General features: G+C 37.8%; 1 protein-coding gene across 5 annotated transcripts; it reads right to left on the bottom strand.

Moving 5' to 3' along the window:
* Nucleotides 1–14,638: 14,638 nt before the first annotated feature.
* AKAP11 (A-kinase anchoring protein 11) lies at nucleotides 14,639–66,671 on the bottom strand. 5 transcript variants are annotated; one of them, XM_054446225.2, is made up of 12 exons: nucleotides 66,197–66,671; nucleotides 51,552–51,651; nucleotides 45,428–45,544; nucleotides 42,193–42,240; nucleotides 40,742–40,876; nucleotides 39,122–39,386; nucleotides 34,054–38,554; nucleotides 29,322–29,477; nucleotides 24,779–24,862; nucleotides 23,963–24,009; nucleotides 20,213–20,373; nucleotides 14,639–18,793 (listed from the first exon to the last, which is right to left on the bottom strand). In XM_054446225.2, exons 2-12 carry the CDS (start codon nucleotides 51,600–51,602, stop codon nucleotides 18,653–18,655), a joined length of 5,706 nt encoding a protein of 1,901 aa, XP_054302200.2. In that variant the 5' UTR covers nucleotides 51,603–51,651; nucleotides 66,197–66,671; the 3' UTR covers nucleotides 14,639–18,652. The 5 variants fall into 5 exon arrangements, with proteins under 5 accessions (XP_054302200.2, XP_054302199.2, XP_054302201.2 ...); XM_054446224.2 differs by lacking the exon at nucleotides 66,197–66,671 and adding an exon at nucleotides 65,752–65,943; XM_054446226.2 differs by lacking the exon at nucleotides 66,197–66,671 and adding an exon at nucleotides 61,475–61,562.
* Between the last annotated feature and the right edge of the window lie 5,418 nt (nucleotides 66,672–72,089).

Below are 72,089 nucleotides of genomic sequence, written 5' to 3'. Positions count from 1 at the left end.
AGACTGAGGTCCTGCAAGGAAGATGAAATTCTGCCTCCAGACTGTCTTCAGACTCAAGCTGCAACATCAGCTCTTCTCTGGGTCTCCAACTTTCCTGCCTGCCCTGAGAATTTTGAACTTGCCAGCCTTTGCAATTGCATGAGCTAATTCCTTAAATAAGTCAATCTCTCCCTCTCTCTCTCTCTATATATATATCTATAGGTCTATAGACAAAGATACACACACACACACACACACATACACACAGACACACAAATATCCTTTTGTTTCTGTTTCTCTGGAGAAACTGACCAATACATGCAGCTTCTCTCTCCCATGCCGCATCAGCCAATCAAACCTGAAGCTCAAGTTCACTGGGCTTAGCAAATGCCTTCAAAGCCAAAGTTGGTTTTACTGCCTGCTTACACATTTCTACCTTCACTGGGTTTTTGGCCTGCGTAAATCTTGCCTTCATGCCAGCCCAACAATACATTTAGGAATATTTTTTATATTTTATCCAAAATGTTTAATTGTTTCCCATGGGTGGGTTGGTCAGAGTGGCTCATTCTGCCATATGAGTACAGATGAAGTCAGTAAATGAGCTGCTTTATTGTGCTTTTCCTTAACTTACCTTGCAAACCATTTAATCATGAAATGTGGCTCATCCCTTGGTGACCTCTATCATCTGGGCATTGCTGAGCCATCTTCTTTTTGCAATATTCAACTTACTGCATCAAATAAATAATAATAGTAATGATTATAACAATATAAATCTGATTCAAAATCACCAAGAAGCAAGGTAAATCCTTCCTTGCTAAAGTTCTCTGATGGCTATGGAGTGTGGGGTTACATCGCATCACATTACGAACATCTTTTAACATTTCACTTTCTCTCCCATCCCCCCTGGATGGAGGACTGTTTGCTCCCCAACACCTGCCATCTCTCCTTCCTCTCATGTTATCACCCCGCTTTCTCTCATCTCTTGGAGAGAGGAGGCGGGATGGAGAGGAGGAGGTAGATAATACTCAGAGATCACTGGAAGGTGTTACACCTGAATGGCCAGCATAATGTAGGCAGAATACCTGGAAGAGGTGCTGGGGCAAGATGAGCTTGATTTTAGACATACTGGACTCTAAAGACAAAGGGCAAAGGGAAAAGACCACCCAATAACTGAAAAAAAGGGACCAAGAGCTTGAAAAGGACATTCGTTCTGTCGGTAATTTTTTCTTCAGACCATGTTTTGAGAGACATGGAAACCATGCATGAAATGGCCTCTACTGCTGTCAGCTCTGACGGGCAGCAAAAGAATGAAGGCAAAGAAAGAAGAAACCCACATAGTTAAGCTGAGATAATAATAATTTGTGCCTGGTTTCTGGAAGGCACCCAGAGATCCTTTTTACGTGTTGTCCTTCTCAAAATTTATCTACTTAAAATCCTTACTTTGTAAAGATTGTCAGCTGTATCAATCTGAAGCTCAAAGCAACACCACATAAGAAGACAAAGAGAATCCGACTATGTAACAGTCAGAACAAAGAGCCCCAACCAAGATACTTCCAGCCATGACAATGGCCAGATTCATCATTGCCAAACTTGAAAAGGCTAAAGATCAGTGTGGGGGTTTTAAAATGTTTTTGACAAATATTTATGAAATAAGGGAAATTTCACTTGTTTAAAATATGTATGTGGGAGTAAAAAACAGGAAAGAAATATACTATTAAATAAATAATTGTTATCTCTATGTGATATGGTTTGGCTGTGTCCCCACCTAAATCTCATCTTGAATTCTAGTTCCCATAATCCCCACGTGTCATGGGAGGGACCTGGGGGGAGGTCATTGAATCATGGGGGTGGTTACCCTCATGCTTTTCTCGTGATAGTGAGTTCTCACGAGATCTGATGGTTTTATAAGGGGCTTTTCCTCCACTTCGCTCTGCACTTCTCCTTGATGCCACCGTGAGAAGAAGGACATGTTTGCTTCCCCTCCCACCATGATTTTAAGTTTCTTGAGGCCTCCCCAGCCATGCTGAACTGTAAGTCAATTAAACGTCTTTCCTTTATAAATTACCCAGTCTCGGGTATGTCTTCATTAGCAGTGTTAGAACAGACTAATACACTATGTGTTATTACAAGTGATTTTAATTGTCATCTTTTTATATTTCTGTTTCTAAATATGGTGATAGATTGTAGTACAATGGACAGAACTTGGGCATTGGAGCCTGCCAGACCTGGGCATTCATTACCACTATGTTAATTGGGTAAGAAACTTAACACCTCTGAGCCTGAGCTTCTCACATGAAAAACAGAAATAATAATGACAGGGTTGATACTGGATTCAATGATAGGAAATGATTGCCATAGAGAGTAAACAGGAATTATTATATGAGCCTGCATTATAATTTAGGTTCTCACTCTTTCATTTTCTATTTTAATTATTATTTTAAACAGTGCTTCTTTAGTATTTCCTTATAAGCTCAATTTCCTTCTTACAAAAGTAATATATCCTTCAGTAGTTTTTCTCAGCACAGTTCATTGTAAACTCTTTCAATCTGTTAGAAATTACTTTAAATTTACATTCACTCTTGAAAAATAGTTTTGAAGGATATGAAATTCTAGACTGACTTTTTTAAAATCAGCACTTTGAAGACATAATTTCCTTTTGGCTTCTATCATCATCTTTGAGCACACTACTGTGAATCAATTTTGTTTTGCAGGTAACCCATTTGTTTTCTCTGGTTGTCTTCAAGATGATCAGTTTTGCAGATTTTTTTTAGATGCGTGTGCATGTGCATACACACGCATGATGTGAAATATATACACAGAATTGCTTAGAATCTATCTGGGCAGTTTAACCACAATCCAAAGTCAAGAAAACAGAATATTGTTGGCACCATGGGAGGCTCCTGTACCTTCTTCTCCCCTAGAAGTAACCAGTATCCTTACTAAACGATTTGGTCATTTCCTGTTTTTTGAAACTTTCAGATTTGTATCCAACTACAAATTACAAAAGCCAATCTAAGTTTTGAAAAGTCCTGTATAGCACAGTGCTGATGGAACAGAAACTGGTAACAGTGGTTATCTCTGGGGGTGGTGGGGGTGCTCGGTGGCTAGAGAGTGGTGAGAGGGATACTTGTCACTGTACATTCTTGTACCTTTTGGAATGTAATACCATATGCATATATAACCCTTTCAAGAAGATAAATTAAAATGTAAAAGAAAATTAAAAGGATATTAACAGTTAATCACATGGAGCTAAGCAAAAAATAATAATAATAAAAGTCCTTCATGTGAATTAAAATATTAGAAGTAATTAAGTTGGATAAAATATGAAACATCTGGAGGCCCAGTGGCTCACACCTGTAATCCCAGCACTTTGGGAGGCCAAGGCGCGTGGATCACCTGAGGTCAGGAGTTTGAGACCAGCATGGCCAAGATGGTGAAACCCCGTCTCTACTAAAAATACAAAAAATTAGCCGGGCATGGTGGCGGGCACCTGTAATCCCAACTACTCCGGGGGCTGAGGCAGGAGAATTGCTCGAACCTGGGACGCAGAGGTTGCAGTGAATGTAGGTCGCACCACTGCACTCCAGCCTGGGCGACAAGAGTGAAACTCCGTCTCAAAAAAAAAAAAAACACCTTCTTGAAAGCATTTTTTTTTTTCTTTTATTATTATTATTATTATTATTATTATACTTTAGGTTTTATGGTACATGTGCGCAATGTGCAGGTAACTTACATATGTATACATGTGCCATGCTGGTGCGCTGCACCCACCAACTCGTCATCTAGCATTAGGTATATCTCCCAATGCTATCCCTCCCCCACCCCCCACCCCACAACAGTCCCCAGAGTGTGATGTTCCCCTTCCTGTGTCCATGTGTTCTCATTGTTCAATTCCCACCTATGAGTGAGAATATGCGGTGTTTGATTTTTTGTTCTTGCGATAGTTTACTGAGAATGATGATTTCCAATTTCATCCATGTCCCTACAAAGGACGTGAACTCATCATTTTTTATGGCTGCATAGTATTCCATGGTGTATATGTGCCACATTTTCTTAATCCAGTCTATCATTGTTGGACATTTGGGTTGGTTCCAAGTCTTTGCTATTGTGAATAATGCCGCAATAAACATACGTGTGCATGTGTCTTTATAGCAGCATGATTTATAGTCCTTTGGGTATATACCCAATAATGGGATGGCTGGGTCAAATGGAATTTCTAGTTCTAGATCCCTGAGGAATCGCCACACTGACTTCCACAAGGGTTGAACTAGTTTACAGTCCCACCAACAGTGTAAAAGTGTTCCTATTTCTCCACATCCTCTCCAGCACCTGTTGTTTCCTGACTTTTTAATGATTGCCATTCTAACTGGTGTGAGATGGTATCTCATTGTGGTTTTGATTTGCATTTCTCTGATGGCCAGTGATGGTGAGCATTTTTTCATGTGTTTTTTGGCTGCATAAATGTCTTCTTTTGAGAAGTGTCTGTTCATGTCCTTTGCCCACTTTTTGATGGGGTTGTTTGTTTTTTTCTTGTAAATTTGTTGGAGTTCATTGTAGATTCTGGATATTAGCCCTTTGTCAGATGAGTAGGTTGCGAAAATTTTCTCCCATTTTGTAGGTTGCCTGTTCACTCTGATGGTAGTTTCCTTTGCTGTGCAGAAGCTCTTTAGTTTAATTAGATCCCATTTGTCAATTTTGGCTTTTGTTGCCATTGCTTTTGGAGTTTTAGACATGAAGTCCTTGCCCATGCCTATGTCCTGAATGGTATTGCCTAGGTTTTCTTCTAGGGTTTTTATGGTTTTAGGTCTAACATTTAAGTCTTTAATCCATCTTGAATTAATTTTTGTATAAGGTGTAAGGAAGGGATCCAGTTTCAGCTTTCTACATATGGCTAGCCAGTTTTCCCAGCACCATTTATTAAATAGGGAATCCTTTCCCCATTTCTTGTTTTTGTCAGGTTTGTCAAAGATCAGATAGTTGTAGATATGTGGCGTTATTTCTGAGGGCTCTGTTCTGTTCCATTGATCTATATCTCTGTTTTGGTACCAGTACCATGCTGTTTTGGTTACTGTAGCCTTGTAGTATAGTTTGAAGTCAGGTAGCGTGATGCCTCCAGCTTTGTTCTTTTGGCTTAGGATTGACTTGGTGATGCGGGCTCTTTTTTGGTTCCATATGAACTTTAAAGTAGTTTTTTCCAATTCTGTGAAGAAAGTCATTGGTAGCTTGATGGGGATGGCATTGAATCTGTAAATTACCTTGGGAAGGATGGCCATTTTCATGATATTGATTCTTCCTACCCATGAGCATGGAATGTTCTTCCATTTGTTTGTATCCTCTTTTATTTCATTGAGCAGTGGTTTGTAGTTCTCCTTGAAGAGGTCTTTCACATCCCTTGTAAGTTGGATTCCTAGGTATTTTATTCTCTTTGAAGCAATTGTGAATGGGAGTTCACTCATGATTTGGCTCTCTGTTTGTCTGTTATTGATGTATAAGAATGCTTGTGATTTTTGCACATTGATTTTGTATCCTGAGACTTTGCTGAAGTTGCTTATCAGCTTAAGGAGATTTTGGGCTGAGACAATGGGGTTTTCTAGATATACTATCATGTCATCTGCAAACAGGGACAATTTGACTTCCTCTTTTCCTAATTGAATACCCTTGATTTCCTTCTCCTGCCTAATTGCCCTGGCCAGAACTTCCAACACTATGTTGAATAGAAGTGGTGAGAGAGGGCATCCCTGTCTTGTGCCAGTTTTCAAAGGGAATGCTTCCAGTTTTTGCCCATTCAGTATGATATTGGCTGTGGGTTTGTCATAAATAGCTCTTATTATTTTGAGATACGTCCCATCAATTCCTAATTTATTGAGAGTTTTTAGCATGAAGGGTTGTTGAATTTTGTCAAAGGCCTTTTCTGCATCTATTGAGATAATCATGTGGTTTTTGTCTTTCGTTCTGTTTATATGCTGGATTACATTTATTGATTTGCGTATATTGAACCAGCCTTGCATCCCAGGGATGAAGCCCACTTGATCATGGTGGATAAGCTTTTTGATGTGCTGCTGGATTCTGTTTGCCAGTATTTTATTGAGGATTTTTGCATCAATGTTCATCAAGGATATTGGTCTAAAATTCTCTTTTTTTGTTGTGTCTCTGCCAGGCTTTGGTATCAGGATGATGCTGGCCTCATAAAATGAGTTAGGGAGGATTCCCTCTTTTTCTATTGATTGGAATAGTTTCAGAAGGAAGGGTACCAGCTCCTCCTTGTACCTCTGGTAGAATTCGGCTGTGAATCCATCTAGACCTGGACTTTTTTTGGTTGGTAAGCTATTGATTATTGCCACAATTTCAGCTCCTGTTATTGGTCTATTCAGAGATTCAACTTCTTCCTGGTTTAGTCTTGGGAGGGTGTATGTGTTGAGGAATTTATCCATTTCTTCTAGATTTTCTAGTTTATTTGCATAGAGGTGTTTGTAATATTCTCTGATGGTAGTTTGTATTTCTGTGGGATCGGTGGTGATATCCCCTTTATCATTTTTTATTGCATCTATTTGATTCTTCTCTCTTTTTTTCTTTATTAATCTTGCTAGCGGTCTATCAATTTTGTTGATCCTTTCAAAAAACCAGCTCCTGGATTCATTTATTTTTTGAAGGGCTTTTTGTGTCTCTATTTCCTTCAGTTCTGCTCTGATTTTAGTTATTTCTTGCCTTCTGCTAGCTTTTGAATGTGTTTGCTCTTGCTTTTCTAGTTCTTTTAATTGTGATGTTAGGGTGTCAATTTTGGATCTTTCCTGCTTTCTCTTGTGGGCATTTAGTGCTATAAATTTCCCTCTACACACTGCTTTGAATGCATCCCAGAGATTCTGGTATGTTGTGTCTTGGTTCTCGTTGGTTTCAAAGAACATCTTTATTTCTGCCTTCATTTCGTTATGTACCCAGTAGTCATTCAGGAGCAGGTTGTTCAGTTTCCACGTAGTTGAGCGGTTTTGAGTGAGATTCTTAATCCTGAGTTCTAGCTTGATTGCACTGTGATCTGAGAGACAGTTTGTTACAATTTCTGTTCTTTTACATTTATTGAGGAGATCTTTACTTCCAAGTATATGGTCAATTTTGGAATAGGTGTGGTGTGGTGCTGAAAAAAATGTATATTCTGTTGATTTGGGGTGGAGAGTTCTGTAGATGTCTATTAGGTCTGCTTGGTGCAGAGCTGAGTTCAATTCCTGGGTATCCTTGTTGACTTTCTGTCTCGTTGATCTGTCTAATGTTGATAGTGGGGTGTTAAAGTCTCCCATTATTAATGTGTGGGAGTCTAAGTCTCTTTGTAGGTCACTCAGGACTTGCTTTATGAATCTGGGTGCTCCTGTATTGGGTGCATATATATTTAGGATAGTTAGCTCTTCTTGTTGAATTAATCCCTTTACCATTATGTAATGGCCTTCTTTGTCTCTTTTGATCTTTGTTGGTTTAAAGTCTGTTTTATCAGAGACTAGGATTGCAACCCCTGCCTTTTTTTGTTTTCCATTTGCTTGGTAGATCTTCCTCCATCCTTTTATTTTGAGCCTATGTGTGTCTCTGCACGTGAGATGGGTTTCCTGAATACAGCACACTGATGGGTCTTGAGTCTTTATCCAGTTTGCCAGTCTGTGTCTTTTAATTGGAGCATTTAGTCCATTTACATTTAAAGTTAATATTGTTATGTGTGAATTTGATCCTGTCATTATGATGTTAGCTGGATATTTTGCTCGTTAGTTGATGCAGTCTCTTCCTAGTCTTGATGGTCTTTACATTTCGGTATGATTTTGCAGTGGCTGGTACCGGTTGTGCCTTTCCATGTTTAGCGCTTCCTTCAGGAGCTCTTTTAGGGCAGGCCTGGTGGTGACAAAATCTCTCAGCATTTGCTTGTCTGTAAAGTATTTTATTTCTCCTTCACTTATGAAGCTTAGTTTGGCAGGATATGAAATTCTGGGTTGAAAATTCTTTTCTTTAAGAATGTTGAATATTGGCCCCCACTCTCTTCTGGCTTGTAGGGTTTCTGCCGAGAGATCCGCTGTTAGTCTGATGGGCTTCCCTTTGATGGTAACCCGACCTTTCTCTCTGGCTGCCCTTAACATTTTTTCCTTCATTTCAACTTTGGTGAATCTGACAATTATGTGTCTTGGAGTTGCTCTTCTCGAGGAGTATCTTTGTGGCATTCTCTGTATTTCCTGAATCTGAATGTTGGCCTGCCTTGCTAGATTGGGGAAGTTCTCCTGGATAATATCCTGCAGAGTGTTTTCCAACTTGTTTCCATTCTCCCCGTCACTTTCAGGTACACCAATCAGACGTAGATTTGGTCTTTTCACATAGTCCCACATTTCTTGGAGGCTTTGCTCGTTTCTTTTTATTCTTTTTTCTCTAAACTTCCCTTCTCGCTTCATTTCATTCATTTCATCTTCCAGGGCTGATACCCTTTCTTCCATTTGATCGCATCGGCTCCTGAGGCTTCTGCATTCTTCACGTAGTTCTTGAGCCTTGGTTTTCAGCTCCATCAGCTCCTTTAAGCACTTCTCTGTATTGGTTATTCTAGTTATACATTCTTCTAAATTTTTTTCAAAGTTTTCAACTTCTTTGCCTTTGGTTTGAATATCCTCCCGTAGCTCGGAGTAATTTGATCGTCTGAAGCCTTCTTCTCTCAGCTTGTCAAAGTCATTCTCCGTCCAGCTTTGTTCCGTTGCTGGTGAGGAACTGCGTTCCTTTGGAAGAGGAGAGGTACTCTGGTTTTTAGAGTTTCCAGTTTTTCTGCTCTGTTTTTTCCCCATCTTTGTGGTTTTATCTACTTTTGGTCTTTGATGATGGTGATGTACAGATGGGTTTTTGGTGTGGATGTCCTTTCTGTTAGTTTTCCTTCTAACAGACAGAACCCTCAGCTGCAGGTCTGTTGGAGTACCTGGCCGGCCGTGTGAGGTGTCAGTCTGCCCCTGCTGGGGGGTGCCTCCCAGTTAGGCTGCTCGGGGGTCAGGGGTCAGGGACCCACTTGAGGAGGCAGTCAGCCCGTTCTCAGATCTCCAGCTGTGTGCTGGGAGAACCACTGCTCTCCTCACAGCTGTCAGACAGGGACATTTAAGTCTGCAGAGGTTACTGCTGTCTTTTTGTTTGTCTGTGTCCTGCCCCCAGAGGTGGAGCCTACAGAGGCAGGCAGGCCTCCTTGAGCTGTGGTGGGCTCCACCCAGTTCAAGCTTCCAGGCTGCTTTGTTTACCTAAGCGAGCCTGGGCAATGGCGGGCGCCCCTCCCCCGGCCTCGCTGCCGACTTGCTGTTTGATCTCAGACTGCTGTGCTAGCAATCAGCGAGACGAGACTCCGTGGGCGTAGGACCCTCTGAGCCAGGTGCGGGCTATACTCTCCTGGGGCACCGTTTCCTAAGCCCGTCGGAAAAGCACAGTACTCGGGTGGGAGTGGCCCGATTTTCCAGGTGCCGTCTGTCACCCCTGGAAGGGGAACTCCCTGACCCCTTGCGCTTCCCGAGTGAGGCAATGCCTCGCCCCTGCTTCGGCTGGCGCACGGTGCGCTCACCCACTGACCTGAGCCCACTGTCTGGCACTCCCTAGTGAGATGAACACGGTACCTCAGATGGAAATGCAGAAATCACCCGTCTTCTGCGTCGCTCGCGCTGGGAGCTGTAGACCGGAGCTGTTCCTATTCGGCCATCTTCTTGAAAGCATTTAAACAGCTAGTAAGATATTCAGGATGCAATGGGTTAAATATCTAGCAAAAGCAAAGAACCCCAAGAAGTAAACCACTGAGCATTCAAAGCCACTCTTTCATCCTAAGACTATTTGTCAAACCTGAAGGAAAAAAAAAACTGTGATACAGGATAGTATTTTGGCAGACTCACAAGGCCAGAAAGGCAAAAGTCAGTTCTCCCCACCCCCTCCAACAAAGAGATTCTCATAAACCATCCCCTCTCTACTTGTAACCCCAAAGGGCTACACCTTCCAGACACAGGCCCTGACCTGGACATGCAGCACATCAAGCCACCAGAGGGATCCAAAACCCTCAAAGCTTGAATTTAAATTAAGGTGCTCCAAGACTAGCTGTGCCCCCATGCATCTGCCAGAAGAAAATGAAAATTCCCCAAGATACCATCATCCTGGGCCTTTGCTCTGGGATTTTAAATCAAGTTCTTTTGACCCCAGAGCCCAGGTTCTTAACAACTTTACTAAACGACTGTGGAAAAAATTAAGTAGTGTGTGGGAAAGCACGTGTTGGAACACAAAGGTCACCTAATCCAAAGTTATAAGCTGTTTGGATTTCTTATCAAAACTTTCAGAAGTGATCAGCCAGCACTGCGGAAACCTCTCCAAGGGCCAGAAATGCTCCTTTTCATTAAGGGGGTCTCGCTCATATTGCAAAGCTCCAATTTTTAGAGCACAAGCTGAAATCCACTGCTAATTTCTCCCCATGGGACCTCATCCCCTCCACTAGGGTCACAGGTTTTAATCTGTATCCACTAAAAGCACTTCATATATTTAAAGGCAGTTTTGAGGTTACCCCTACATCTCTCCTTCTTTAGGCCATACAGCCTTTTTGTCTTTCACTGAACTCATTTAATACATTTTTAGCTCCTTGGCCTCATCAGACAGTCATGGATGTATATGGTTCCACGTATCTGTCCTTTGTAAAATGGTATCGGGAACTAAACACAATACTCTAGGCATGGTCTGGAAAGCACAGTGTCAAGTGAAGACAATCATCCACCATGCGTTGGACTTAAAACCAATGATTTGTGTTGTAACAAACTACAAACACTTTCTTGGACCACCTGGCTGACAGCCAGCTAGATGTGTTTCTCTCAAGATGTGTCACTTCTCTTCATGCTCGAGCCAAACTGGTCTTTGGTTTTCCAAAGAAGTCCTGTACTCCCGGGCATTTGTGCATGGCTTTTCTCTAGTGGAAACCTCTTCTCCCCACCTGCCCTTCTCACCTCCACCTTCCAACTCCCCTTGTCTGGTTGGTTCCTACTCAGCTCAAACCTAGCTTAAGCCTCAGAATGGCTTTAGGGAAGCTTTGACTAGATTCCTCTGTCTTTAGCTTCCAACACCTTTAAACAACAGTAATTAAATATTTACCTCACTTCATCATAAGGTTGATGAGAAAATGATTTCATTATATGGCATTTTGCTTAAAGTTGCAGTTTCTAAGATCCTCTCAATGACGTAAGCGAGGACTTCACTGTATACAATCACTCATTTAATGACTCTCTGCTTCACTAAACAAGAAGCTGCATAAAGGCACGGACTATTTTCATCTCCTACCACTCTGTACTTATGCAAGACCTAGTATTTACCCCACCTTATTAGAGCACTTAGCCATTTGGGTCTATGAAGGCCTAATTGGATCTGTCTTCCCACATACTATGTCTCACCAGCTCTGTATCACTGCAGACTTTGTCAGTCAACCAAGAGCCCCCTCCTGGAAGCCATGGCTTCTCAGGGTTCAAGGACAGTGAAGTCCACTGGGTTTCAGATTAAGCAGCTTAATTAACCTCCCAGCGTTTGTCACAAGCCATCTAAAGTTGACTCAAAGAAGATTTATAGGTTGGAAAAGCTATTGTAACATCACGATCTCCTGGAATCCACATTCACCTGCCACAACCACCCACATCCCGTTATAAACAGAAAAGAGGTTAAGAGGTTAATTGTAGATATTAGTGGTTCTGGTGGCCCTTTTTTTTCTGATAGCATTGTGACTCCTCAAAAGTCCACAGCATTTTAAGCTCTTATAGGATTTAAGCTCTTATAGGATTCCTTAGCATCAGTTCCCATATATTTAGAAGTCCCGGGTTCATATAATTTACTAAGTAACAGGGAAATAACTAAATTTACATCAAGAAAGCCATAAAAATATAGTATTTCAAGGAAAATATTCAAGCCCTAGTTATAAAAAGGCAGTATGTAAATACAGAACCTCCCCACTTTTGGAGGAGAATGTCAAATCCATGGCTGGTCAAAGGACAAGGGGAAGAAATAGACTCAAAAGTCTCTTATCTGCTCTCCCAGTTTATTTCAACTGTTTGAATATTATCCCTCAGTATGGTTACTATGTAATACTCTAATGCTTTTTGACATCCTTGAGGAGCTTACTCCAACAAAATCTTCACTCCACGGCTGGATAAAAAGGCCATACATGAAATGGCCTATGACACTGATACGATCGGGATGTGTCCTCACCCAAATCTCATGTTGAATTGTAGTCCTCAGTGTTGAAGGTAGGGCCTTGTAGGAGTTGATTGGATCATAGGGACAGTTTCTCATGAATGGTTTGGTATCATCCTCTTGGAATTGTCCTCACAATAGTGAGTTCTCACAAGATCTGATCATTTAAAAGTGTGTAGCACCTCCCCCATCCTTCTCTCTTGCTCCTGCTCCCACCATGTGATGTGCCTGCTCCCGCTTTGCCTTCTACCATGACTGGAAGCTTCCTGAGGCCTCCCCAGAAGCAGATGCTACCATGCTTCCCGTAGAGCCTGCAGAACCGTGAGCCAATTAAACTTCTTTTCTTATACTCAGTCTCAGGTATTTATAGCAATGCAAGAACTAATATAGACACATAGCACTGACCTCCAGGTAGACAATGCTCTATTAACCACAAGCCTTTGGGAACACATTTCTCAAAACATTAGGAAGCCACAGTTATTCATTCCTTCTCTCCATATTAAAATGCCTCATTAAAATCTAGATACTGTATCTCTCATCCTCTAATATGTCAAAATAACCCTACTGAAAATGAAATGTAAATCTGATAGACTCTGCTCTTGGTAAACCTATGCTGGCTCTCCCTTCTCCACATACTTAAAAAAAAATAAAACTATGCTTTTAACAATTACTATTTGTTTTCTATTCAGGAGCAATAACCTCAGCAAGTTCATAATTTCTAGAATGTTCCTCCCCTCTTTGAGCAACCCTAGAGAATGAGTCACTAGAATGTTGTTCGGATTTTCTAAGCACATTATCTTATCTGCTTTGAGTCAGTGGGTGCATCTCAACTGTCTACAAGGCCCCAGCAGGCAACAGAAATGAGGGAATTGGAGTAAGTCATGCCAGAGGCAAAAAAAGAACCTACTCTGGGGTTAAAGGGGCAATCACTATTCAGCTCCTGCTAAATTGTTGCCATATAAGAGTCCAGTCACTACTTCAGAGCTTTCAATTGTTTCAAGAAGATGAAAATACAAAACTTATTTAAATGTGAAATCTTATTTTTAAGTTTGGTAACTATTTTTAAAAGATTCTACACCAGACCCAAACATACGGATGGGCAGAATTCAGTACACAGAAGTCGGGTTTTAATCCCGTGCTTTAACAAATTCATTTAGGTGTCTGTTTAAAAGGGGGTAGGGGTGCAGAGGGATGAGTTAAAGTCAAAATTGGGGCTTCAACCCCCTCTTGAAACTGTTTTTCACTCTCTCCAGTCTAAAGTATTACCCTCCTTGACCAAAAGTTAAAATGAGAGGTGACTACAAAATTACAAAGGGTAGAGAAAAAAGTGCAAAATATTACTCTTTATTGTTCTTGCTGTAAACTCAATGACGCAAAAACACTGATTTTTACTCTTTTTGTATTATAGGAACAACAGTACATTCATCCTTAGATAAATGACCTCTCCATCTCACACTAAAAAATCTGAGGTAATTCAAGCCCTGTCCCTCACCTTCCTCTCTGTCCCAGCTAAGATACAAATCACATATGATCCCTGTGTAAAACTGTCAAATGTTCTTTGCCACATTTCCCATTCTTTTTGAGACATACTTCCTTTCTGGCATTATAATCTATGGAATCTTGCTTACTTCTTGTCAGCACTTTTGGTTTGCTTAGTAACTGGGGTGCACTTACAACCAAACCTTCTCATTGTTTGCTATTATTTCCTAGCATTTTAAAACATTCATGAAAAAAATTTTAAAACCATTTCCTAATTTCTGGGCTTAAATTACATTAAGATAGGGCACAATAAAACTGTTTGTATGATATTAGTTATGTACATATAATTATGCATTTGTCCAAACCCACAAATGCACAAGAGTGAACTCTAATGTCAACTATGGACTCTGGATGATAATGGTGTGTGTGTCAACGTAGGACCATAGATTGTAACAAATGTCCCACTCTGTTGCAGGGTGTTGACAGTGAAGGAGGCTGGGGAAAGAGGGTATACGGGAGCTCTGTATTTTCGGCTCAATTTTGCTGTGCACCTAAAAGTGCTCTAAAAATAGTCTATTTAAAAGGAAAAAAAAATTCTTAAGACAAAGTCAAATCCATTAGTAATTAAAAAAAAAACAACAAAAACCCAGCAGCTTTTAAGTACCTTGTATACATGGTTTAACAGAGGTATGGTCTTACTATGGAGTGTTCAAACCAAGCCAGAAGAATTGCATAGCCATGTTCATATTCAAGGCAACCATAATATTCTACTTTGCAAAAACAGGTTGGGCAACCAGCCTTTTAAGTCACTATGTCCGCATTTGGGGTATCTATAAGTAGGTAGAATCTAGTGTCCAATTGAAAATATTTCTAACTTCTCTTGTTCTCAAAACCATGATCTAGCACTTTGGTCCTCTTATGTGGTCTTCTGTCATAGCAGTCCCACTCAGTACAGAGCAGTTAATGAGATATTATAGAATGAAAACCAAGACCAGGTATTTCTTAAATTTATTGAAGAACTCTTAGCTGGGAGAAGAAAGATCACAGGCTTAAACAATTGTAAGATAAAAGAACAATTAATTGCAAATAATTACAAAAGTAATTTCTGAAATTTTTTGAGCCACTGCTAAAACAAAATTTTAGTGCATCTCAAAGTTCGTATTTTGTTAAGTGAACATATTAAATTACTGAAAAGCAAAAAAGAGTTACTGTTACACAGTACAAGATCTTAATATAGTAACTGAGCACAGCCAAATAAACAGCTATAATTATTCCAAGCTGCTTTTGCTATGTATCTGGTATGTTAAACAAGAAAGTGGATTACTTTTAACACTGCACAAGTAACCAAAGGTAGCAAATCCAGCAATATTAAAACCGGATATTAAATAGTATTCAAACATTACAACAAAAACAAAATAAGAACCTCTAGAACTACAACTCTACCCTATGAAAGGAATGTACACAGATGGTTAAAAAAAACCCAATAAATAAATAAAGTGACAAGAGTGACTAATTCTGTATCCACATCTTCAGAGCAGGAATACAGTAAATGAGTAAATGCTTAGAGGAGTTCTGCTGAAAATGAGAAAAAATGCATCTCACTTTAGTATAATTTTTCTAAATTCTCACTGAAGCTCTAATTCTCTTGTGCTGGTGACAGGTGGACAGGGTTTTTAAATGCAAAGTATTCTCTCTACACCCTGAGTATGGATGCATCAGTTGTTTAAAATTCTGTGGAAGATTTCCTTAGAAAAACGTAATATTTAAAGTGATATACTGATGGGAAATTGAATATATTAATTGTGGAAGAATATCAGCTAACTAATTAACTAAGTAGACATTTAAATCTGGACTCTGTTGAAGAATCAAGGTTAAACTCTGCATTATGTGCACTAATGTCAGCCATCTAATATCAAAGTCAGATAAGTAAACTATCTTTCACTTTATACATAGTGCATTTAGTAAATAAATTCTCTTACCAGCAACATAAAGCCCTTGTTGGAGCAAAATTAAAGTATTAAGAATTGAATTAACTTACAACAAATATCTGAAGGGTAAGTGGAACATTTTTCAAAGTATAAAGATGTTATCACATATATTCACCATCAATCCTCTTAAAGGTTTTATAACGCCATTAAATTATATCAAATATCCAACAGATATTGTCATTTTCTTCTGTGATTTATAAAGGAAACATTCCTTTTGTATAAATCAGAAGTATCTTAAAAATCAACCTTAACACCAAAATATACATGTAATTTTAACTTGGTTTAGGAAAACATGAAAGAACTGTCACATTTCGGTGTGAACAAGGTTCTGAAAACCCCCATCAGAGGTCTCATTCACTTTTTTCCACATACCACTTGAAGGTTTTGAAAATGGTAAAAAGATAATTCAGCTCGATGTACATCAACACTTTAACAGTTCTGAAAAAGACGTATTTCGTAAGGGCCAAAATGTACAGCACAGCAATATTACAATCTTACAGTATAAATATGGCAAGCCAATTTGTAAGAAAATAAGACAGTTGTCTTCAAAAGAGCTGTTTGACTATACAGCAACCAAATAGATCTAGAACATCTTTGGGAAAACCACAAAGTGCCTTTAAAGAAAGTTAAGTTTAGACTATACTTAATTAAAAGATAATGCTCTAAACTCAAAATTCTTTTCTCTATATGAGAAATTTTGACACTTCTTTTCACACCTGCCAATATTTAATATTTTTAACTCACACTTCTTTTCACACATCTGCCAATATCTAATATTTTACTCTATGCCCCTGCACTGAATTGATGTAAGTGTGAAGTTCCACTATTATTATTACCACACATGCTAATACCTAATAACTGGTCTGTCATTATGTAGTGGTTAAATAAGCAAATGCTGAACTCAGCACAGCTCTAGCAAAATGCAAAGGAAATAAGAAAAGCCTCACCTCAGAATGATTACAGCATAAACAGAAATAAACATTTTCAAACACAAAGTTTCACAAAATAATATACCGTCACTTTAAAAGAAATTCAGAACTCTATTTTGCTGTTGATCAAACTTGTGCATACACTCAAGTTACTAAACACAATTTGATAGACACTTGTAAAAATGCATTCTAAACTTAATAATCAATTAATTCACAACTAACAAGAGCAAACATTCCTAGTCCTAACATTTAAAAAAACCCAGTCCAGTGCTGCCACATCTCAAGTTCTGAAAAGCTAAAGGCAGAAACAATTCTGGTTATACAATTCCTGCATTTCTCCACCTTAAAAAATACTTGAAGAAACTTTAGGAAACTTTATATTAAGGCTTGCTGTATTTCTGTATCTTAAATTGAGAAAAATCAAAACCTACGATGTAACCTCAAATTATTTAAATAGCTTTTGGCATTTTTCTTCAAAAGCAAATTTGAATCTTTCACTATAAAACATTTCTATACCACAATTACTAATTCACATTAATGTGTAAGTGCCCTTATTCCCTATTCCCTGGCAGGCACTATGTCTTCTACGTTTTGTGCAGCTTTCAGAACAGTCAGTGCTCAGAAAAAATGAAAATGTAATGGAGCAAAATAAAAGCCCCCACAAAAAGTGATTTATCCTAGATTACAAAATCCAGTAGTGGAAGAACCAACATTTACACACCCAAATACACACACACCCACACATACACAGGACAGAGAGAGATGAGAGAGAGTGGGGGGGCAGGGGAGGTGAGAGACAGTGGGAGGAGGGGGAGGGGGAAGAGAGTGGGGGGAGCAGGGAGAGAGTGGGAGGAGGGGAAAGAGAGTTGCAGGGAGGGGAGAGAGAGAGACAAAAGCAAGACACAACCTTGGTCCTCTATTCATGTCAACTTGCAGTTTCTGGACACAAACTAGTAGGAAGTGTAGAGCCCAGAAAGATCATGTCAGAGAACTTGACGACACAGTGTAGATATAGTTTATCTGGGCGGGGGGGAGGGGGAGGTGGAATCCCAATTTTTCTAAAAAAAAGAAAAAAAACCATATTCTTGGTAGAGTTTTTTTCAAAAATCCAACAATAAAAACTATTGGGTTTCTCTAAATGCATTTCCATATTAACATTAATTTTTAAAATTTCAACACGTTTTACAATTTCAGTTTTCACTTGTAAGATAAGTTGGGAACCCAAAATTGTCAAAAAGAGGAATAAAAATTCTTACTGCACAATCTTTATAGGCGTTTTATTTTAAAGCACCTTTTTAAATTTTAACAGTGGGTTTCTAAAAAGAAAACAGTTAAATAAAAGAGGGAACAAACTGGCAAGGTTAAAGTACTCCTTTACATACACACACACACACGCACACCACTTTCATGCCAGAATGACTGGCAGCATTGGCAAATAATGTCATCTGATGAAACGATGGGGGAAACTATCACTTATAGTGTTTATAGAAACCTAAAATACTAATGTTTCTGCTAAGAAATTAAATAGTTTGGGGAAATCAAAAAGCTACCAATAGCTGATCTATGAAATATGAAAATGAAACTGATTTTTAAAAACAGGAAAGAAAGACCAAAAATCTACTAGAAATTTTAAAAAATCAGCCTCAATTTTATTTTCTGATGTCAGACTAGTTATTAATTAGATACGATTTGTTTGCAAAGGAGCAAAATTATAATTCTATCACTGGAACCTATCCTCAGCCACTTCAGTACAGTTTCTAGCAGCACTATTTGGATACAAAAAGAATGTGGTCAGACAATGCCCCTGAAAACCCCCTGGTTAGACCTTCCTTCAAATACATGTTCTTAGGGTCTTGACACACTACACACGTGTATAGAAGAATAAATGAAGGTAGTATTTTGACAGATTACAAAAGTATGAACTATATACACCGAGTGATAACACAAAGCGCTCAGAAAGCTATATTTACTTGCCTCCCAACTGACTTACAATGTTAATATTCACTATTCAAATTTTATCCTAAATATCTTTATTGGCTTGTTCCCCTCCCCAAACAAATACTAAAATATACTGGTTTGGGGTTTGCTCTATGCATTTTCCAAGAGCCAATCAAACAGCGACTTGCATCTCTCCTCACTGGAAGCTTTTTCCATCACTTCATAGTATTGAAGCACAGCCTGCAGGAGGTCTCCCACTTTCCATCCTTTCTCTTGTAATTGTTTTGAAAGCTAAGAAAGAAAGATGTGTCAAACATTAACCAAAAACAATTTTATAACAAAGCTTTTATTTTTATTTTCAATATTAGCTGAAACTAAGAATCCTGCTGTTTACAATTAAATACCGTTTCCTAGTTATAACAAGGTCTTCCCCTCTAAGACCTCTAAGACCCTAAAGGGTCTACCCCTTTACCCAAATTAAACATTTTCCCTTCTTCCCCTTTATAAACACATCTCCTCCAGAGAATGACACTTTGGGATCGCTGGAGACAGAGCTCCACAAACCTCACCAAGCAAATAGTCTGCGTGGGCGTGCAGAGGCTGAGTTTCTACAGGAAATTCTTCACCTAACTAAATACAACTGCCACACCCTCAATTAGAACATAAAATAACAAAGACAACGTCAAGCTCAATAAAAGGATGTGGATTTTCCTTCCACAACATATAGTGTGGTATTTTTCTGGAATACACATTCTAGCCTCAATGGAAACATGGCTTTCTAAGTTAAAGAATGTTAATGTTTCAACAACAAAACAACAAATAAATAAATAAATAAATACAAGTTTAAATAAATCCTGTTTTCACCACTCATGACATGCCTTTATTCATTTCTTTTTCTACTAAGTTCTGTAAAAGCTCTTAAGTTTTGAAAGATCTGTCAGTTAAATTCTGAAAAACTACTTTAATTTTGTGTAACATATATATGCTTAACCTTTTTAAAAACAGCTTTATTGAGATAAAACTCACATAACGTACAATTCACCCAAAGTGTCCTAGTCAATAGTTTTTAGTATATTCTCCAAGTTGAATGCAACCATCACCACAATTAGAATATTTCTACCACACCAAAAGGAAAGTTCTGATGAAGAAAATTATGGAACAAAAACCTTAAGACTGTAAACTGAAAATCTTGACTAATAAGGTACTTGGCACATAGTAAGCATCTTGTTTAAACTTTTATCAGCTTTTAATTATGACAGCTTCTCATACAAATGAAACTGGATTATCAGAGAAAGAGATATATTATCAGGTACAATGACAAATCAATTAAATACAGAGAATAATTCAATTTTTTCATAGGAACACACACAATGCTTATTAATAGCATCTACCTTTGAGAGCTTAGTGTTATGCCAGGCATTAGACTAAGCATTTTTTTAACATTATATTTAATCCTCATAAACCTCTGTAAGGTAGATTCTATATTCATTTGCATAGTGCAGTTAGGGGCAATGAGACAGACTAGTGAACCTGCCTCTGGTTATACTGCTAGAAAGTGGCAGAGCTGATGTCTGAACCCAAACTGTTGGACACTACAGCCTAAGAATTTAACCACTCTGCCATCACCAGGCATCTTGTTAGACCAACCACATGACAAGAACATCATATACTGTTAAATGTATCCTCTCACACTGTAAGGTAGGTACTTACTAGCATCAACTCCTTATTTGCAGAGTCATGAAAATAAAGTTCTGCAACTTCAGCCTCAGAGGCAATGAGCCATTGAAGAATAATCCTTAGCTGGGGGTCTACCGCGCATGGCTCCATGTCAATATTCGTAATTAGCAGTGTCTTTCCATCTTGCCCCACACCTAATATTTAAATGTAAACAATATAAAGTAAAACTCATCAATTTAACTCTCAATACTCTGGTTGTCAAGTAGATACAAATATTTTCTGTTTCTTAGGATTCTAATGAATGGTGAAAAAAAATCCATCTTTTTCTAACCACACCATAACCTCAACTAAAACTTTTAAAGGGCAAAATAACGTAAAACAAAGGAATAACTTTGATCATTTATTGATTGCAAAAATATAAAACACCATTTTAACATACTGAATTCAAGTTCTATAAATGCCATAATTTGATACAAATTATGACAACCAGTGGGTTAGAGAGAAAATAAAACTATAAAGCTATCATTACAATAAAAATAAAAATGAGGCTGGGCATGGTGGCTCAGGCCTGTAATCCCAGCACACTGGGAGCCCGACGTGGGCAGATCACTTGAGGCCAAGAGTTCGAGACCAGCCTGCCCAACATGGTGAAACCCCAGCACTACTAAAAATACAAAATCCAGCCAAGCGTGGTGGCACATGCCTGTAGTCCCAGCTACTCAGGAGGCTGTGGCACAAGAATCGTTGGAACCCAGGTGGCAGGGGTTGCAGTGATCCGAGACTGCACCACCCAGCCTGGGCAACAGAGCAAGACTCTGTCTCAAAAAACAAACAAAACCCCACAAAAAAACAAAAATCTCAAATAAAGAAGAGCAGCAACATTTGTGCAGCACATATTCCATCCTAAGTATTGTTCTAAGCTCTTTATATGTACAAACTCCTTTAATCCTCACAACCACTCTATGAAGTGGAAACTATTATTGTCTCCATTCTATAGGTGAGAGATCTGTGGCAAAGAGAGCCCCAGAGTCTTTCAGCGGGGAAGTGGCTGAGCCAGGACATTTACACAGGCAGTCTGGCTCCATGCTCTTAATCACTCATTCTTCAGACAAAAGTAGGGGGAAATGCCATATTCTACCACTTACACCCAAAAGCCAGATCAGGGAATTTTCTGGTATACTTCTAATATCAAGATTATCTCAAATTTATTTTCTTTTTTTATGATAATTATGTTTTCATCACAAAGAGGGATCCATCACAAAGAGGGATCCATCTCTCTTTGACTTATGGGCCAATATCATGCGTTTAACATTCCTGCTGCTTAATGATACCTGAGCAATAAGGAGTGCTGAGACCAGGACCCCTCCACCCCTTAACACACACCACAAGAGGTGAGCACCAGGGCATGCTGGCAGACATCATGCCAATATGTACCAGTAATGGAAAGGTTGTTGACAGGTGTCTCTGATTCTCTGCTACAGCTTGCAGGCCATTCTGGACCACTATTAATTATTTTTAGGAGTTGTGTTGGTCCCTAATTTTTAATTAAAAAGATTTGGTCCACATTAGTCTCTAAAAATAATGTATTGTCTTTTCCCTCCCCTCTCTCAAACACTCTCAATCAAAAATAGGTTTGGCATACCATGGTACAAGGCATGGTCTCTGGGCCTTTTTGCAATCCTGAGGAGTTCAGGGGGCTAGAAGCTAATCACCCCACTGCTTCTTTGCACTGTTGGTGTTTTCTCAGTTCAGGACTACTGGTTGCCTGGCCTACAAGAACCTCCAAACGGCTCTCTCTTTAGAGAAGTTACTAACCATTAGTGAAAAGGGGAGGGACTGACATCCTGCAACTACAAAATTATTTTTTTAAAAAAAGAAGTTTGTTGCCTTAGGATTTCCATAATTTTGAATCTTTCTATAAATCCAGACCAATCTATCTCCTAATTTACCAATCTCTAACAAATTTAAAGTTGGCTGTAACTTTCTATATAATGAGAAATACCTATAATCTCAAAAACTCAGTAATGACATATCAACATATAATTAATCTCCTGATTTCTACCAACTACAAAAGAAATCCTTAACAGCCTGGTTAGTGCCAAAAGTAATCTTTTTCAAAATAAATTTCATATTTACATTAACTTGTATCTTCTTTTTTCTTAGTCATTCCTCAGTAAAGCTAGTTAAGCAATTGCTAGTTCATTAGAGAATACTTACCACATGCATTTATACCATGTATAGCCTTTAGAATAACCGTTCACAGATGTTACTTGAGAAAAGGCATAACTTTTATAAACAAAGTCAACACTTTTTTAGTGAACAAGAATGAAACAAATATTGCAGTGGGGAATATCAATATCAAATATCAATAACACTAAAAATATTGCCCCATCTCGACTTTATATCCGATGAGAAAAACTGACTTCTAGAAGCCTTATATAAAGAATGTCTACTTACAGAGGCATTAAAACTAAAAAATAATAATCTTAAGTCTGAAGATTGCAGCTTAAAAATTGGGATGTGACTTCCCTAAACAAGGTGTTAAACTAATTGAAAATTCAGGTGTCATAAAGTAAATTTCGAGAAATTCTTTTTAGCTATTTTCTGTTTGCCTGCTTCTAGAGAAGCAATTTTTAAAACATCACTAGTTCAAAAACAAATATCTCAAAGAGTACAAATACTTTTATAAGTTCACTTTATAGAAGACATTATTGGTATTTTCAATATTAAGAAAAAAATTAGACTTCTAGAAAAAAATTCAACAACCATCTGAATATAATGAAAATTCAGATTCAAAGTAAAGTTTCTAAATTCACTCAGATGAATAAACTCAGATACTCTAACATATGAATTAAGGATTACAAACTATGGTCCAAAACTCTGTGGCCAATGATATCTAGTATTGACATACTTGGAACTATGTTCATTAAGGAAGGATCTGAGTATTTTCTTCAAATATGTGTATGCATGAGTGAAGCACTGGAACTGGGGGAAGGAAGAAGAATTAATTTAGAAATATCTTTTAGAAAACAAGGTAAGTAAAAATATTACTTACTGACTCATGTAAGTTTGACATGAAACCCTGGTTCTACAAGTTACCAGTTTGGAAGGAAAATATTATGAAAATAATATGTCATAGTTATAATAAATTATCTTATAACATGAGTAAGAATTTTAGCTTTTATATTTTGAAAATAATTATGTAGAGGGATTGTAATTAATTTCTCTCAAATAGTCAAATAATTCTCATAAAGTATTCCTTTTTTTTTTTTTTTTTGAGTCAGAGTCTCTGGCTCTGTCACCCAGGCTGGAGTGCAGTGGCATGATCTTGGCTCACTGTAACCTCTGCTTCCCAGGTTCAAGCGAATCTTGCGCCTCAGCCTCTCAACTAGCTGGGATTACAGGCGCCCGCCACCACGCCCAGCTAATTTTTGCATTTTCAGTAGAGATGGGGTTTCACCATGTTGGCCAGGCTGGTCTCGAATTCCTGGTCTCATGCGATCCACCCACCTCAGCCACCCAAAGTGCTGGGATTATAGGCGCGAGCCACCGTGCCTGCCCGGTATTTCTTTACACCAATGACAATTTCATTAGTGTAGCAATCAAATAAAACTACTCAACGAAGGATCTAAAAGTGGACAAACAAAATTAGTTCAAGAATACCCTGATTTATAATGTTTTACACAGATAACCTAGAGCCTATCTGATGAAAATGCATAAAGGCTCTTCTAGGAAACCTTATACAAAAGACATGCCAACACTTTGAAAAACAAATCAAATTACCTTCTACTTCGTCCTCATGCTCTTCATCTTTATCATCTGGTCCATCACTTATGAATAAAATAGCAGAAGCAGTTACCAAAAAAAACTTTAATTAATAATGGTATCAAAACAAATTCTTAAAAATGTGGTAATGAATGAATGTTACAATATGACATATGACATTTAGAAAGGGGAGAAATGACAATTAAAAAAGGAAGCTTTGCTTCTCACATCATTTCGTGTTAAAATCTGAATTGCAAATGATCCCTAAAGTTATCAAAACCAAGAAATCCTACCTTACCATGATATATAGTGCCATGTAATTTCATAATAATATTCAATTTAAAATCATTTAAAGTTGAAATAGTCTACTAATTTAATGTAGCATTTGAATATTACAAAATGCCAGGAATAATTTGTTAATGGTTTAGCTGATGCAATTTATATATATTTTTAATACAGTAAAAACACTTTTTACCTATACTTTTCTTATATATAAAATAGAATCACATACAAAAATAAAACATAACAAAAAAACCCAACAGAAATCCTGTAGGAAGCAAGCTCTTTTGAATGAAATAATTGGTAGAATGAAAAATAGCAAGCAGAGCAATACATGCATAACAGTGACACATTTTGCAATTAGATGTCAGTCATATCTTAGCATAGTTGAAGTTTTTCATTAGATGTGAATTCATCAAGCAGAATCATGTCAAAATATAGGAGAAAAGCAGGTTGATACATACTGGCACTGTAACCCACATTCTTTGAAGAATATGACATCATGCATTAGTGGTGACAGACTCATCAGTTTTTAAGTTTCTAGACTGGACCAACCTGTCTGATGTTGGAAAGGATAAATTGTCCTCATACAAATCTCCTTCTAAACCAAGACTGCTCCAGCTACTGCTGTTACCATTACTGCCAGAGGAAGAAAAGAACAGAGCTGAACTAGAAAATGAATAGTAGAAAAGACCTTTGTTTCCTTGGAACAGCTTCTGCCCTTGATAACTGCAGATGTTCTGAGCTGCCACAATGAAGGGGAACATCCAGAGAGGAGAGAGACCATCACTCCTATGCTAAAAGGTGCCTGACAAGTTCAGAGATTCGGAAGTTTTTTCTCTCTTCTCAATAGATCATGAAAATTATCTAAACTTATATTTTACAGATTAACAGAATGGCTTTTAGGACAGCAAATGAATGCATGAAATAGTAAGTTTCACAGGAAAATTAATGTCTTAGGACCAATCTGGAACTATAATTTGTGAAATGCCAATACCTTTCAATTTGGATTAAGTTAAAAAAAACAGGTTAACATTCTCTCAGGTCTTTAGATAGTGCAAAGCAGTGACAGGTATGGGTGAGGGGATGTTGGGGGGAGATGGGATGGAAGGCTCTATAAAGACATAGTCCCAAACAGACCTTTTCTAACTATTTGAGCAAAACACGTTCTCAGATTTTAAAATACTATTATGTGAATTATCTTCATTTCATACATTATGTATAATTCAGTAGGTGGCAAATAACAAACATTTTCTTCAGAATACAGCTAGAATAGCGAAGGCTTAATCAAGCATTATACTTGTCTAGTTGGCCAGTCACAAATGCCATATACAGGTAATGTTTTACACTACCTAATCAACTGAAGAAGAAAGCAACTATTTTCTAAAACTGCAGCAAAGCAATTTTTTAAAAAAGCAACCACGTTCAGAAATAAAATTAAATTCAAATTTTCAGATTAAAACCCTCAGCATGCAATTTAAAAATTCTAATCATTTCTAATTATTAAACATTAGTAAGCACATTAGTTTGCAGTGATAAGCAGCTATTTTTCCCAATATTAGGCTAGGCAATTATAAAAAGTAATATTTATACAAACCAAAATTTTGGTTCTAAAAAAGTAAACATAAAATCATTTTATGTACATCAGTAAATGTTTATATGGTTACCAAAAAAAGGTGATTACTTCCAGTTCTAAAAAACTTCCAAGCAATCTCAAATAATTTGCATAGTTATATTCACTCTAACATAAACTGTCACAAATCATAATGTATTAGAGAGTAAAAGTTAAAACTGAGCAGGGTCTTTTAAACATATGTTCAAACGAATATAGCTCTATTACAAAACTGTTAAAACTCATGTAGTTCATTGTCAGATAAACTAAAAATAAGAAAATACACAAATAAAGAGTGGACAGACAGCTGTGAGCAAAGGAGAAAAAGAAAATTAATCATCTCACTCTATTTACTTCTATTAACAGAATGATTATAACAAAGAAAAAATATATAAAATTTTTCTACCCATCACACATTCTTCCACTTAATAATAAAAATCCATCACCTACCTATTACATAAACATTAAAAAAAACCCAGCTAAACGAAGTAAAGACTAAAAATTCAAATTCCCTCTAACCTTATCCCCCCTCCCTCTTTGTGCCTCCAAATGGGTATCTGAAGTCATTCTTCATAAAATGCCACTTCTAACTAGGTGACTGTATACATTTTTCATCTAACCAGGACACTTTTTTAAATGAAAGACCTCACCATTAATAATTACAACAGAACAGCAGAAGTAAGCCAAACTATCCTAAGTGGGAAGTATGATCACCCTGTATTAACCCAACATTAAAAAAACTTAATTTCTTCACTTAAGAGTTTACCTACTTCACTCTTGAAACACTACCCTGCTTCCATCATTTTCTTTTATGTCTTTTCATATTTCCTGTGTCTAGCACAGGAGTACTCCAACCAGTGGTATAAGTACTACAGTGGTCCAGTACTGCAATGCTTTATTGTAGCTTTTAGCCATATCAAGACTGTTTTCAATTCTGATACATCTCACAAAAATTATCTGAAACATTCTGCAAAACTGGCCCCATCCCTTAACCTAATCTAATTCATAACTCCTAAGAGAATAACAAACTACCTAAATATGTAAGAGAGTCACAGACAGAGATCAGGTCTTTTCTGATCAAATAATTATATAATCCTCCTAAACACTTTTGAAAATCTGAAATTAGTGTGTTTTTTAGTTGTTGCCCTCCACTGAACTTCCTGCTCATAGTGAAACTGCAAGGTGTTTTCAAATTGCCAAAGTCTTTTTTTGTTTTTTTTTTTGACGGAGTCTCTCTCTGTCGCCCAGGCTGGAGTACAGTGGCACAATCTCAGCTCACTGCAATCTCCGCCTCCCAGGTTCAAGCAATTCTCCTGCCTCAGCCTCCCAAGTAGCTGGGATTACAGGTGCCTACCACCACGCCTGGCTAATTTTTTTATTTTTGGTAGAGACGGGGTTTCACCATGTTCCCCAGGCTGGTCTTGAACTCCTGACCTCAAGTGATCCACCCCCATCGGCTTCTCAGAGTTCTGGGATTACAGGCGTGAATCACCGCGCCCAGCCCAAATCGCCAAAGTCTTTATCTCCTACCTTGATCTCTGTAGCAGAAAAGAACAGTATAGATAGCAATTGTCATCAACAGATGCAACATATCTTGTAAATCAATATATTTTCAAGTGAGGTCTCTGAATCACCTGCACTGAAATCATCTGCGATGCTTATCAAGCATGCAGATTCTCAGGACCCTCCACTGACTTCATAAATCTTCATCTCTGGAGGTGAGACCCTGGACACTGTATATGCAACAAGCACACCACCAATCCTGGATGAGCCCCGCTATCTTTTCCTCTGTGCCAGAACCTTAATGCCACGCAGCATTACATTAAGTCACATTACAACTGTGGTCTATGGAAACACAGGTCTTTTTCTGACAAAATGCCATCAAGCCAGGTTTTCTCCCCACTTAAGTTCAAATATTAATCATTAATTTTCTGAGCCTAAATGCATTTATCCATGTTAAACATAATTATTTTAACCTCAGCCTGATTTGGTCTTTTTAACCTTTGTTCTGTTAATGAGATTTTTTCAGCCTGTGTTGAATCATCCACAAATGAGTATTCCACATCATTAATACATAATGCTAAGGAGGACAGAACCAAAGACAGAAACCGGTAAGACGACTCCTTTTTCTCATCAAATTAGATAACATTCAGCACAGTTGTTCAACTGCCTACAAGTCCTCTTAATGCTGCTAGCCTCTACCCACTTTTAACACCAGGATTTCCTAGGCAACATTGTCAACCCCACTGAAATCCTAGAAGCCTGTGTTTCTCAAAATGAAAGAAACTAAATGTTAGTATCCTTTTCTAGATAAAGTTATAGAAAAGGGCCAAATCATGATTTGTGACATTGCCCCCACTTGCTTCTACCAGTTTTAAACACTGTCTTTTTGAACCTAGATTTTAAGAAATATTGGTGGTTTATATAGCACCATAATAAACTATGACAAAATATACTTTACAAAAATATTAATATTTCCAGGTTAATCCAAGCATCAAACAAAAATCTCCGAGATGAAGTCTTCTATCAGGTGAAAAGCCATTTCCTTTCCTTATGCTACCTCATTCCCTTTTCCAAGAGTCGCCTTCCCTCCCACACCTAATTTGCCATTTCCAGGGGCTAAGTTCAACTAATGGTTCACAGGTCCTTTCCACACGTGCCTGAAACCAGCAATATGCTGAGAACCCTTTCCTCCCTCAAGACTCTGCTACAAATGGTATCTATTATTTCCAGGTATCAGTTAATGTGGATAAAGAGTTTATAGAATTTTATAGGTTAGTCAGAAATGCCTTTAGGTAGAGGTTAAGACTATAAGAAACAACTGTCTCATAATTAATAAAATAATTATTTATTATTAATAATAATTAATAATATAATATAATAATAAAATATTTCAAACACCACTGTTATGAACAAAGATAACTAAGATAACTAAGAAAAGTTATATATGAGGTAAGTGCCTTGTGCTATACAAAATCACATTTTTATAATGGCTTTGACTTACGTATTTTCAATCATTCAAGCATAAGTGTTCTAGGTCAAGTAAGGACCCTCGCCCCAACAAAAAGATACTATTTTAACTAATATCAGGAAAATTACAGGGCTACTTTGATGCCTTTTACAGATACCTGTCCTTTTTCTTGTTCTTTAAAGAAAAAAAGGACCCTTTTTAAAGTGAAAAATATATATATATATTTTCCTCAGAAGTTCATAAAAAGTTTGGGAGAAGCTTAAAAGGCATAAAATTAAATGTATGCAATATTTTTCAAATCAACTATTGGCACACCCCAATAAAATTAGCTGGGCTACTTACTGTATTAAATAAGTGTTAAAAACAATTAGAAATACATTGTGAATAATAAAATACATTTTGAAAGTAACAGCATATTTTCAAATTTAGAATTTTTAAATAATAATGTAAATTTATAGCTCGCTTCTAAGATCTGAGGACCTAAATTACACAATTATATGCAAAAGTGTAGTTACCTTTCACTTAGATGATGAAAACTGCTGCTTTCATCTTGGTGTTCATCTTCAAAACTTAAATTGGACCAGCTACCAGTGCTGTCATCACCAATACTGAGGTTCATCTGCTGGCTACCGACAGACTCGGTTGACTGAAAGTCTTCTATTTCTTTTGAACTAAAAAGAAGAAAAAAGAAAAAAAATCAAATTGAAAGCATCCCAGATTCTGAACTTACAAGACTATCAATTTGATGATAAAGATGATAAAAACAAGAAATGGTATTCAGAATCAGACCAGTGGCTCACGTAATCCTTTATTTGAGTCTGCCAACAAAGAGACTGTAGGATAGCATATTAATTTCAAAGTTAACTGAGGTACCCACCAACAGCCATAACTTACTTTGTTAGTCTACAATGGATCTATCCCTAGGGCATTATTTCTCTAAATTCTATTTAAAGCAGTTCATTTTTCAACTGAGATACCATGGGGGAGTACAAGTTCCTAAATTTATCATCTGCTTTGTAAAACAGTACTTTTATTTATGTTAAAGAAGTCTCTTTCTGGCTTTAAGAACAAAAAAGTCGCTCAAGAAATTCTAGTATTGTCCATCAAGCCTGTATTCAAACTAACCAAATCTCTCCAAGATTTTGAACATAGATCATAACCCCTTTCATTTTTCTCAATAAGAGGCATTTATACTTTTATTCCATCACAAGAAAGTCTGTTCACTGCTCAACTATTTTAATTGTCCCACTACATTTTATGTTCAACGAAGTCGTTCAAAGTGATGTTTTCATAAAAAGAAAAAATGTGAGTCTTCTGATCAAAACTTTCCAATGGCTTCCCACCAAGCCAAAGAGCCCAAATCCTTAAAACATACTGCCTGTCCCCTCTTATAACATGCATCTGAACTCCCACTGTTCTCCCTGGCCCACTCCTCCCACTTCAGCAACACAAGCCTCTCTGTTGTTTCCCAAACATGCACAGTCCCAACCCTAGGCCTGGAAATCTGTTCTCGGTGACTCCCACATGACTTATTCTCATTTCACCTTTGGTTTTTGGCTCAAATGTCACTTTGCCAGTATTGTTTCCCCTGCTACCTATCCAAAACTGTAAACCAGCCCTAACGGCCACCGCCACTGTCACCACCAGCACTCTCTAACTCCCTAACTCCCTACCTTGCTTTATTTTTCCCCCAAAGCACTTATCACTATGTGACATACTATATATTTTACTTACCTATTGTCTTATTCCACTATAACATAAGCTCCAAGAGAATGCAGATTTTTGCCTGTTTTACTTACTTCTGTATCCCTAGTGCTATCCCGAGAATAGCCCCTGAATTGCCCCCCATTTTTTCAGCTATTCTAATTTCGTAAGATACAGAATGATACTGAGCATTCCAAGCATAGGCACATTATAGTTCTGAACCATTAATAGATTATTACTTTGTTTTTTTGAATACTTTTCCTAATATGTGCCACATTCTCATGGTTTTTGGCTGAAATGACCCAAAGGATGAGGTCCAGAGAAGAGTTTATAATGACTGTGAGGTTATTTTGGCTCGGAATGATAGCTCAGAATATAATCGTTTTGTTGGCTAAAAATGCACTATCAGCCGGGCACGGTGGCTCATGCTTGCAATCTCAGCACTTTGGGAGGCTAGGGCAGGAGGACTGCTTGAGCTCAGGAATTCAAGATCAGCCTGAGCAACATAGTGAGATCTCATCTCTACAAACAAACAACAACAAACAAAAATAAATAAAAATGTACTATCACATAATTTCCCACTTGCATTCACATGCCACCTCTCTGTTCATTACAGTTTGTGAAATATTTATGGTCATGTTCATGTATCAAACAAAAAGGGACATCAGGTGAAATAATCCAAATAATACCTTAAAGAATAATCCATCTGAATGAATCTCCTTTCAAGCTTGAAAGACAAATTTAACTTTAGAAATAAAAAATGTTAAATGTAAACTCTACACACTAGAGTCAGCTTTCCTTAGTCAGTACTTACAAAACCCTAGCACAATTATTAAGAAGAGAAGCAGGAAAAGAATTACTCCAGCCTTAATAAAAAGCTGAAATTGGACAGCACTGGCTTACAGGAAGAACTTTAGGGGCTATCTACTCACCCAACTCTAAGAAGGAAAAGTGGAAATTACTGAGAAAATCAATAACAAAGGCATTTGCTAGCCCCTGAGAGTGATGTCTTAAAAACTTTAGAGGACAGTCTCTTTTCCTCCCATGAGGGTGGGAGGAAAGGGGGATGGATGGGTCCGTAGGGCAGACAGGACTGAACTGAGGAGGAGTAAAAAGTAAGATAGCCTGAAGCAACCTGTATGAGGAAAATTATTTCAATTGTAAAAAGGCCTAATTTATTACCTATTCATGAGAATATTTATTAACCATTTATTATGTTTATCATCATACTAGGAACTGCTATGTAGTGAAAAAGAAAATGTGGATCTAGGACAGAGGTTCGCAATTGTTTTCTATAAGAGGCCATGAGATGGTTTGGCTCTATGTCCCTACCCAAATCTCAACACGAACTGTAACCCCCAGGGAAGGACCTGGTGGGAGGTGATTGGATCATGAGGGTGGCTTCCTCCATTCTGTTCTCATGACAATGAGGGAGTTCTCATGAGAGCTGATGGTTTTAAAAGTGTCTGGCAGCTCCCCCTTCTCTCTCTCCTGCTGCCTTGTGAAGAAAACACTTGCTTCCCCTTTGCCTAGTGCCATGACTCTAAGTCTCCTGAGGCTTTCCCAACCATGCAGAACTGTGAGTCAATTAAACCTCCTTTGTTTATAAATTACTCAGTCTCAGGTGGTATCTTTATAGCAGTGTGAAAATGAACTAATACAGGCCAAACAGGAAGTACATAGGCACTGCTGGTCATACAGCCTCTGTCCCAACTACTCAACTCTGCCATTATAGCACAAAGGCAGCCACAGAAATGTGTAATTGAATGAGCATGGTTGTGTCCCAATAAAACTTTATTTATAAATACTGAAATTTGAATTTCATAATTTCCACATCACAAAATATCATTTTTTTTTTCAACCATTAAAAAAAAACATGAAATCTGTTCTAAGCTTGCAGTCCATACAAAAACAACCAGTAGGCCACATTGGCCCACAGACTGTAGTTTGCCAACCCCTGGTCTCGGAGAAAGAAGGCTGCCTGATGAGGGCAAATAGAGACCTCTCCTAGTTCACCAGAAACCTACAGCATCTCTCATCTCAAGTAGACGCTATGGAGCAATTGGATTCAAGAATCCTGGCCAAGCTGTATCTCCCTATTTTAAGATGGATAAGAAAAGAGGCAGACCATGTCATGGCTTTAACAAAAGCTACTCAAAAATCTGTAATATCATGTGACTCAATTAAATTCCACCTCAACTTAAAGCATTTTCTCTTTCAAGCAGGACTTACAAATATCATCCTATCAACTAATAACACAAGTTGGTCCTGATATCTTCTCAGGGACAAGGAAGGTTTAAAGTGAAAAACTGTAACTAACTTGTTATTAAAGAATCACTGAGCATGACTGGTTGTGGTGGCTCACGCCTGTGATCCCAGCACTTTGGGAAGCTGAGGTGGGCAGATCACCTGAGGTCAGGAGTTCGAGACCAGCCTGGCCAACTTGATGAAACACTGTCTCTACTAAAAATACAAAAATTAGCTGGGCGTGGTGGTGGGTGCCTGTAATCCCAGTTACTAGGGAGGCTGAGGCACAAGAATCACTTGAACCTGGGAGGCAAAGGTTGCAGTGAGCTGAGATTGTGCCACTGCACTCCAGCCTGGGCAACAGTGCAAGACTCCATCTCAAAAAAAAAAAAAAAAAAAAAAAAAAATCGCTGAGCACAAGAGATAGCTACTGAAAAACAGTGTCCTGTAGGACTACTAGAAAGAACTGTCCTCTTAGATTGTGAACCAATCAAGAGAAATGGTGTAAGTATGTAAAGAATTTTCACTTTCTTCTTCAGAGCAGTTTAACCATGGTCTTTATAAGAAAACTTACCCTTGTGAATGAAGAAAGGTGTACAAAAATTTAATCTCAGAATAGTAAATTAATATAGTAATATTCTACATTTACTATAGAATAGTCCCCCCTTATCCATGGGGGATATGATCTAAGACACCCAGTGGATGTCTGAAACTGCAGATAGCATCAGGCCCTGTACATACCAGGTTTGTGGACCTGATAACTGAGATACCTTCTAAGTAACTAACAGGTGAACAGCACATGTAGTGTGGATAAACTGGACAAAGGGGTAATTCACATCCTAAGTGAGATGGCGTGAGACTTCATCATGCTACTCAGAACATGCAACTTAAAACTTATGAATAGTTTATTTCTGGAATTTTCCATTTAATATTTTCAGATTGAGGAAAGCAAAATTGAGAATAAGGGGGGACTACTATATAAAATTCTCTCGCTATTTATTTAATTCAACTTTACCTACTTTATAGCTCTATGAACTTGGATAAGGTGATTATTTTCTCCAACTCTCATTTTCCAGCTCTGTAAATGGATAACACCTTCCCTCAAAAGGGATCAGGAGACCAAAATATATTAAAGTCATGTGTAGGATATGAAACAATACATAAATGCAATAGGGAAAACTTTTGTTTATGTAGGATTAAAAATAATCATTCCTTTATGAACAGGACCTAAGACATATAGGATCACATTTATCTTTTTCATTTATCATTAACAACCAAAACAAACGCGCAACTTACCTGCTAACAGCATGCCCAACATTTGTGACAGCTGCTGTCATGATTTCTGTGGCAAGGCTTTCAGCAAAGCTGGCACCTTCCTGTCCGATCCCACTGTCGGCTGCCAGGCTGGTACTACTCAGCTCTCGCTCAGCTTTTTCAATGGCTTCAGCAACTATCTTCTCAGCAAGCACTGCCTTCTTATCAAGATTAACATGAATCTGAGGGACACTGAGATGAAAAATCCTAGATTTCTGATAGCGGCTGCTAAATTTTGGATTAGAAGCTGGCTTACTACTGGCGAGAGAACCCTGTCTGAAAAAGTGCTGAGATGAACTTCCAGTGCAATTGTGGAGTTCTTTAAGGTCACAATATCTGCAAGCTTGACCTGTAAGAGGTGACAACTTTTCTGCATAAGTGACCCTGTCTGCTGATTTTGTGGTCTCAGACACTCGGAACACTGTAGATCCTAGAGTTAGCTCTAGAGTGTCATCCACTACTTTTTTGGCATACTGTTCTACAGCTTGAACAACATTGTCTCCACAACCATATCCATTTAAACTGTCAGTGCTGTGGTAAAACCTGTGATTTTGTGAGGAAGGCTGAAGAGACTTAGGCAATTCTGGAGTAACATGACACTCATTATCTTCTTCACATCCAGATTTTTCAAACAAGCAAGAATCTGTTAAGGATTTTGGTAGGCCAACTAGAGAGGCTGTCAGCTCTTCTTCAGCATCTTTTGTTATGCTGTGAACGAGAGAGGTTGAAAAACCATACAGTTCAGAGCACTCATTTCTATATGGATCCAGGGTCCTTTCGCAAGTTTGATTTTTACAAAAGTAACCTTCATTTCTTTTACTTTGTCTTTTTTTGTCTGCTTCTTGGTGGTGCTCTTTGTTTGAAAACATTAACAGTTCCTTGTTTGTTTTCACTCGTGAACTTGGCACAGGGAACATTCTTGAGTTGCACTGCACTTTGGCTGTCTTAGATGCTTCTTGTAATCCTGATTTAACAGATCGGTAGGCAAGCCTATTGGCATACTGATCCATTATCAACTCACTATTACCACCTTCCTGTTTTAGTATCTGAATAATGTGACCTGCAAATTCATCTGTCACACTTTCACAGCTGGGATACTTATACATCAGACCTGACATACAAGAACTTGGTGGTAATGAAAGAATAAACGGATCCACTTCTCTTGGGTGCACTACAGCCTCTATATCCAACTTTTCTTCTACTTTATAATCTTGGTCACCATCAACATAACAACTGTTCTTCTTTTGCTTGAAAAGCATACAATTTTGGACTTTTGCTATTTTCTCAGCTTCTGTAATGACTTCTGCTGCCAGATCACCTGCAAAATTGCATAATGTTTTCAAATTTTCATCTGAGGGGTTTAAAAAAGTAGGCGACACACTTCTTTGACTTTGCACATTTAAGCAAGCGTTTTTAACCTTGGGTTCTTGAATTATTTTATTATCTAAATGGGAAGCTGCCATTTCAGTTGCAAGAGAAAGGATGTGTGTAGCTAATGCTTCTGCAAACTGAACCTTCTTCCCTGAGTGCTCCGACTTCACATCCACTTCTGGGAGCTCTCCACTTTCACTACTCTCAACTTCTTCAGAAAGAGATCGCATGAGTTTCAACATGAACTCTTCTTTTTCTATAGTATTTTGTTCATTCTCAGACAAACTACCAACAGATGAGTTGTGTGGAGTAGAAGGTGGTGTAGCAGGTGCAAACTCTTTGGCTAATTCTCCCTTGAGCTTTTTAGTTAACTTTTTGATATCCCATTCAGAACTAGCCTGGGATGGTACTAGAGGAGTTGATGGAGGAGTATCAGGTATGACATTTCTGTCTCTGACTTTCTGTTTATCTTCCACATGCAAACCATCTACACAGGTAAGTGCTGTAGATGAGAAAGTATGTGAATGAGGAAACGGGTTTTCCTGTCCAAAAGACAAGGGCTCAAGCGATGTATTATTCAAGTTATGCTTTTTCAGTGGTTGATCCTTAGCAGATTCCTTCAAGTCAGATTTCTGACCTGTCACAGCTGGACAAGATGGCAGTGTCTCTAGGGAGGATCCATGAACCATAGAAACTTTACATTCTGGAACACAGTCCTTTGCAGCTGAAAGTGAGCAGTGAGTTAAGTGATTTTGAGAGTCAGGAAATTTGGGAGACTTTTCTGGTGTCAACTGTGATTCTTCTCCAGAAACAGGCAAGCTTTCCTTGTATACTGCATTTTTATCTATATTTGGGATCACTGATTTGCTCTTATCTATGGAATGTTTAATAATAGATTTAGATAACCGGTCAGCAAACATGTCCTTATTGCTACTAGCTTCACTGCATTGCAGCACTGCCTGATCACAGTGGGAAAATGGAGGGGTTTTCTCCTTTACAGATTTAGTTAAATAATCTGTACGTTCATCAACCATTTTTGTAACTTCCAATGATGTCATTGACTCTAAAGTTTCATTTACTATCGTATGCACCATTGCTGCAGAAAAGTTGCTAATAACTGCAGGATCATTTGGTAATTTTGAGGAACTCTGCATTTCAGTATCATCATTAGTTGGCTTAAAATCATTCTGATTACCTGGATTGTGTTCTGAAGGTAAACAAATATTTCTGAGACAAGCTGCTTTTTCTTCTCTGTTTTTTGTGGCAATATGCACTTGGGCAGAATCACCATTTGAATTACTATCATCAGATGACAGATGAGCCTTGGCCTGACATGCAGTAGATGAAATATGATATGGGAGAAGGGCACTTCCTGCCAAGGGCACTGGTATAGAAGTAACAATTCCAGAAGTACAAAACAAGGCCTGCTGCACTGTGTATTCCTTTTTATATTCCTGCACTGGTTTTGTCACCATAATCGCTTGATTGTGAAAAGAAGGGGAAAACGTGACAGCCTGTGTCGATGGCACTACACTTTCTGCACTCACATACTTGATATTATCCGTAGAGACACTAACTGCTGCCTTTGTTGTAAAGGTCACATCAACTTGTGATAGCTCAATGAACGCTTCCTGTATTACAGATTCAGACAAATCTTTTGCATACGACTTCACTACTTTGTCTTCAAAGTCAAACGACCCACACTGTGGAGATGCAGGCGTTTGAGGATATGAAAACTGACACACTTCCATGATGCCTTCAAAAACAAGCTCTTCAGCAAGATCTGCAGCAAACCTAGCAACTGTGTTTGTGAATATCTGCTTCTTTACATACTGTAAATCTTTCAAGGCATTTGATAAAGCTTCACTCACCAAAAAGTTAGCCAGGCCACTAATGGCACGTTCTTTTAGTGAAAATGCACGCTGCCTTCTCAGCTCATCAAATGCCATCTGAAGAACAGATGATGTCAATTTGATGGCTAAGTGGCACAAAGCATTGGTACATGAAGAGACTCCTTTCTGTAAGTCTTTAAATGCACTGCCAAAACTTTTTTCCACAAGATCTGCTGCAAATTTTTGAATGCTATCTTTAATCATTAAGGATTTATTTTTAGATTTATTTTTTTGTTCAAGGTTTCCATGCTTAAAAGTTACAGTTTTATTTTCTCCATGTTTAATACTGTTAATATTTGATAGGGCATTAGTATGCTGGGTACGAAGAACTGAGCCTAGTACTTCACATGAAATGCTATTTGCATAGTCTTCATAGGTGTAATAAACAGAATCATGATTTTCATGAATCCTATCTCCACCAATATCTGTTTGGCAAAAACATTCAGCTGGAGTACAGCCTCCAAGAGGACTAAAAGCAGAGGCTCGAATAGGACTAAATAAACCACTATCTTCCCTCGATGCCTTCACTGGGCGAGGAGAATCCGGAGCATCACACAGGTTACCATATGGAGATTCTGGTTTACGAGGAGTTGGCTTTCTAACATTAGCTGGGAGAGCTGGACGATCAAACTTGAATTTTTGAGGATTCATACATGATTTTCCATGTTTGTGTCCTTTCTTCTGCGATGACTTCCCTATGACGGGATCTTTGTTAAACAGGTAAGTCTCTAAAGTTTGTTCTAGTTCATCAAACTGATCAAAACTATCAAAAAATTCACTTACTTCTGAATCTGAATCCTCTATATCATCTTTCATCACAGGAATTTTAGGCAGCTCAAGTTTTGCTTTTAAGCTTTTTTGATATCCCTCTTCATCCAAGAAAATAACAGGACTTGGACTTGAACATTCTGATTCAGATGAGTAGGCAGGAGAAGACGAAAAAAATGTTTTCTGTAAATCACTATCTTTATCTGAAGCATTAGATGACCTATAGAAACTCCTTTGGGTCCAAGGCTCTGAAATTGATGTTGTGACTGAAGTTTTCACAGAAGGTAGTTCTTTATGTCCCAGGACATCCACTGAGGAAGTTGAGGGTTTAGCCAATGACTTCTGCTGTCTGGAGCTAATGAGAATCTTTAAATCATGGGTTTCTAAATGATGACCAGTAACTGTCTGGGAAGCAGCGTCACACTGGCTCCTTAGCACAGTAATGTTCATTCCTATAGGAAAAGAATGAAATGGTGAAATTATTTTTGAACAAAACTTTTTGGAAATTAATTTAAATCCATGGAATAAACTGACTTTAAACATATAATATTTATGTGTATCTTCTAAACTACGTTTAACAGAAAGAGTCACCCAAGTAACATTTGAAAGTAAATATACTTTTTATAAAATAATTTCAGTTTACTCTATGTCTAGGGATACCTGGTCTATGGGATGTTTTGCATGCTGTCACACATGTTAGAAAAATTACTGTGGTGACTCTGCTAGCTAACTCTTCCAAAATTTGAACCTAGGAATGTTCCAGACACTTAATGATGTAACCAGTGCGTTGAATAGCACCAACTAAATAAGAAAACCTGAAATAAGCAAAACTGAAAACCAGATTACAATGAACTTAAAAATCATAAGGAATTTCCTCAGGTAATCAGAAAAAAAAGTTAAAAGGTTTAAATTGAATCAAATCTCAACATAAATTTCAGTTGAACAAGTCTGCCTTAAAATTTTCAAAACTGAAAAACTTTAATTCCCTATTTTAGGAAAAAGTCTAATGAAAAACAAACCATCATTGTATGGCTTTGAAGTCTCTTCCTCTTCTAAGTGCTCAAAAGCAGTGACAAAGTCATCCTCTATGGATGACACAGACTGGTTAGTATCATCATCATCTTCATCAGTGGTCTCAAGTTGGTGCTTCTGATGCAAGAATGTGTCCAAGGTGTACCTTATACCAGTAGCATATTGACTTAGGAGACTAAAGATAAAATCAATCCTAAGTCTTGGTGATGTAGGTGACACTCTCATGACACAAAGCATTCCAGAAGGATGACTCTTGGGAAAGATAAAAGATAATAAAAGCAATTTTAATTTCAAATACAAAACATCATGAAGTAAAGCCTAGATATAAGACAATCTCAGAGAAAAAAACAAACAAGAAATTCATGCATCCTGAAAAGCTCCTTGGTTTTGTAATGTTTACTTCTTTATTCTTTCTCTACATTTTTCACTTTCCAGTCCGTTTTTCTCCCATCTTCTTTTATCCAGGTATTCAAATTCTACCTACTCTCCTGAAATGTTATGAAACTAACTATCCATTCCTTTGGGCAATTATGTTTTCCTATATTGCTGTTCAGCCCTATGATTTTCCTTAATCATTCACCTATCTCACTAACTGTTATAAATTGTTTGGGGGCAGCAACCAAGTTCTATTTTCTTTTATTTTTAATCCAATTTTCCCGTAGTTTCAAGTATGATGCCATCTTCCTTCCTATCACAATTGTTAAAAGTCTACTCCTTTTACTTAAATTTCCCTAGTATTACAACTTACAATGTTTATAGCTTTAAAAATACAAGTAACCAGATTTTCCCCCTCATACTACTTTTTTCAAGTAAATACTGATGAAATGATTTATTCAAAGAACTAGAAATCAAATATAATAGCTTATCACCTCTTATATCCTAGCAAATAAAGCAAAGTAAATAAGAATAAAGAACATAATTAAGGAAATGAAGAAAGCAGTTCTAGTTTTATTGGCAGATCTTATAAAGAACAACACAGCAGTTTTTTTAAAACTAAAATAATCCAAATTTTAAACTTTCTGGTTCAATTGTATATGTCTTATCTCTTAGAATGCAAAGCATTTTCTCTGATGCATTATCAACAAAATCATACCTGGTAAAGAACTAAATGCTGAATATTATAAAACTAACCACCTATAAGAAATGGTAACATTTTTATTTATAAAGAACACATCAGATGTCCACTTTACATGGAATTTTTTTAAACCAGAAAATGAACTGAAGTACATTCTCTAAAACATATAGCGTAACATTTATATAAATTTGAAATTGGCCATAATAGGGAAAAGTCACTGTAGCCTATACAAAGGTGTAAGTAGTTCAAGAAATCCAGAAATAATAAATTTTCAGAAAAAATTAACATGTACTTGCATACCATCTACGGAACTTCACAGATGAAAAATATAATTTATAAGACATGATCAAAATTATTATATCCTTCAGGGATGTCAATGCTTCATGAGTTAGATTTCTTATGAATCATATTTCCTTGAGATACCATTTTAAAAAAATAAATGTCATCCAAGCATTTAAAAGTTTAATCACCTTTATCAAATATAGTAAAATTTGCCCTAAAAATCTCATTGGAAATTATCTACAAAAGTTACCTGATTTAGAGGATCACTGCTTATATCTGATGGTTTATTTATATTCTTCATACAAATAATTTCATTTTCATTTAGACTGCAGAAGTGGAGTGAATTCAGAATATCTGGAAGTTCCAAAGAAACTGCAGCTAAATCCTAATTTAAAATAATAACAATAAGTAACACTGTAGAGTAACACTTTTGTTAAGGTTCCTATAATGTGGACCCTATCCAAAAATGTTAAGGTCTACTGGCTAGTAAATTTCCTGGTTCATAATAGTTAACATACATAGTTTATTATTCACAGATAATTTTTCAAAAATTCAAAAATAAAATATACTAAAATTATTAAATACTGGCTATCCCTGTAGCCTTTAAAATGTATTGGTATCAAGCTATAAAAAAATTTTACAGGGTACCTAACATATCCATGACAATTAAGCATATAATAGTTTTTAGCAATGTCAACATATAGGTTTTACTTAACTTTATGAAATTTTTTTCATACAAAATTTTTTGCTAGAGAATGTACATCCTAAAAACTTTTTTTTTTAACTCTGTACAATATAATCCGTTTTTCTATCTTTCCTCTCCAAGGTATTGTATTGGACTTTAACTGATAATTTTAATGAAGATTAAAGGAAAAGAAAATCGCTTTTATTTCTTCTTCTTGTTTGCCCTTTATACACAAATATTTTACCCAGCTAAAGAATTATTAAAGTCTTTGACCCTTTGTAGAGTACTTTCCTTTATAAACATGGTTTTATCAGTAACTCTTAAAGGAGAACAACAACATTAAAGAAATATCTTGGAATATTTCTCTTTCCAGCTCTGTATGTTCTCACGAATATATCATATCCTCTCTTGTTCCTTCTGTCCATATTATTCCCTTCAAGCAAGGCCACAATCAAAATATATAGCAGAGTTTTTGTCCATAATCACCTGATATGCATTATTATTCAGAAAGACCTAAAAAATGTTATTTCCTCCTCTATGAGGAGACACTTTACTGCCACAAAAGGAAATATGTAGAAATCACAAATTTTTAAGCAGCAGCAACGAGGGAAAAAGAAAAGCATGCCTATCATATGTACAGGAACTTCAACCACTGTTTATGTAACTGTGGAGCTTTCCTCTGCTGATCCCAATCTTAAACATCAGTCCCTCTTGTCAATAACTGCCTAAATCAAACAGGCTAAATTTTTGCATTAGCTAATTGTTAATTTTTACAAATCTTACCTTTTAAATTTAACTCAATCTTAACTAAAAACATAAGAATTTTTACTGTTAAGGTCAAAATTATTAAAGCCATCAAAATAAACAAACAAGTCATACATTCTATATTATACACATAATGGAGAAAAAGTCAGCCTGCGGTTTGCAACCTTCTCAGATAAACGACTTTTGTGGTCAAACCTAAAGCTGATTTCCATGACAAGAATACTCAGTAAAAATGCTAAAATTGACCATACCTGTATATGAGCGGCATCTGTCTCTTCATTAAAACCCAGAAATGTGACCTGAGTAAAGAACAAATAAACCTCCATTAATTTGAATTTTTAAATCTTTCAGGCTGGTGACAGAGCTGACAAACAGGAAAAAACAGACAAAGCATTAAAATGCTGTCTGCCTTGAAAAGGATTTTTTTCAAAGATGACCCAAAAATATTTTTCACCAAAGATTGGGCTCCAAAATGCAGTTCTTAAACCTCATCCATTCTCCCTCACTAGCAAGTTCAATCAATTCTAACCCCAAAACATACTTCAAATACATCCACTTCTTTCCATTCCCCGGCCACCCTTCTCACCTACACTAGTACAATCCTCTCCCACCTGGTCCTATTACCGTGCCACTTCCCTATTCAAACTCTTCCATGCTTCCCATGGCAAAATCCTAAGTGGGGTTACCTAATGCTTTCAACCTTCTACCATTTTCACTTACACACGAGCCCCCTTTTTCGGTCTGGAACACGCCCTGTACATTCCTGCCTAAGGACTTCACAGTTGCACCCTCAATCTGGATCTCTCTTCCTTGGATGGTTACATGCCTGGCTTCTCCTCATTCTTCAAGTTTCGATGCAAGTGTCACCTCCTCAGAGAGGCCTTCCCACTGGGTAGACTCCTGAGGCTACTTCTTCATTGACTCTGTGATACCACCATTTATTTCCTTCAATATCCTTATGTAGAGATTATTCTGCAGAACTTTATATAAACAGACTTTCTAAAGAATATCTAATGCATGAAGAACTGTCACATTATTAAGTAAAAAGGACAAGTCACAGAAAAATGACTTACAGCATGCATACAATTTCAACCTTATTTTTAAAAACATATGCATGGAAAATAATACTGGAAGGCAATACACCAAACTATAAGCAGTGATTAACTCTGGATGATGGAGCTATTTTTTTCTCACTCTTTTCCCCTCTGCATTTTTTCCCTAAGTCATAAGATCAATGATGGTCATTTTCTTTGTTCTACTTTGAGTATTTCTTATTTTTCTACAAAAAATATATACTGGCCAGGTACAATGGCTCATGTCTGTAATCCCAGCACTTTGGGAGGCTGAGGTGGATGGATCACTTGAGGCCAGTTTAAGACCAGCCTGGCCAACACGGTGAAACCTCGTCTCTACTAAAAATACAAAAAATTAGCCAGGCATGGTGGTGCACGCCTATAGTCCCAGCTACTCGGGAGGCTGAGACAGGAGAATCACTTGAACCCTGGAGGTGGAGACTGCAATGAGCTGAAATCACGCCACTGCACTCCAGCCTGGGCAGCAGAGCAAGACTAGGTCTCAAAAAAAAAGAAAAGAAAAATATATATATATACACTACTTTTATAACCTGAAAAAGTGTTATTTTTTACTTTTATATTCTCTGTGTATTTGGCATCACAGTAAGACATTTTTTCCATTTGAAGACAGTGTAGTAAACTGTCCACTAAGCAACCACTGTGGCTAAAAAATATACAATACTTAAATGATGGCAATATTAATAATCGATTATCAAGAATGTGGGGACAATAGTATAGTCAGAATATATAGCAACACTGAATGTATTTTCGATCTATTTCTGATGATTCAGAAGCAAGTCAGAATCTTATATTACTCTGAGATCTTTATTCTGATTATGGCTATTACTTCATGTAAGTGTTACATACAGTTAACTTCTAGGCATCTAGGTGAATTGCTAACCTCTAGGAGCCTGTCTCCTTATCTATAAAACTTAAGGCAATACAACTTCCCTCTCATAGTTGTGAGGTTAACTGGATAATGTAGAGGAAAGTGCCTAGCACATTACAGGCACTCAATAACAGATAGGCAAATAACTAATCTCCTTCCTTTATTTGAAAAGATACTTAGAGATTTGCACACCCTAAAGTGGAATAGAAATTCCATCTATTCTTTCAAGTTTCCTTTACTGAATACAAAAGAGAAAATAAGCTGGCATAGGGTTTTGAAGATGCCAGGGGAGTTTTATATTTCCCATTGGTCAAGAAAGGCCTCACCAAGGAATGTGGGCTTGGAAAAGCACTGCGACCTATCCGAGCTGGAAAACCGCTGGAGGACAGGACACAGGACATCATTTCATAGAAGACAAGCATATGTATTAGGCCTGTTATGTTCTGTCACTGTTTATTTGGAAACAACCAAGTAGATTAAGAGTGGCTTGGTTTTGCTAAAGTAAAATGAAAAAGGTTAGCAAAGAAAATAATAGTGAAATTAAGCTGACACAAAAAGAAGAGGATGAGGCAGCAGAACACTACAGGCCTAAAACATATGCTCATCTTCCTATGAAATGACGTCAAATAGAGAATTTCTCAAGGAATATTAAGAAAATCATCCACCCGAAAGAGAATACATACAGTCCCCAACTTATGATGGTTGGACTTGTGACTTTTTAACTTTACAATGGATTTATGCATTTTCAACTTAGAATATTTTTGATAAACAATGGATTTATCAGGATGTAACTCGATCATAAGTCCAGAAGCATCTATCTACAACCATGATTTTATTAGAACCCTTATTTCAAAATAAAATGTTTTAACTTCAAATATTCATCAGTTGTGAGCTGCAATGACCTAATACATCTCATATTTGGTAACAAATGTGATGATGAAGTATGGATATATTATAGAAAAAGATCTTACTCTTTTTATAGTAATAAATTCAAACGAAGATTTGAAACACTGGATGTAGCAGAGAAATAGGTGAGCAAGGTATATTATCTTATCCTCAAGTAATAGAGTAAGTATCTTAATTTCAAAGATAAATTTATCACTACTTTTTCATTTTTAATCAAAGCACTGAATTTAAACAGTCAAGAAAATAACCCAAAAAATCAACATAAGAAACATGCATTTGTTTTATGTTTCAGAGTAGAAAAATTCATATTAAAGTACCAGTTACTGAATATAGCAGGCATCATCTAATATAATGCTATATATCCAATTAGTACTCTGCATAGAATAAATGTGCTCATTTGTTTGAGTTCACTGTCAATTAAGAAAATTATTTTAGCCAGTATTTAAAACAGGTACTTCTTTTTTTTTCCCCTCTCCCGCCCATAACAGGTACTTCTGATACATGTAACAACAAATAGAGATTTTAGGCATTTTAAAAATAGATCATGGAGTCCTACAAAGATGCATGAAAATATGCTGTGCATTATTAGGAAAAGGTTTAGAAAGTAATATGTTAAACCTCAGTTAAATTGGCATGCTCATCCTGCTGTAAACAGTCCTCTGCTGTTACACTGCATAGTTCCTTCTCACTCTGCAATAAAGACTTTACAGACTGGAACACATCTTCACTGAAGCTCTGCAGGGGAAAGAAAACAAAGATATTTTAAATTTATTTAATTCTAAGACAAGGGTAAGAGATCCTGGAGATGTTTTAGATGGTCACTCATTCTCTAACTCACTGTTAATATTCACTGGCACCTTTTGATACTGAATGCGGAACCCAATTCCACTGAGAAGAAAAGCTCCATTCAGCTGAAAAGGTTTAGGCAGAGTTTCACATGCCCAAAACACATACTACTGGAGCCTGGGCATTCAACTCACTAGAAGATCACGTGAGATCTACTACCAGGTTCACTTACTCTTACCTTACACTAAAACTTAACAAACTGCATATATGATTTCCAAGTCACTGGTGTAGAATAGAAGCAACAATTTATATGATTGAATGAGATGATGTGGGAGCTATGGTAAGGTGCACAACAGTGATTACTCCCTTAACAACAGTAATTACTCCATTAACAAAGTTGGAGACAGAAAAATAAGATAATAATCCAAAATAAGGTTTTCCATGGATCTTAAGGAAGCTGTCTGATGAAAATGAGAGGGGATTCCAGATTTCAGGGTGAGATGTTTGTCACAAGTACAAGGAAAAAGTTATATAAAGAAAATAATGAGCATTATAGTCAGGCATAAATAGAACACTTATTTCCTTCTACCTTATGCCCCCTTCCACTGACTTGTCAATCTGCTGTTCATTCAGAAATGTCCTTACTTCCCAGTCTTCCCATGTAGAAATCCTACCCATCCCAAGACCTGTGAAGATTTTTCCATTCCTTAGTCCTAATAAATCTCTCTCAAAGTTCCTGCTGTACGTTGTGCATTAAGATCATTTAATCCACACCAAAACATATGTAATTATTGGCTGGGCACAGTGGCTCACGTGTGTAATCCCAGCACTTTGGGAGGCTGAGGCGGGTGGATCACCTGAGGTCAGGAGTTCGAGACCAGCCTGGCCAACATAGCGAAAGCCCGTCTCTACTAAAAATACACAAATTAGCCTGGCATGGTGCCACATGCCTGTAATCCCGGCTGCTCGGAAGGCTGAGGCAGAAGAATTGCTTGAACCTGGGAGGTGGGGGTTGCAGTTAGCTGAGATTGCGCCACTGCACTCCAGCCTGGGCGACAGAGTGAGACTCCATCTCAAAAACAAAAAACATATAATTACTATACTCAGATTCTTTCCTACCCATTAAAACAAATTATGAAAGTCACAGACTGTGTTTCACTCACTTTGTTTCCCCATATTTCAGAACCTCACACTAGATTAACTCAAACAGCTGCAATCTTAATAGATTAAAATAAATGGAAATCTTTAGTCGAAGAGAAGAGGTACAAATATTAACTCAAAGAACTTATGATAAAAAGCTGTACTGTTACATTTGAATCTGACCTGTCATTACAAATTCGTAATTCTTTGAATACATGTACTACCTTTTTCCACTGAAAAGTCTTAGAAACAATGACCTTCAGTAGCAATAAGCATACTCAGCACCCAGCTTTTGGTCTCTAAATATCTATCACCAATAAAAAGAACTAGAGTTCCCTGGGGAAATGGCTGGTTCCAGGTCTGAGGCTGAGAATGTATGAAGTGAGCCTGGAACATCTAACTGTGCCAGAATGCAAGGAAATGCTCAAAGACTAATAGGGTAATTTCAAAAAAACACAGAAGCCAGCTTGAAAGAATTCCCACTGGCCAAATATGGGACAACCTGGAATCAAGAAAAATGAAAATGGTAATGAATTATGACTACTGGATTAAAAAAAATCTGTGAGTCCATTAAAAGAGAAAAAGTGAGAGGAGCTCCTTTACCTAAAAATGCTAGCTAGTATGGACAGAATGACAAAGTTAGAAAACCCCATTTGTAAACTCCCAATGCAATTACTGATTTAGGAAAGGATTATCCATGTATCCTAAATCTACTGGGTTAAAAGCTGGGGAAAAGGACACTCATACTGTCTCAGAGGATCACCTTATAGTTTATTAAGTGTATTAATCATAAAGAGATTATGCGCATTTATATTGGAGATATCTGGTGGTTATTACCTTAACCACCTAGTCAAGCCTAACATCAACAATATGGACTTCAGATCTGATAGACTGGAATGAACACAACATCACCTTTCAGGTGTCCTGTTGAATCTAATTACAGGGAAAAACAAATGAACCCAAATATAAAAATATTCTACAACACAACTGGCCTAGACTCTTCAGAAGATTTGCTGCATGAGAAAAGAATGTAGACTATTGGAATGGTCTAGAATGGGGAAGACCAAAGAGATACAATCCCCGAATACAGTGTGTGAACCTTGACTAGATCCTAGAAGAGAAGCAAGGAAAAAGTTACAAGGATACTTGAGACACAGGGAAATCTGTGTTTGGAACGCATGCTAGATGATATTACTGAATTAATGATTTTCAAAGAGGTGGTAATGATACTGACATACTTGAAGGTATTATGTTAACCGAGGGTGAATCTGAGTGAAGACTATATGAGGTGTTCATTGTACTAGATTTTTTTCCCAACTTTTCTGTGGGCTTGAAAATATTCAATATTTTAAACAATTTTGTTTTCCTTAATAAATGGGGATTTTCACACTAATTTAGAAACAGGAAATCAAAACAGGAAAAAATATGTGAAATCTGAATGTGAACTGTCAATATAAACTCATGACACTGTAAGTGCAAAGGCAACTCCTAGTATCCAGATCTTGGGTTTTAAATACTATTCAGGGTTCTTTAAAAAAAAAAAATAGCCAATTTCAGGCCTGAGGAAGGTAAAGTAGGTGAAATTGGGTCATCCTGTACCAAAAGGATACAACCAGAAAATGAAAAAGCAATCAAAGTTATGAGGCTGAAACAAAAGGATACAGGCACCTACTTGGAGGGGCTCTCAGGTATCAATTTTGGAACAATTTGAGCAACTTAAATAGATGAATGAATGAATGACTGTGAAGAAATAAAGGGTTATAAAATATAGAACTGCAAAAATCCATGAGTCCAGAGCATTACAAATAAATTAGTGAATGAATGTGGGGAAATAAACTCACTTGCTACCATTGGTGTTAACTACGATGCCCTGTCATTAATCTGAAAACTGGTAATTAAAGGGCATTTGCCCTGCCTCTACAGGAGATATTATATAGTTCATCTAAGGTGAATGAGGGAAGCTTTTCTTTAAGAATACCAGCAAATAAATGTGAAAGGAATGGTAGAATTAGGAAAATCACCATTTTGCAACTCCCATGAAACAATGAATTCAAGAAAGGGTAATCAAGGGATGCCAAAAACATTAGCTCAATGGTTGTTGGGGAAAAAAAGGATATTTGCACACAGCCAAGTATCATCACAGATTATCTGCTAACCAGAAAACAGAAAATGTACTTTTACAATGGACAATTCTAGCAGGGTTATCACCTTAGTCAACTGATCAATCATAGCATCACTGATCATGGGAAAACCTGAAATTCTGTCCTCACATCACCCTATAAAGTATTCTTGCCATAAATGCTTAACCTGATCCAATTAAACCTTTAAACATAACTTCTACTTTACGTGAAATATACAAGGGAGAGGATCAAATTAAATAGCAATATGAGAAAACAACCAGACAAATCCAGATGTGGAACATGGTACAAGAAAACAAAACTAGCCTGGCCTATTTAAGATGTCAGAATTGAATATAATGAAAAAAAGGAAAAATTCTTTCAAACCAAAAGAAATGCTAAGTCCTAACTGCCAAAGGCAACAAAGAGACTAAGAGGCCAGACTGGATCCAAACAGGGGCAGAGCGAACTATAAAAGATATTTTGGGGGTAACACAGGAAATCTGAGTATGGCTGAGTATTAGATATATGGGAATTTATTTTTCTTGGATGTGTTCATGGTATTAGTGTTATGTGGGAAGATGTTGTTATTCCTGGGAGAAGCATGCTGAAGTGTTCAGGGTGAAGAAACATTATGATCATAACTTGCAAATGGTTCTGCCTGAAAGTAAATACACACATACACAGACACAAAGCAAACAAGACAAATTATTAACTACTGTTGAATATGGGTGGTAGGTACGTGGGTTTGTGTGTGTATTATGCTTTTAACTTTTCTATATGCTTGAAATTTTTCATAATAAAATGCTAGAAAAAATTACTGGGGTAGAAACTACAGCTATTTTTAATTTTGCAACATTAATTCCCAATAAATATTTAATGTAGCTCTATATTTAATGCAAATTAAAGTGAAATCTAAAGAATTCAAGTATATCGTTCAATTTCCACAGTAGCCAATAGGGAAGTGTCTGACATTAAGATGCACCAAGATGTAGAAGGTGGTGTATGTGTGTGCATAACTATTTATATAAATAGTATGTAATATCTGGATTCACATACTTTTATCTAAAAGGGATTCCAATAATTCAAGTTGAATTCAAATTAAATCTTCACTGAGTGCTTAATATGGACAATATGTTGTTATACCACTAACCTGGTAATAATAGTATCAAATTTCAGCTGCTGCCTAATCCCTGAACCTCTGGCAATGTACGGGGTAAATATTCAAGTCAGGTAGCATCATTCTTGAAGACCATGGTTATCAGTTTGCTATTATATTTTGTATATATTATTAGTTATAATTATTAGTTTAAAGTCAGCAGTATAATCAATTTAAAGCTATGGGTCTAGTTGCTAATCTGAAAAAAGTATAATAAATACACTATAGTTTACAAAGAGTAGAAACAGAAAATAGTTTTTATTGCACTTTTTTCAAATTAAAAAGTGGACCTATTAAATTTAAAGGTAATTTACCTCAAAACGTATGGAGCATATTACTTAAAAATGTAATTGGCCAGACACAGTGGCTCACACCTGTAATCCCAGCACTTTGGGAGGCCGAGGCGGGCAGATCACGAGGTCAGGAGATCGAGACCATCCTGGCTAACACGGTGAAACCTCGTCTCTACTAAAAATACAAAAAAATTAGCCGGGTGTAGTGGCGGGCACCTGTAGTCCCAGCTACTAGGGAGGCTGAGGCAGAAGAATGGCATGAACCCAGGAGTCGGAGCTTGCAGTGAGCCAAGATCACGCCACTGCACTCCAGCCTGGGCAACAGAGCGAGACTCTGTCCCAAAAAAAAAAAAAAAGTAATTAACATACTGTTTAAGGATAAGTTTACTTTCTATTTTGCAGGCATCCTATAGATTTAGAAGCCATCCTCTTAGAGTCAGCAGTCAAACCTATACATCTTTTAGCTCTCTACATAAATGAATGGCAGGCCCAGAAGCTCATAGGAACACTGATAATTAGAATTTGGAAAGATTAGCAAAGGAGACAAGAGTTACCATAAAAGAGAAGGAAACCAAGAAAAACACTATAATGAAAGTCAAATATTGTCTTAACGTGTAAGGATTGGTCAATGGTGTCATATAATGCAGAAGATGAAGTCCAGAAAAAGAAATAACAAAGACTGTTAATTATCTTCCAGGCTCCATTCTTCCCTTCTTTGTTTATGGGTAGTGCCTCCAAAGTTTTAGCAAAGACAAAAATGTCAAGAAATGGAAGGTTAACCAAATTGTTTTAAGAAAGGAAGCGAGGAGGTTCCTCCTTAGACTAGAAGGAAGAAAGGATTAAGAATCATATTTTGTTTGCTTGTTACTGATTACCCAACATCTAACATATGGCCTGGCTTATAAGAACTCAAGTGTGTATTTGCTGAATGAATGAATAAATGAATGGTAAAGCTAAAGGTATATAAGAAAGCTTACACCTGACAGCCTATATTGCAAAAAGGAGATGGATATCTATGTGTAGATAAAAAATGGGGAGAAAGCACTGTGATCTTTAGGAAATAAAATCATTGTAATCATGATTTTGTATCACTATTTTCATACATGCCAATCTTTGCAGTAGTTCAATGTTACTAATTCAAATAATAAGATTCATTTAAACAAAACATCATAGCTGTAGGACTTAAAAAAAAAATCAACATTTTAATTAAAACTTTCACTAAAAGAAACCTAATAGAGTGAACTTACTTTTCTCACAGATGCTTTAGTCTTCACGTGACTGTTTCTGAAAGTCGCCATAACTATTTTTTGTTGTATATAATCAATGAAGAGTTAATTCACAAAACACCTAAAGAAAACATATTAAAAGAAAACAACTTATTTATTGATCTTAACAATTCAGGCAAGCATTTTGTGCTAAATTAATTTATTTTAACTCAGTCATTAAAAGAAAAATAAAAATGAAAACAAACAAAAATAATCTGAGCACCCCCCCAATTTACTTGCAATCCAGCAAGAATATTTGAAAAATATACGACTATTGGTCCCTTAATGAGATAGAAAATTATTATAAATATCTTATATTTTGGTTCAAAATTATAAAATAGTTTACACCTTTACCTATTCAATCTCACTGCCCTTTTTTATTGCAAAGTGTCAAAGAGAAAGATTTGAAAAACAGTTTTTTAAAAAACATTTTAAAAATAAAAGCTTAAGTAGAGAATATTACAAAAAGAATTCCAACTTCCCTGCCTCCCAAAAGTCACTCATCTCTATGGCAACAGTGAATGCTCTTGACATTCTTATTTCTTGGGCAGAAGGGTTTGATAATACACGAATGAGAATCTGCACATATCAAATTAGATAAATTCTTTATATAGGAAGCTTAAGAGCATACCATTGACAAAATTTCAGAAGACATCCAAGTCAAATGATTAACAGTACTTAACACACACACACCTGCCAGGTGAAACACTCAAAACTAAGTCTCAACTTTTTAAAGATGCTTTAACATCTTTGAGAACTTAAATCCACCCAGGCATTAACCACTCGGTATCTGCATTTGACCACAGTATCTTGTCCATTCATTTAAAATCTACTTGTGCTAGATGCTATGGATACAAGAGAAACAAGATAGATATGGGCCTCCTGCATTCAAAGCATTCAAAGGAAAAAGTTTTATCACAATAAAGAGTAGAAGTGGGGAACTAAATACTTTTTTTAAAAAATCAAATAAATAAAGATTTAAGAAATTCTTAGTTTCAAGTATTTTCAGAAAATCAATCTGGTCTTATAAAGAATTGCCTAGTTGAAGCCAGGCACAGTGGCACATGCCTGTAGTCTCAGCTACTCGACAGGCTGATGTGGGAGGACTACTTGAGCCCAGGAGTTCAAGGCCAGTCTAGACAATATAGTAAGACCCATTTTCTGAAAAAAACAAACAAAAAAATGAATTCCTTAGCTGAGGTTTCCAAGACATTTGGTTAACATAAATTTATACTATGAGGAGATTTATACGCAAAAACAAACTTCAATCTAGCCCCCACCGTCAGAATTTTTAAAAAACTACATTTTAGTGAAGTTCAAATTGTATATTCTTTTGCTATGCAGCTAAGACTACAGCGTGAGTGCACAAACACACACACTTGTTTAGAGATTTCTACATTTTAATTTGTAGACAAAGAAGTACGATTGTATTCTATTCTGAACTAAGATAAGCCCTAGTGGTCTCTATAACAATAAAATCTGATTAATTACTGAAATTGAAGCAGCATCATAAGAAAGGCTCAGCCTAACACAAGGAGTTCCCATCAACACAAGGTAAAGGGTGATACCCCAGAATCCAGAAGAGGATCATGCGTCTTCCTGTGCTGCCTCTTATTAGCTTTGTTTCCTCTGGGTAAACTGTAATGTCTCTGGAACTTTTTCCTCAATGTATATGATACCGTATTTACCAGACAAGTTTACTGTGAGACTCAAATGAAAAATAATTTATAGGAGGTACTTTGAAAACTATACAACACAGGTAAAAGAAGACTTAAATATTTACCTATGGACCAAAATGATCAAGTGGACCAAAAATTATCAAAACAAGGTTTAAGTATAAAAATGTATAGTGGCCAAAGCACAAAGATAATCCTTTTATTTGTCCCAGGCCACTTCACTCTCCTTTCTTCTCCACAGTGTTCTCCTCAACTGCCAGAAAGCCTCAGAGGCAAGTGGTCTTTTCTCAAATGTAACATAAAACATAGAAGCCAGCATAAGGGTTCCAAGAAACCAGAGACTGTCAAAGAGGGCTCCTAAGTAAAGTGGCACCTGCAAGGCAGTGTTGTAATGCATGTCAAAACCCTGGAAATACTTCTTTGACTCAGCATTTCTGCTTTTGGGAATGCATCAAAGCAAATAATGATTCTAGAGCATCTAGCTTATTAACAAGGGCTCATAATGCACCAAGTGTTCTGTTTTGCTAAGAGGTTTATGTAAACATCTCATGTTGTCCTTAAGACTACAGAATAGGACCCCAGTTTGACGATGAGAAAAACTGAGGCAAGAAGAAGCTTAGCAATTTGCCCAAGCCCACACAGTAAATAAATGGCAGAGGTGGGATTCAAGTCCAAATTTTCTAACTCCAGCACTGGGGCTCTTCACCACTCCTCTACAGTGCATAAAGGTTTTATAGTCTGGTTCATTACAACTCACAATAGAAATAAGAAGCAATCTAGATGCCAGAAACAAGAGAGTAATTAAATGATCTTAAGTTCATTCCCACAATGATGCCATGGCAGCCATTAAAAACAATACTGCAGGACGAAGGAATGGCACGCCTTACATCACTTAGTCTCTGAGTCTGCTCCTAACCTTGCCTAAAAGGGAAGTAGGGAAAAGAGATAGGAAACAACAATTACCTTTGCAGCTGCTGACTAAACTCAACTGAGCAAAGATAAACATTAACTCCCAAGAGACTTCACCATCTAATAAATGGGACCAACTATCTAAATGAGCTGCTCACCCTCAGGTGCAACATGCACCTAAGGTAGAAGAAACAGTTTCAAAGTGGGGCAGGGAGAGGTGGGAGTGCTCTGAAACAACACCCGGGATTTGACAGGGCTGGCTACCCCAGTTCACTTTACCCACAATTTTCCTGAATAGCAGATCCAGATAAAACACCCTTATTCAAGATTGAATAATAAAGCAAAGGAATTCAGTATGGGATCTGTGAAGGAACACTGAAAAACAAACAACATATAATATACACAAAAAGAAAAAATCCAGACAAATATAATCATGCCCCTGAGACTCACATTATCTCAGAATTCAAATCATTGTTCGAAATTAATGAAAGAGAAACAGTTTAATTCTATATTTACACTCTGTTTCACTCATGGAAGAAAAACAACTTACTGCCCTACTCCACCACTTTTTCATTGAAACATAAGTAAAATACTGTCTCAGGAAGAAAGAAATCTATTAGAGAATATCTGTGCAACATAAAAGCGAATCCAATATGAGATTATATGACATACTTTAGTAAAGCAAAGAAAAAAATCATCTTTGGAAATGATGCAAAGATTGATGGGGGAAGAAAGGATAACAGCTAGTAGAGCAGGATTTCTTTAGCATCTTATATAATTAGAGAGCACATCGTTTTTGACAGATTTCACAAGAAGAACAAAAATACAGTATATTCACCTAAAATACATTTGTATTATGATAAACTTTTCATTTAGTGCTTTACTGCTTTGTGCCCTATTCTGGATGAAGAAACAAGAGTCCTAAGCAAAGAATAACTAAGTGCGTTATTTATAGTCAAAGAAATTAAAGTGAACCTACATGGCTTGGAAAAAAGAAGATGAGAGACAAGAAAGAGGCAGACAAGGCAAACTACGAAGTGAGCCACTATAGCTCAGGAAACACACAGAAAACTGTCACTAAACAAATGAAATCCCCTTAGAAGTAACAAAAAAGCAGAACAAACATTGCTAAAAACAATGGAAAACCAAGAAGATTTTAAGAAAAATCACAGAATGCAAAAAAGTAAACAAATGAAAGCAATTTGAGAAACAATTATAAAGAATACAGAGAACAGAGATATAGGGCACTTAAAATAAATACATATATCCTTTAGTCCTGCTGTTTCACTTCTTAAAATTTATCCTACATATATCCTTGCACAAAATTCACAAAGATATGTGAAAGACTATTCACTGAAATAAAATGAAAAAACTGAAAATAACCTAGAAGTTCATCAATTCAAAAATTCACATGATTATTACTCAGCTATTGGAAATAATGAGTTAGAGTGATCCATACTGGCGTGAAAGAGCAAGTTGCAGAATGGTGTAAATAGCATGCTCTCACTTGTAATTTAAAAAAAAAAAAAAAAACTGGCCTAGCACAGTTGCTCCCAGCACTTTGGGAGGCCAAGGCAGGAAGATCACTTGAGGCCAGGAGTTCAAGACCAGCCTGGGCAACATGGCAAAACCCCAGCTCTACCAAAAATACAAAAATTAGCTGGGTGTGGTGGTGTATGCCTGTAATCCCGGCCACTCGGGAGGCTGAGGCACAAGAATTGCTTGAACCCAGGAGACAGAGGTTGCAGCGAGCCAAGATTGTGCCACTGCACTCCAACCTGGGCCACAGAGTCTCAAAAAAAAAAAAAAAAAAGAAGAAAGAAAAGAAAAAATTACATACAGACACAACTCTGACACACATATGTAAATATTTGTGCATCCATAGGAAATGACTTGAAGGAGGTACACTAAACTGATGCCAGTGGTCACCCATGACAAGTGGGACTTTTAAATTTTATAAAATGTCATCTATCTACAATATGAGAACATGGTAGATCATTAAGTAAAATAAGACAGGTTCCGGCATATTAGCATTATCCCATTTTGTGAAAAATCTGTATAACTACGTGTGTATCTATATATGTAATATAAAAGAAGACATACACTAGATGAGTACAGACATGGGTTTCATCTGGGTAGATACAATCATGGGTGTTTCATTTTGTGTCTATGTATGTTGACTTTTGTACTTTTCTGAACGAACATAAATTCTTTTACAATTAAAAAATATATATTCTCCAAGTCTTTCCTTATCTCCTCTGACCTAAGAAATGTTCAAGTTGACATCACCTATTACTTGACCTTTTTTGTATCAGGAGAATTAACCATGCCAGTCTGTGAAGCGCCTATCAACAATATTGCCATATCTTGACTCTCTTCCTACTGCACTAGTTCTCAAACCTCAGTACATGTACACATCAGCTTATTTCTAACACACACAACTCCCCCACCAGAAGATCCAAATTCAATAGGTCTACATGAAACATAGGAATCTGTAATTTTAACAAGTGCCACATGTAATTTCTGGTTGAGAAAAACCTGTCTTTCTATATATACATTTCCTTTCCTAAATTATTTCATAACTTGTTACTCAAATACTAATATTTCCTAGTCTTCATCCTTATCCTCGTCTCATTTTATTTAGTTTTTCAAGGACATTTTATCCTTACCTCTGGTTTTAACTTGCAAATAACCCCCTAATTTATTCTTCAGTTCTGTATATCTAATTTCCTATTAGACATTTCCAATTAAATATCCCAGTTACTCGAAAATTTGTATGTTCAAAAGGTAAATAAAACTTTCTCCCTAAACGATCTCCTCCTGTATTCTCTACCTCAGTAAGAGCCATTAAACCAAACCCAACCAGTAGGCCAAGCTGGAAACTGGTCTTCCCCTCAATTCCTACAGACTACCTCGTCTAGTAAATTGCCAAATCCTGACTTGTCATTCTCCTAAACTTCTCTCAAATCTACCCTCTCTCTTCCATCAGCTGAACTGCTACTTACTATTCACACATCAGTTCAAAAACTTCCCTCCCTAAAATAGACTTGGCTCATATCTCTCCTTTATCCCTCCTTGCCCAAATAGTAGCCACCTCCTTTGTGCTCCCTAAGTGGTTTATAGTTTAATCCTTTGGTGCCACTGTTTGCATACTTCCCTCCTGTTGTAAGTTCCCTGAGGACAAAAGTGTTTTATGTATTTTTACATAGTAGGCATTCAAACATCTGCTGAACTAATAAATAAAAAGTAACATATTTAAAGAACAAAGTTCAAAGCATGATGTAGGCTGAAAAACATAAAACAGAATAAAGAACAAAGTATGCCTTCAAATATTTAAATGAGTATGTCTACATTTAATGAGTTTCTGAAAACACATTTGTTTCCAATAATTTCTACTTTACAGTATCTGAGATCACATTTAAAGTAAATGCTCCAAATACACATTTTGACCAAATGCCAAATGGCCAAGTGTTAAAAATTAATATTCTGTTGAATATAACTATAAGAAAACAGGATAGAATATACATGAAACATTGGTTTTAAACATCAGACAACAGGCAACACGGGATTGTGATCCCTGAGAGAAGGGAAACACTGGCTGCCAGCTACTTCCAGGTCACAATACAGGGAAAGGAAAGCCAAGCAGTCTGGTGGTTTCACTGAGTTTTAAACACAGATCAGTTTGGGGAGACCATGATGGCTAGAATTTACAGGGTATTATGTTGGAGGGAGAGCTGAAAGTAAGTGAGAGCCCTACAGATAAACCATAATATATTCCACCAGAATAGAAAAAACTTGTAATGTATCAGGCAATGATAGACTCCTCAGAAGAAGTAGCAGCCTTAGTAGAAGCAGCCTTAGTAGAGACAATAATTCAGCACTATGTTAAAAACTGTTCTGGACCCACACTAATAAATTCTAAAAGCAAGTCCTGAAACAATCCAACATATTCCGAATAACTGTGCAACCCAACTAAATCCAACACACTTCAGTAATATAATAAATCAAGCAAGCAACAGTATAAACTCAATGGCTGGCATACAATAAAAATTACCAAGCATGCAAAGGAAGAGAAAAATATGAACCATAACCAGGAGAAAAAAGGCAATAAATGAAGACCTAGAAATGACAGTGATGATGGCAGGAACAGAAAAGGATTGTAAAACTATAGTACAAATATGTTCCATATACTCAAGAAGTGAGAGGAAAACATCATGATAAGGAGAGAAGGAGAAAATACAAAAGACACCAAAGTTGAACTTTTAGAGATGAAAATTAAATATACTGAAACAAAAACCATACTGGATACAATTAACAGATTAAACTAGAGAAGAAAAGCTCAGTGAACTTGTAGACAATGTAATAGAAACTATCCAAAATGAAACATGGAGAGACAAAACTTAAAAACAACAAACCTAGAGTGTAAGTGACTTTTTAAGCACCATAAAAGGTGAATAACTGGAGTTCCACGAAGAGAGACAGTGAGTGAGCAAGTGAGTGAGAGAGAGAGAGAGAAAGAGAGAGAAAGAAAGAGAAAGAGAGAGAGAAAGAAAGAGAGAGAGTGTGTGTGTGTGTGTGTGTGCACGCGCGCACACTGGGGAAGTGAGTGCAGAAGAAAAAAATATTTGAAGACAAAATAGCAGAGAACTTCCCAAATTTGATGAAAACCATAAACTGACAGTACCAACGAAGCTCAGCAAACCCTAAGAATAAACATAAAGAAAGCCAAGGCAAATCATAACCAAATGGCTGAAAACCAGTGATAAAGAGAAAATATTAATTGACCAGGAAAAAAGTACACATTATATACGGAGGAACCAAGGACAACAGACTTCACATCTATATGAACCAGAAAACAAGACAATGGAGCACTATCTTCAAAGTACTAAGAAGAAAAAAAAAAGCATCAACCCAGATATACTCAATGAAAATATATTTCAAAAATTAAGGCAAAATAAATTTATTCAGATGAATAACGGCCGTGAAAATTCACCACCAGTTGACCACCACTAGAGTAACTATGGAAAGAAATTCTTCAGGCAAAGTAAAACAATACCAGATGGAAATCTGAATCTTACACAAAGGAATAAAGAACATCTGAAATGGTAAATATGAGGGTAATAGAAGTTATTCTTCACTTTTCAATCCCTTTTAAATAGTTAAAATATAACTGTTTAAAAATAGTAACAATGAATTAGAGGGTTTAAGACAGACATATTGATAAAATGTATGACAAAATAGGATAAAAAATGTAGCAGGGGAGATGGAGACAAAAAAAGACTGTCATAGATTTCTACATTAAACATGAAGTGATGTTATTTGAAGAAAACCTGTAATAAGTTATCTTGTAAACCCTAACACAAACACTAGAAAAATAAAACAGAATAATACCTAATAGGTGAACAGCAGAATAAAAGTGATGTTATCCCCCTTTTTGCAAATAAAGAAGCTAAGTTCCTTTCTTGGGTACAGACCTGTTATTTGACTTACAAAATCTAAAACTACTACAGCTATCAGATACTATTTTGTTTTTCAAAACAACAGTCAATCGTATAAAATGATTTTAGTATGTCTTAATATCTATTAAGATATTTGCTTCTTTATAGTTTCTGCCTTTTTCCTTTTTAATCCTCAACCTCATTCCTGCATTCACAATATATATGTTCTTACTGCTACAGGGTTTCTCAATCTCAGCATTACTAACATTTTGGGTCAGATAAGTCTTTGTTGTAGGAGGCTGTGTATGCGTGATAGGACACTTAGCAGCTTCCTTGGCCTCTACCCACTAGATGTCAGTAGCACTCACTCAGCTGCAGTAACCAAAGCTGTCTCCAAATATTACCAAACATTTCCTTGGGGGGCAAAATCACCACTTGCTCTATTTTAGCACTTTAGACTACAGTGCCTTATGTAACAGTTAAATGTCTACATGTCTATGCCCTGCATTGGACTGTAAGTACTACCAAAGTTCAACACATATATTCACCAAGCATCTAAGTAACAGTGATTGGGATACAACACTGAATTTCCTTCCATCGCCATGCCTTACTCATCTCTGCATTCCCCAAAGGCCTTACTCATAATAAGCAACCATACATTTACTGAAGTGAACGAGCTGTACAGTGAAGAGAAATTTCATCAATGACATGAATGCAGACAGGCACTTGGTGGCAAAAGCAACATCACCAAATAGAAAATAGTTAGGGCCACTTACCTAACGACTTTTTATAAAATTAATCCAAGGATATTTGTTCTGTCACTTTTGTTTTCCCAAACAGTCATAGAGAAAATTATTGATTTTTCAACTGCATTCCAGATTGAGATCTACTTATAAGGTATGTTTGAGCCCAACTAGCCATTGGTATTGAAAGGAATAACATGAGTCTAGTTGACAAAGTACTAAGTGTGAATGGCTATTGACTTCAAAACTACCTATTCAGCAACAATAAACACAACTTTTAAAAACAGCATGCAACGGTCCATTGTTAGAAGTTAATTAGAATAATCAGATGAAGGCAGGAGGATAAAACAGTTAACATTTTCATAATAAAAAACTCATTAGACCTACATTTGAATACAGTTTTAAGAAACCACTGTAAAGGATATACGCCCTCAAATGATTATCTTAGTTTCACTATTGAGTGTGCAGTTGTAATATATTTGACTTTCAAAAATATTTTCAACAACTGATTTATAATAAAACTTTGTATACGTGTATGGCAATATTATAAGGATGATATGCTATAATTAAAATGCTATGTAACTGAATACCTACAAAAAAATGCAACGACAAAAAACTAAAATCTCGAGATTGTGCTTTCAACATGAATATGCTCCCTAGAAAATGGAGTAACATTCTTAATCTTGTACGTAGCCCTATCCACAAGATTATTTCTAACAGAAAATGTGTTCAGAATTTTAACCCAGGAACACATTTCTTTTTATCAGTGACATCTATGACACCATGACTCTAAGAGTATATTGCTGAAAAGGCATTTAAGAAGCTCTTACAAACATAAGGATCTATCCTAAGCTGCCAGGAGCCGAAATAAGTCAACAGATCTACTTTGCAGATGGGCTGGTCACAGGAAACACCCAAAAGCCCACACAGAACCTATTAACTAACAGGGTATATTAGAGCATAAAAAAAGAAGAATGTGAAAAATAACTTTTAAGGTTTCAAGCCTAGGTTGCTGAAAGAAAATTTCTTTGCAAATTAGAAGGTAAATTAGAAGGCTTTGCAAATTAGAAGGTAACTGGAAGACAGTGTTTTATATCAACATAGGAATATCCAAGAGGCTGGGTACAGTGGGCGCATACCTGTAATCCCAGCACACTGGGAGGCCAAGGCAGGTGGACGGCTTGAGCCTAGGAGTTTGAGACCAGCCTGGCCAACACGGTGAAACCCCATCTCTACAAAAAATATAAAAATTAGCTAGGCATGGTGGCACACACCTGTGGTTCCAGCTACTCAGGAAGCTGAGAAGGGAGAATCGCTTGAGCCCTGGGAGGAGGTGGTTGCAGTGAGCCAAGATTGCGCCACTGAACCCTAGCCTGGGCGACAGAGCAAGACCATGTCTCAAAATATATAAATTATATAAATAATAATACCCAAAAAAAGAACTAAAACTTAAGAGATTTACTTGGGGTCAGAGCTGGAGATGTTACTCTAAGAATAATCCACATATAGAGAACCTGAAAGCTGGTCTCAGAGACTGGGAAAGAACAGAAATTCAAGAGAGCATCTACGGAAACAACCACGATAAAGGGTTCCAGGGCCGGTATAAAAGGAACCACAAATAAATGTCAGTCAGAAACGTAGGTGAGGTAGAGATTTAGAAGAATTTAGTGTCGCTGAAGTCAAGAAATGGTTTTAAGCATGAGTGGTCAGCACTAGACTTCTAAACCTCTTGAGTGCAGAAATTCTTTCCTCTCTGAACATGACCTTATCACAGTACCTGCCACACGGTATGCTCTCGACAAATACTAATACTGTACCCTTGCATTGTGCCTGCCATATGCCAGCCACTGTTTAATTGCTTTACACACATGAATTCATAATTCTCACCACAGAAGGTGCTATTATGCCCATTCTACACATAGGGAAACTGAGTCATCAAGCATTTCAGTAATTTGCCTTAACTCCCACACCCAGGAGAATCTGTCCTGTAAAGAGACTACTGGTTAGATCTGGTTAGAACATTACCAAGCTGAGAGCAAGTTCAATGCAGTGCCAGAGGAAGAACTCAAATTGCAGGATGTTAAAGCACACCTGAGGTATCCATCACTTCCTCCCTGTCCACTCTCCTTTTGTTAAAGATGTTGGCATGGCCAGTTTAAAACGTGCAGCCCTGCAAACTGTGAGACAAATCTAAGTCTCTTCCTCATCCATTTTTCCCATTCCCATCTTTCCTCACTCCCCATCCAACTGTGCTAGAAGCAGAAACCTGAACAACTGGATTCTCTCTCTAGAAACATAACTGAGACTTGGAGATGTTTACTGAGAACCATGTTGCATAGTCAGTGAGTCTGGTGTTGGCATCATGGCAAACCAAAGTCTCATGCAAATCAAAGTCTTGGGGAAGTGGAAACCAAGAGCTTTAAAGAGAAGGTCAATCTGAAAGAAACTGGAACAGACCTGCGGTGAGTAGCAGAGACATAAGACCATGTGCTTCCAGAGAAAAACTGGAAGAGTAACTGCCTGAAGACTTTCTGGTTCCCAAAACGCTGAATTGGAATCATGCAATGGACTTCAGCAGCACTGTATGACAAATGCTTTCTTTTTAAGTAGGCTAATTAAATTGGCTTTTTCTTCCTTGCAATCAAAGAATCCTCAAACCATTACGGGAGGCAGAAATAAAAACACTGAGTAAGCACTAAATTTTTGAGGTGGGTATGAAGAAAATGAGGCTCATTTAATTAATAGACCTGACTCCCAAACCCAAACTCTTTATAATATACCTCATTTTCATTCAAGTAACATCCTCTCTGTTCCAGGCCTCTACCCCATTTATTTTATTTCCCAAGAAACATTCTCAGATTATTCTAAAAATGATAACTTTTCTCCTTTTACCATGTCCAGTCTCTAATCTACAAATTTCAAATGCCTTTACTCCAGAAGTTTTTTGTTGTTGTTTTTTGAGGCAGAGTCTCACTCAGTCGCCCAGGGTGGAGTGCAGTGGCACGATCTCGGCTCACTGCAATCTCCGTCTCCCAGGCTCAAGCAATTCTTGTGCCTCAGCCTCTCGACTAGATGGGATTACAAGCATGTGCTATGACACGTGGCTAATTTTTGTATTTTTTAGTAAAGACAGGGTTTTTCCATGTTGGCCAGGCTAGTCTTGAACTCCTGGTCTCAAGTGATTCACCCACCTCAGCCTCCTAAAGTCCTGAGATTACAAGTGTAAGGCACCAAGCCTGGCCCAGAAGTATTTTTTTAATAAACTTTTACATGTAAGGATGACTGGAAGAATCAAGACATTTGGATCTTCCCAGGCTGCTTTTAAACTGATAAAGCATTTTTCTTTCTCTTCCCCATATTACCAGCTTATTGACCCTTAACTCATGCCCAGGCTTAACTTAAAGCTTTTCTCGACCTGTCCTCACTCTTCAATCCTTCCAGGTAGTTGATTAATAAAATGCAGACCACAAGACAGGAAAAAAAACAAAATCAGTTACCCTGTCCAAAGTTACTTCAATTACTTTTGAAAAACCAAACACCACACACCCTACAAGTTTGAAACTCTTGCCAAAAGGTTATGAAGACCAGCCAAAAAATTTATTTTTCTATTTCTGAAAATTAGTTTGCTAAGATGGAGTAAGAAGGAATTTCTTCTAATCAACACTGGTCTCCTCTGCCCATTCACAAAGAGATATTTTCTAAGTCTTTCACATTTTTGTCACGTATAGACAGAATTCCTCTATTTACAACTGGCATTTTCTCTTAAAATGGCCCTAATATATTGTCCAAATTTGTTTGAGTTCCTTTTCCAGACAGTAAGTTCCTAAAATTAAAAAATAAAAAAATTAAAAGTACCATATTTTTTCCAGCCTCTAAAGGCAAAAGAGGACTTCTTTAGCCTCTAGACTTATCCCTGGAGTTCAGGGAGCTAGAGAAGGCTAGAGAATTTCTCACTATGGTTCCATGTCTTAGGCAACTTCCCGTATCCTCAACAACTGCAAAATATCACTGGCCTAGGAGTCCACTGCTAGGCCCTTATCAATCTTGTCAATACTGCAGTTATGTGGGTACATACACTAGTCTCTAGCTCAGCTTGGGAACCCACTTCTTCCCTGATTCCCTTACACTCTTTGACCTTTCATAAATTACTGTTACAGCTACAATAGTGACATTCACTGTCCACCCCGGGTTAGTTTTGTCAGGAGGAACAACGACAAGAAAAAATGAATAATCAGGGTACCGTTTGAAAAAGTAAATGTGTTTTTCAAAAAAAAAAAAATCATTTAATTGCACTATTTTAACTGACACCAATCATGCCAGGCACTGGGCTGCCATCCTAAAATCATGACATTAAAAAAAATATATCTGTGCATTACTGATACCCCATTTTTTCTTAGTACTCCATATTTTGAGTATTTTCAGACATAACGAAATAATAATCGACATGACATTTCTAAAACAGTGGGAAGCAGCCAAGCAAAACGAGCATTTTGCAAGAGATTGAAAAGCTGAAAAGAGAAGAGGAATTAACTCCAGTTTGTACTAAAGCTATTTAGATATGTGTCTCAGCAGTCTTTCTCACCATGAAACTCCTTAACATCTAAAGCTAAACCACATCCAACTTTATATGGTTTTAGAAGACAGAGAAAGCAGAGAAAAAAGTGAAAGCTGATAATACGGGGAAGAGAAAAAATGTCAGCTTTTACTGTCATTGTCACCTTTTTTTTAATACTTCGGTTACATCTACATATTTTTTATAAAGCAGCTTAGATGCCTGGATTAACAGCAGTATACTCAATCCATTCGGAGTACTTTATGGCCAGCCTTAAGCCATTATTAGCCTAGGAGGGTATTTGACAGCAAATCCAAATATCAATACTTCGAGGGGCCGCTTGACGCCTTCCGTTTCTGTCACAAGATCTGAGCAGCGCCTGCTTCCAGGGCTCCGGGGTTTTGACAGTGAAGGATGCTGTTCGGGAACAAAGTGCAACGTCCTCCCAACCGCTCCAAATGTTCCTGTGCGCACACCACGAACACACACTAAGCACGCGCACCACGCACCCGGGGGCCGTCTCTGAAGACCACCCCGGGGATGGAAACAGCCTGTCATTAAAAGGTGCGGCAGCCCCACCGCCACACTTGGGACCCCAGGAAGACGCGTCTCGAGACCCAGCACCTCCCTCTACTCTGGGCCCGGTGCCGTGAGTTTCCTCCCTCGGCCGCGCTCCTCCCGCCCTCCTCCCTCCGCCATGCGAAGGCGCAGCTCTCGAGCGGCCCCGAAGCCAGAAGCGGGACCACCGGCAGGCGGAGGGGCTGGGGCGCCGGAGCCGGGCCGCTCCATCCATGCCGGCCGCACACCCGCCGCCACCCCATCTAAACGCAGCCTCCGCGGCAAGCACGTCGGCGCCCGGCTCACCTGGGGGCCGCAGCCTCCGCAGCTCACGGACATGTCACCGGCCGCAACGACCCGTGAGCGAGCCGGGCAAGCAAGCTGGCCCCCTCCTGCGCTGACCCCCAGCCCTCCCCCCTCCCAGCCCCGCGGCCCGCCCCCGCCCTGCCCACCCCTCGGCTTCCGCCGCCGCCGCAGCTCCTGCCCGCAACACCGCCTACTCTCCACGCCTCCCACTCTCTCTCGCGAGAGGGCAGCGCGCCTCTCGCGAGAAGAATTCCGCGGCCGAGCCCGCGCAAAAGTGGGTGGGCGTTTAAAAAGGGAAAGAAGGAACAGGAAAAAAAAGCCTTCCCACGTGCTCCGGAGCAGCCCGCGGGGCAGCCCCGCTGGTCACATGACTTAAAGGGGGCCTCTCCATTGGCCGGGACCCGCTCAGCCTTGGGAGCTTTAAATTCGAGGGCGACCTACGAACCTGCGGCGGACGTCTTGCGCGCTTCCTGGTCCGTTGCCTTGGAAACGGCTTAACCCTTTCCTCTGGCAAGTCCCCAGGCCTTGGCTTGCTCCGCAGATTTGGTTTCAGGCTCTGCCTCTTTTCCGTCGACCCCTTAGTCTTAACAGCCTGGGGCCAGCTGGGCTCCTTCTTCGCCACAAGGCTAGTTTTGCTTTCTTCCGAAGCCCGGGGCTCTTCCCAAAGTGGCAGCCCCACCAGATCCGAAGGCCCATGGAAGGCTCATCCTTTCTGATGGCTCCGCCCCTTCTCCCAGCATCTCCAGGGAGGACCACTCACAGCGCACCGGGCAACCGGCCCTATCCCAGTCAAGAAGTAGCTTCCGGGGTTCTCAGGGCCCTAGTGCTCACCCTGATGTCTTTACATGGTATGGAAATCGGAAAGTAAAGCTTTGGTCACTGGGAAGCCTAGCCAGAGATGAAAAGCTGTTATGCTGATTATTTTCACCTAAAATCGGAAGGGCCAGTCCAGTCAAATTGCCCTAAAGGGCATCTGTTCCTCAAGAGAGGAAACACCTGGCAATGAGAAAGACATTTTTGAGCGTATCCTCGTTGTGAGTTAAGTTTTGCCCTGTTCAGAGGAGAGGGTCACGGACGAAAGGGTGCATTCATTTGTTCATTTCTTCATTCAACAAACACTACTCCAGGCTGTTGATTGAACAATGATGAAGACAAGTAGTGTAGATTCTAGGGAACTTATCTGAGGGTGAAAAGAAAAAAAAAATCTGTTGGTTTTAAGCTGTATGCAAAGAAGTTACAATAAGTGACGTGATGGTGATGGTGATTGAGTGGCTAGTAAAGGGGATGCCCTTTTAAGGAGGAGATATTTTAGCAGCGATTTGAATAACAGTCAGACGCAAAAATCAGAGCGTAGAGCATTCCAGGAAAAGCATAACACTAATTCAAAGGCCCTAAGTAAGAATTTATTCTAGTGCATTTGAGGGAAGAGGAAATGAGAAAGTAAACTTTCTTGAGCCTGGAGATGGAAACTGTAAGAGTTAAAGAAAGAAAGAAACACAAAAAGCAGCTTAACAGAGACAGGTTTATTTTGGAGAATAAACCTGAGAGGGGCTTCTGGCCGATTTCCGTCAGGAGTGTTCTTTTTTACAGACTAAAGGTATTTAGTGGTTTAGGGAGGGAGAGCATATTGTAGGCTTGGAATGTTTCTGGGTGGAGGAGAGTTTTATTGCCACGGGTGTAATGTCTGGTTGCAGGGGAGGCATATTTCTGATCAGAGGGGGGTTTATCTCAGGGTTGGAATGTTTCTGGTCGGAAGTGTCATTTGTGGTTTATGGTCATGCTGACATTAGCCATTAGTCTGATGTTTCTGGGACTGGATTTAGGCGGTTTTTAATCAAGGGGAACTTAAAATGGCAGTGCTTGTCCAAGATGGTAATGCTCTTGCTCTGTCAGAAACTAGCACGGGCCAGATCCTGTAAGGCTTTGTTAGCCAAGAAAGGAATTGAAAGTTTATTCTAAACGCAATATAAGGTATTACAGAGTTTTTAAGAGGGGAGAGACACCCAGAGTTTACTTTTTTAAAAAAAGTCTCATCCTTGAAAAGAATGGGTCTTAAAGAGGCCAAAGCAGAAGTAAGGGAGATTAGGAGATTTATAGGCCAGGTGACAGACAGTCATGAAATTTAATTTAATTTCCATTGATCTCAACATTTCTAAAATCCATTAGGTCAGAGTCCTGATGCTGTTTCTGCCTTTGTTGAAACACGTGGATTTCTCCTAATTACTAGGAAAAATAAAATGGAGGATTTTCTTTTGTTACCTGGGGGAAAACAAGTGGCTGAAAAGGAAGGGCCCATCTTTAATTTTTTTCCCTCCATTACGCTACACTGACAACCACCTCTGTTGTCTATTCTTAAAGTCAATTCTGAGAACAGAAAATGAAATTCTATGCAGGTACTTATTCTTTAGTGTAAGATTTGAAAAGATAGAGGTTGAAAGCTCGGAAATCAAGAGGATGTTTCACCAAAAGAAACGAATCAGGAGGTGAGTTCCAACTCGAAGCTCTGTCATTAGTGATACAACCAAATCAAGGTTCCTTATCACCACTGAGTCTCAGCTTCCTCATACATAAAACAAAGCAATTTAACTAGCCTACACCTAAAGTAGTTAAGCCTGAATTACACTTTAACATGCACATACCAGTAGGACGGAAGCTGGAAAGAGAAATGAAATGATTTTTTATGGAAACCTAACAGAGTCAGCAGCTCAACCCATATGAAATTAGACATACACACACACACACACACACACACACCAGCTGAATAACTCTGAAAGTGGTTGATACAGATACCAGGAATGCTTCCCTAAGAAACCTTGGCCTTCTCAGAGTGTGGAAATGGAAACACTGCCACCTGCTCAACCTCGAATTCCGTTTCTCTTAAGCTATTTTGAACCTGTGTAGTATTAAATAATGATTCATATGTTCCTAATCAGAGTTTAAGAACTAGATAGCAAATTTTTTAAAAGGTCTGAGGCAATATCCTAAAGTTAAGCTAACACCTTAATTTTAACGAAAGCAAGATTTCAAGATACATAGGGCTACTTTTTAAAAGGAAAAACGCCAAAAAGAGAAAAAGTACTATTTTAACAAAGTAGGACCATTCTTTTAAAATGCTAATTGAGTACTTTTTGAGTGTTTACAGCCCTCTTAATGATTAACTGAAACAGCTGCTTGGTACTGCTAATTTAGATGAACTCTGGGCCCAAATCTCCCAATCGAACATGTATTAACAGAGCCCGAAATAAATCCTCCCAACTCACCTTAGCAAGACAGTCATTGTGGTCTCTTGTGCTAGCTACAATTATTTGCAGTACAATTAACACAAAGTGAGAAAAAATTAGGATTGAGATCCAGTTCTGCTGTGTCCCCAGTTCCTGGATTCTTTTTAAAACTGTGTTAACAGTTTTACTGAGATGTAATCCATCTACCATACAATTCAGTGCTTCTGGTAGATTTACAGTTGTGCAACTGTCATCAAAATCTAATTTTAGCAGTTTTGTTCCTCCCTAAAAGAAACTCATGTACTCAGTAGCAGCCAATCAACTTTATGTCTCTAAAGACTTGCCTATGCCGAAGCTGGAAACCATCATTCTAAGCAAACTATCACAAGGACAGAAAACCAAACACCATATGTTCTCACTCTTAGATGGGAGTTGAACAATGAGAACACATGGACACAGGACACAAGGCAGGGAACATCGCACACCGGGGCCTGTCAGGGGCTGGGGGGCTGGGGGAGGGATAGCATTAGGAGAAATACCTAATGTAAATGACAAGTTGATGGGTGCAGCAAACCAACATGGCACATGTATACCTATGTAACAAACCTGCACGTTGTGCACATGTACCTTAGAACTTAAAGTATAATAAAAATAAATAAAAAATAAAAAAGACTTGCCTATTCTGGACAGTTCATATAAATGGAGTCATACAATACATGGTCTCTTGTGTCTCACTTTGTTCATTTAGCATGTGTTAAAGGATCATCCATGTTGAAGCATGTATCAGTACTTCATTTATTTTTTATTGCCAAATAACAATTCCATTCTATGTATATAGCACAGGTTATTGGCCAGCTTATCAGTTGACAGACAATTCAGTTGTTTCTACTTTTTGGCTATTATGAATAATACTGCTTTGAATATTCCTATACAAATTTTGTGTGGATGTTGCTGATTCTTTTTAATACTCTAAAAAATAGAAGACATTCTATTTATCCCATTTACAGAGTTCATATTTCTCCTCCTAGCACCGTTCCTTTGCTTCCAGGATTTGTCTTTTTTGCCTGCTGGTTGAAGTATGTGCACTCTATCTCCAGAGGGCTGCCATTTCTACTGCATCTGACCATGCCACTCCCCTGCTTACAACCCTTCAGTGGCTTCTCATGGTTTTCCTCATAATCTGCTTTTCTCCTTTGCTCTCATATCATTCTCCCTTTCAGACTGTCCCCTTTTCAGTTCCTCAAAATAGGACCAGACCCTGCCTGCCTCATCACTTTCCACAGGCTGTTTCTTCAGGATCCAATATTCTTTCTCTGTCCATCCCTGTTAACAGCTGAATGCCCAAGAATTCTTCAGCTTTCAACTCTACTGTCACTTCCTCAGGAACTCTTGTCCTAACTCCCCAGACTAAGTAAATCCCCTTTATTTACTTAGATAGTAGGACTCCCTGCTTTTTCTTCAATGCATTTATCAACTTATAACAATTTTTATTTGTGTGGTTACCTGGTTAATGTCCGTCTCCCTCCTCCACTAAACTATAGGATCCATGAGCAAGCGCTGTTTCTGTTTTTGCTTAGGAGTTCCTAAGGCACATAGTAGGTACTCAATAACTATTCAAAAAAAAGGGAAGGGGGGAAGGAGGGTGTCTTACCAGACTATTCTTTGTTCTCTTTAATTTGTATTGCCAGGAGTCCTCAGTAAAGTCCTGATAAATGTTATAAGCCAAATCTGTGCTATGTTAAGGGAAATGAATGTCAAGGCATGTCCCATGCTTGGGATGGTGCAGCAGGGGGAAAACAGGTGTCCCCTGCTCATGCTCCTCACAGAAACGGGGTGGGGAGAGGAGAGACCAGTGGTGTACAAAGGAGCCAGGGCGGCAAGGGTGGCAAGTCAGGGAACACAGCCTGTGTCCAAGGGCACCCAAGAGGGTGCCTGGGAACCCCTGTGTGTCTCTTAGGGACATTTTAGTGGGCTAATTTCCAGCAATCAAATTGGTGGTGTCTCCTCCACTGTAATTTTGTAAGTTAATGGAAATATTTCTTTCATTTTTAGACATACTGTAGTAGAAACAAGACATTTGGGTTATAGGCACATGAAAGAATTATGACCCAGCAAGGTTGAATGATTTATTCTAGATCACGTGGGACACTAAATGGAATAGTTCAGGCTAAAATTAGCTAGTTTGGTCTGGTCCTATCTTTCAACAAAACTAAGCCTAATACACAAAGCTAGCCTCTCAGCTTAATACCCTTGGTGACCTTCTGACTACAAAGGCAGGCATCATCTTTCCCCAGGAGCTTTGGAGCTTTACAGTAGCAGCCTCTGACAGCCAAGAGCAGATTCCATGTCGCTTCCTGTTTGAAAACTTGAGTCTCCCTTTGGCCCACTTGCTGAATTCCTGCCTGAGTGATATTTCCTGCCTGAGTGATGGTCCCAGCTGGTGGTTCACTTGTAAAAGTGAGATGTCAAGTCCTTCTTTTCTACATTGTTCAGTTTTGGGATTTTGTTTTTTATGATTATGAATTAATACACACATTATATAGAACATTAGAAAATATAAGAAAAAATAATGGAGCAGACCAGTTATTTGGTGATTGCTTTACATGTATTATTTAACTTATTATTATTTTGTGTTTGTTTGGAGACAGAGTGTCACCCAAACTGTAGTGCAGTGATCATAGCTCAGTGTAGTCCTGAGCTCCTAGGCTCAAGAGATCCTCCCCACTTACCTCCAGTGTAGCTAGGACTACAGGTGCGCACCACTGCATCTGGCTATTTTTTAAAATTTTTTGTAGAGATAGAGTCTTGCTATGTTTCCCAGGCTGGTCTTGAACTCCTGCGCTCAAGCCTCCCAAAGAGCTGGGATTCTAGGCGTGAGAAACTACATCCGGCCAAATTTATTAATACTTAATAAACCAATGTATTAATAAAACATTCTGAAAGGGGAAAAATGTGGAAATTACAGTTTCAGCAGCCATTTAAATATGTAAAGTTGCTTTTTAAGTTCAAGAGGTGAAATACCTCTTTCGTGCCTTTGGTTTGAATGCATATTATGTCACAGTCTACTGTATAGTTTATAGTGTACACACTGTCAACCTTAATGAGATTCAGAAAATA

This window comes from Pongo pygmaeus, chromosome 14 (assembly GCF_028885625.2).
Source record: "Pongo pygmaeus isolate AG05252 chromosome 14, NHGRI_mPonPyg2-v2.0_pri, whole genome shotgun sequence".
Taxonomy (NCBI): Eukaryota; Metazoa; Chordata; class Mammalia; order Primates; family Hominidae; genus Pongo; species Pongo pygmaeus.
This window is presented reverse-complemented; position numbering and strand designations above follow the sequence as displayed.

Excerpts from the sequence above, each read along its gene's own strand:
- AKAP11 (XM_054446225.2), bottom strand. The coding sequence starts at position 51,602 with ATGGCGACTTTCAGAAACAGTCACGTGAAGACTAAAGCATCTGTGAGA. Across the intron at positions 24,863-29,321 it reads TTTCATCATCTAAGTGAAAG|TAATGGTAACAGCAGTAGCT; the intron begins GTAACTACACTT and ends TTCCTCTGGCAG. Across the intron at positions 24,010-24,778 it reads TCCTTTCCAACATCAGACAG|TGATGGACCAGATGATAAAG; the intron begins GTTGGTCCAGTC and ends TTTATTCATAAG.